The sequence below is a fragment of the Xenopus tropicalis genome, chromosome 7 (assembly GCF_000004195.4).
Source record: "Xenopus tropicalis strain Nigerian chromosome 7, UCB_Xtro_10.0, whole genome shotgun sequence".
Taxonomy (NCBI): Eukaryota; Metazoa; Chordata; class Amphibia; order Anura; family Pipidae; genus Xenopus; species Xenopus tropicalis.
Window position 1 is genome coordinate 58,296,898 of NC_030683.2, and position 60,948 is coordinate 58,357,845.

The 60,948-nt window shown below is 40.2% G+C and overlaps 1 protein-coding gene across 4 annotated transcripts; it reads left to right on the forward strand.

Annotated features, from left to right (window-relative positions):
- Window positions 1–23,641: 23,641 nt before the first annotated feature.
- ndufs8 (NADH:ubiquinone oxidoreductase core subunit S8) lies at window positions 23,642–56,398 on the forward strand. Of its 4 annotated transcripts, none has more exons than XM_012960895.3 (7): window positions 23,642–23,757; window positions 24,229–24,280; window positions 29,661–29,723; window positions 34,900–34,989; window positions 42,641–42,813; window positions 43,046–43,174; window positions 55,559–56,395. In XM_012960895.3, the coding sequence occupies exons 2-7, from the start codon at window positions 24,238–24,240 to the stop codon at window positions 55,688–55,690; spliced, it is 630 nt and encodes a 209-aa protein (XP_012816349.1). In that variant the 5' UTR covers window positions 23,642–23,757; window positions 24,229–24,237; the 3' UTR covers window positions 55,691–56,395. The 4 variants fall into 4 exon arrangements, with proteins under 4 accessions (XP_012816349.1, XP_012816352.1, XP_012816350.1 ...); XM_012960896.3 differs by lacking the exon at window positions 23,642–23,757 and adding an exon at window positions 23,770–23,880; XM_012960898.3 differs by lacking the exon at window positions 29,661–29,723 and having other exon boundaries at window positions 23,651–23,757.
- The last annotated feature ends 4,550 nt before the right edge of the window (window positions 56,399–60,948 follow it).

The following is a 60,948-nucleotide window of genomic DNA, read 5'->3' on the forward strand; positions in this document are numbered from 1 at the left end:
TATAGCAGAGCAGGTTGTTTGTGTTTTTTAAGCACCCCAATTTTTCCATTGACTTTGAGAGGGAAGATTTTCAAACTGCTGCCACTCTTGTGTGAACTTAAATCCAAGTAAAGGCAGCTCTCAGTAGTGTAGAGTTCTTAGCTTCATATACACCAACCAGGAAGTGCTTAAAAAGAAAAGGAGAGAGAGCATGAGGGAAAACTCCCCTGGTGTATCACCAATGGAATAATTACAAGGTTTCAAAATCCTGTTACCAATGGAGATGTGAGTAAAATGTTTCAGGTAAGGGTCCATCACAGTGCTTCCCCTCTAGCCTATATACTCACAAAAAGAATGTTGAGGATTGCTTTTCAAAAGACATCGTGATCCCTCAGCATTTCAGCCATGGCAATCTATTCAATCAATGTTTGAAAAGACAATAAAACATACCATTGTGCATTAAAATTGTTAATGATGTATAAACAATTAATGCAGATATCTACTCATAAAGTTGCTAAAAGTGCAAGCGGTAAAAATATCAAAAAAGGAGATGCTAAATGCTCCTGGCTTCCAACTCATTTCGTGGGCTCCACCCCTCTCCAATCCCTGATGAAGTGGGGGTGGAGGCTCATGAAACGCATTGGAAGCCAGGAGCAGTTTTTTTTATATTTTTACCGCTTGCACTTTTAGCAACTTTGTGATTAATGCCAGGGTCCCTAAATGTAGCATTAGTCACTGGGTAACTGCAGTTTAAGGTTAGAAAAAGTGGGTGGAGCCTTCAACCCCCAATCAGATGTCACTCATTGACTTTCAATGGGGAAATTTAAATTGCTGTCATTCTGACACTATTAAAACCAGGGTCCCCAAACCTTGCTCAATTTTTTTTTACTATGTGACTATATGTGGTCCAAGGTTAGAAAAACTGGGTGGAGTCAACAACAGCCATTCAGATTTCATTAGGCAAAAGAGAAGAAAGAGGAAATGCACACAAAATGATTTTGCTGGTATAAAAAATACCTCCAAAACTGTTTATTGCAGAGTTGCACACGGACTAAGGGGCATATTTATTATGCTGTGTAAAAAACGTCGAGAAAATTCACCAGGCTTCGGTGTGTAAAAATGGCGTAAAAACGGTGTAAAATCTGCGTAATTGCTTTCCACGTTTTTTTCTTCCATCGGAACTTATGGAAAATAACGGCGTAATATCCGGCGTTCAGATGGGGATCTTTTCCATTTATTTTACACAGATTTTTACTCCATTTTTTCGGCAAATTCGTTTTACACAGCATAATAAATGCGCCCCTAAATGTTTCAAGGGCTTCATGTCCTCTTTAATGGGAAATTTTAAACTGCTGCCACACTTACAGCTTTGAGACTACACTCAAACTTGAATCACATAGCCATGGGGTCAACCTGAATTAAAATGGATGCCCAGAAGTGGGTGGAGCTACGAACAGCCAAGCAGATTTTACCTTTTGACTTTTAATGGAGGAAATTCAACCTGCTGCCATTCTTACAGTAATAACACCAAGGTCCCCAAACTTTGTGGAGTTGGCACCAGCTAACTGCGGTTCAAGGTTAGAAGAAATTGGGCGGAGCCACCAACAGACGATCAGATTTTACCTATTGACTTTCAATAGGGAAATTCAAACTGATAGCATTCAGTTTAAACACCAGGATCCCCAAACTCTTTACAGTTGGTCACTACGGGACAAAAAAATATCCCACTCAGTGGTGAAATCTAAAATGCTGTCAGTCCCACAATTTTTAAGGCCTGAGTCTCCAAACTGCAGAGTTGGTCACTGGGGGACTGCAGTTCAAAATTAGGAAAAGTGGGTTGGGCCACTAACAGGCAATCAGATTTCATCCATTGAATTTCATTGGTTTAAATTTAAAATGCTGCCATTCTGACACTATTTGTGACAGGGTGCACACGGGCCGATAGTGGCTGTCGATATCGGCAGCTAATCGTTCCATGCATGGGCACTCCCGATGGGCCTGCCCAAATCAGCCAGATCTCGATCGGGCAGGTTAGAAAATCTAGTTGGATCGGGGACCGCATCGGCTCGTTGATGTGGTCCCCGGACCATCTTTTCCTATACTTGCCATTATAGTTCCCTGGATTCTCCCGATATGCACTAACTGCAGTTCCTGGTTAGAAAAAGTGGGTGGAGCCACCAATCAGATGTCACTCATTGACTTTCAGTGGGGAAATTTAAACTGCTGCCATTCAGACACTATTAAAACCAGGGTCCCCAAATTTTGCACAGTGGTTTTTACTATGTAACTGTGGTCCGTGGTTAGAAAAACTGAGTGGAGCCAACAACATATATTATGCCAATGTACCACCAAAAAATCAATGTTTCGGAACATTGATTTTTTTGTGGTACATTGGCATAATAAATGGGGTAAGCTCCCCAGCTGAAATTTTGCTTGAGTGCAGTCTCTATTTCTGCTTTGTTCTATATATTGTTGGGGTGCTGCCATACGTCTAGGAGACTTTGCACCACAGAAAATTGCCAAAGGTGAGTGTAGCTGTAAATTTCTTTGTTTGCTACAATGGAGCCAACAACAGCCAGTCAACATTCAGTGATTTCATATTTTTCAAATCAACATGAATTTTGTTCTCATACTTCCCCTTCTAGTAATTATTTTTTTTTTTTATCTTTTTCTTTATTTCTTTGGTTTTATTTCTTTAGTTTTTAAGTTTTTGAAAGGGAGTCACTGGCCCCGGCTGCCAAAAAACTATTGCTCTGTGACACTACAATTTATGTTGGCTTTAAAAAGCAACATATATGTTCTTTGACCTTCAGCTTATTCATTCTTCTTAGCGGCCCACATATTCTAAATGCTACTCCTTCTATAGTTTTAGAGGTTCAACACCCAGACTCTCAACACTTCTTTGACCTATAGCACAGCAGGTTGCTTGTGCTTTTCTAAGTGATGCTGCCCCCCATCTTTTTCTGGTACCACTCAGAACCATTGACTTTGACAGGGAAGATTTTCAAACTGCTACCACTCTTACAGTTTTGAAGCTACGCTCACCAAACTCGAATAACATAATCATAAGGTCACTCCAAATAAAGTGATATTTGTTGAATGACCCAATGTGGGAGGCAACAACCAATTAAATTTCACCCATTGACTTTAATATGGAAATTTAAACTGCTTCCACTTTTACAGCTTTGAGGTTACACTCTCCAAATTTGAATCACGTAGTCACGGGGTCAACCTGAATGAAAAGATTATATTTTTTGGATGCCTAAAATTGTGCTATGATTCTTACAGTATTAAAGCAGTTCAATGTTAGCAAAAGTGAGCGGAGCCACTAATAGCCAATCAGATTTTACCTATTGACTTTCAATGGGGAAATTCAACCTGCTGCCATTCTCACAGTATAACACCAGCATCCCCGAACTCTTCACAGTTGGTCACTAGGGGACTGCAGTTTTAGGTTTCAATAAAGTGGGCAGAGTCACCAACAGCCAATTATATTTCACCTATAGAGTTTTATTGGTTTAAATTAAAAATGCTGCCATTCTCATACTATTTATGCCAGGGTTCCCAAACTTTGCAGAGTTGGTCAATGAGGGACTTAGGTTAAAGGTTAGAAAAACTGGGTGGAGCCAACAACAGCCAATCAGATTTCAATCACAGGGGAGAAGAAGGCATATGGATTTGAGGGTTGTTGCTTACTACGACAATAACTTTTTTCACATATGAGTGATGGGGATATCCCTGTAGTGAGCACCAATCATTTGGATTTTGGTGTGCTACAAGCATTATTGTGGGTATGATCTTAAAAGCTTTTTTTTTTGGGTGTGATTTTAAATAAGGATACACCAAATCCAGGATTCGGTTCAGCATTCAGTCAATATCTAGCCTTTTTTAGCAGGATTCAGATTTGGCCAAATTCATGTGCCTGGCTGAACCAAATCGAATCCTTAAAATCACGTGACCTTTCGTCAAATAAACACAGAAGTTGAAAATCTTTCACAGCATGCACGATTTTCTTTTGGCCTAATTTACATATGCAACTTTCACAAAGGGACTAGTTTTAATTGGGAGTGGTTAAAAAGATGAGTGGTAAAAGCTGGCTTCCATTATTGGCCCTCCACCACATAGGTCATAAAAATTTCGGCCCTCAGTACCACAGATGTAGGGCTGCACTGTTTTTTTAGCCTTAATCTATTCATTGTGTGGTATCAACATGCCTAAAGTACACAAGTAGTGATGAGTAAAATTTTTGCCAGGTTTCCTGTGAAAAAATGCCCATTGACTGGGTGGGGAAAAAACAGATCTTGGTACATACAGATTTTTTTGAGATTAAATGATTGTAAAATGGAAGTTTTCAGGCAAATTTTAGAAATGTTATCAAAACTGGAAACTTCAGGAAAACTTTGCTGTTTAGTAGTTTGGAGTAGAAAGTCATTGTAATGAAAAATTCCTTACCGGCACAGCGGGGACGCCCGCCGCGCCGTCTTGCTTCAGTGCCGGCAACTTCCTAGTGCGCGCCGCGCGCATCGTTGTAATTTATAGGCGCTTCGCGCCGGCGTGATGACGTCAGCACGCTATGGCGCCAAGTTTAAATGTATTTAAAGGGACTTTGTTTACTTTTTCGTTGCCCGTGATAGGATTGATTCCTGGTGCCTTTCCTGAGCCTTGTGCATTAATTCCTGTATCCTGCTAGTGTTTTCCTGTGGTTTTGACCCGGCCTGTTCCCGACTATTCTGCTATCCGTATCCTGACCTCGGCTTGTACTTTGACCTTGATTACCGCCTGATTCTGCTGTTTGATTACCCGGTTTTGACCCTTGCCTGTCTGACGTTCCTTGATTCCTGCCTGCCGCGACCCAGCCTGCCTGACTACGAACTTGCCTAATCCTTTTGTACCGTGATCTTCGGCTTAACTTACTTTAACTACAGTCATGCCCCTTTGCTTGCCAGAACTCCTCGCCTTGTTCTCCTCATTAAGTCCAGGTGGCATCTGAGTAGCTGAGGGTTCCTCCCGAAGCCAAAGGCGGTCACAATACTGGTGAAGCCGAGCCGAGACCAGGGAACTTGGCATCAGTTCTGGTTTAGGGTGCCGACCGTGACAGTCATTTACCCATGTTGTATTTGGGAGAATGTGTATAAAAATTGTGATTTTCAGGGGTCAGAGTACTTTTTTGCAAGCTGTGAAATTACTATGAGCAAGGTATTTTTTTGGGTCTCCACCCGCCACATAATTTGATAAACCTGTATACACTGGGCATCTAATTGTTCAGTGTGGACATTGGGCATTCATATTTAGGATGTTTTATCTTGGTACCTAATGACTTGTGGAAGATAAGATGCAGCAAAGTGGAAGCTTTGAGGTGATTTTCAGAAACATCATCAAAACTGCCAAAAAAAAAAAAAAAAGCCAAATTTTGGTTTGGTACGTTGAAGTAGAAAGACATATGTACCCATTTTGGATTCAGGAGAATGTGTACTTTGCAGTTTTTTAGTGTCATTAAAGTCGTCCTGGAAGATTTCTCCCTTGATCAAAGATTCAAAGATTGGTCTTCCCAAGTGGCTGAACCAGAGATAGATTCAGAATCACTGTTGTCTTTGAAATACTGAGGTGCATCGAGTTTGAGGGATTTAGAATGAGGATCAGATCTGTCATGATACAGCTTGCCTAAAAGCTTATCTTCACTTGAAGATAATCAATATAATGTGACACTTTAGAAACTTTACAGAGTTATAACACTACATGTGTTATCATCAACAGAGATGATGGCAAATTTACCAATAAAAGTGCAAAAATATAGATAAGGCCATAGCAGTAATGGAAATGAATGCATATAGTACATTTACCTGTACTTAAAGAAGAACCAAGATGTCAAGTCATAACTCCTTGTTAAACTCATCTAGATCACTTGCGAAGAAAAGCACTTTTGCAAATGCTCATTCCTAGAAAATGCTCTCCCCCTAGAGATATCTTTATAAATAGGGAAAGTAAAATATGGGTACTGCTGCACACAGGTCTGGGAATCACAACTGATTCTAACTGATCAAGCAGCAAACTGATCACACAGCTGTGACATGATGAGAACAGAGCAAGAGTGAAGAAGCTTTCTTTCATCTATACTTTGCATTGCATCCAGCCTGGGGTCGATTATAATCACTGGGGGGTGCCTAACATTTTGCACCCCTCAGTGATTTTTACCTTTCCTTTTACTTTCTCAGCAAGACCATGCACAAAAGGGAGTTATAGTTCTGCAGTCCCTAAACTATTATATGCAGCATATTGATTCTAAAGTTGCATTCAAGATTTTTTGGGCACATTTGATACCTCTGAGCTGTAGAAAATATATGGCATCTGATTTGGTATGTTTTGTTCTCATTAAGGTTTATTTGCAAGTGAGAATTCCCTCCTAATACCCAGTAGGAGGAAAAAACAAAGTCAGTCCAATTTTTTACAGGTTTAAAAAAGAAAAATCTTTCTGCTCCAAACTACGCCTGCTACCATGGGCGATTAACCGTTCTGAAATGCCTTTCCACCATTATGAAACCTTTCCACCGGCGACTACAATGTCTACTGCCAGTGGAAATTCACTTTGAAGCAGTTAGTCGCCCACATAGCAGAGATCTATCATGGAGGTTTACCAAAGTACTTAATGTGTATAAACACCTATTATAAGCACCCTGTGTAATCACCCTGCAAGTATCGTAACACCCATAACAGTATGAATAACCAAGAAAGCTCATGTTTTTTTTTAAAGTACAAATTCTTATGAATTTGAAATAGGTAAAAATGAATTTAAGTTAGCTGATTTGATAAAATTATTGAAAATCTCCTCAAATCTTGTAGTCTCCTGTGTCATTAGGTAACCATATGACCAATGTGCATAGAGTTACCAAAATATGTGGCATGTTCGGACTCCATAATAAAAATAGTGCATGTAAATTTTTACACTCTAGCTGCTGCCAATTAAAGAGATACTGACAACAGAAATGAAACAATTTTTACATCTATCATAACATTGTCTTTGCATGAGCTTTATAATTTTGCCATAAAAGTATTTGCTGATGCTTTTCCATTCTGATCCTCCATGTTCTTCTATGAGGGGGCTGCCATATTTGTGCAGCAGTAGGCCGTTAGCATTAGAAGCTATAACTGACAGGCTGAGAAGGGACAGTCAGGCTGGCAAAACAGTCAGGTTTAGGAACTTCAAGCAACAATTACATACAAAACCAGCCCTAACAGTGAAAAAATATCAACATGACCTATAGGTAACTTTTTATGTAGATTCATAATTTGAAATGTCCTTTTTTCGTGTCAGTATCACTTTAATCACCCTGTTTTGTATTATGTGTTGTAAGACCTCATAACATTATGAAAACCCTATATTATTGGAAAGTACACATTTCTATGAATCCAAAACTCCCTAACCACAAAGCTTTCCTAAATACAATAATAAACAATAATGCAACTAAAATGTAATATATAAAATTACGCCTGTCAATAAAATAATAGAAAAATTCATCCAGCAGTCTTAATAGTGGCCAAAATACCTAATCCACTACTCACACTGCAAAACCATAAGTCCAAGACCTGTTTAGAGGCTACATAAACTGAAATGTTGAGTCGATGGGTGTTTTTTTCACATTTTTTTCTTGGGCCAACTGCATTGGAGTCAATAGGCTTTTTATTCTTACACCAAGGGGCACATTTATCAAAGTACGAGTCTGAATACAAAAAAAACTTATTTTTTGTAACTTAGCGAAAAATTCGTACTGACCACGATAATATCGTTACAATAGTATGATTTTTCCGTTATTCTCACAATTACAATTGTGTTACAATTTCATGATAAAATCACTTTTCACAAAACATACAAACATTTGAGTTGTTTAACGCTTTGGTTACGATTTTATTTGGACTTTAATTTTGGCAGGTTTGATCTGTCAAGAGCCATTCAGTTGTATGTAAGGCTTCAAAAGGCCGAAATGTTCATATTAAACGGGAAAATAGTCCAAAAAAGTGAATAATCATTGTCAGCCTGTCCTTTTACTACATGCCTTTCAAGGGGAAGTTAAACCAAAGAGGGATTTTGCTATTATACACATCTTTCAAGGGGAAGTTTTACACAGAGTTTAATATGAAGGGAAAAAATAGTCATTTACAGGCTGTACTTAGTTTTTAAGATACAGAAACAGGAAAGAGTTAAAGACTGCCAAAGGTATAAAACCCCTCCCCAAAACTCAGTTCAGTTTGGGCAATATGGAGCATGATGTATTGTTCCCTCTGTTGCATGCAGTTATTCGTATTTGCCAGCAAAGGGCAGAGGAGTGACAACAGGAGCCACCTTCCTTTGCCGCTTGCTAGGATCAGACAGCCTCATCGATTCTGGAGGGCTGTCCCTTCCCTTGACGAGCTGTCTGATGACGAGGTGATGCGGATGTACCGCCTGAGCCCTACCGCCATTCTCTAGGTTTTTAATCTTGTTAGGCAGGACCTGGATCCTGTGACATCACGGTCTCAGGCCTTGCCTGGGATATGCAAACTGCTTGCGGTTTTGCATTTCCTGGGCACTGGCAGTTTCCAACAGGTCTCCGCACACTTCGTCGGTATGAGCCGGCCCACCTTCAGCAGGATACTGACGCAAGTGCTCAGGGCACTTCTGTTACCCTCACAAAGGCTCATTTCCTTTCCCTCAACTGAGTCAGAGTGGATATGGGTAAAGCAGGACTTTTACCTCATTGGCTGGTTTCCAAATTGCCTGGGAGCCATTTATTGCACTCATATTTCACTAACACCACCTAGACTTCACCAGAAGCGCTACCATTACAGGAAGTGCTCCCATTCCATCAATGTTCAGGTGGTGTGCGATTCCCACCTGCGGAGCGCTTCACTGAAGGAGAAATTCCACGGGGCTGGCTGGTGGGTAAGTAGTTTTTAACCTTTTTTTACATCATCTTCCACAACTCCCATTAAAGGGACTGTATTGAAGGCAATGTATATGACTGCTAGTGACAGTTAATTGGTCATAGTAATACACCCCCATTACTCATATTTGCAAACTGGCCTAATATAATTTGAGTTTGAATTTCACTATAAAATCATGTCAGTTCTTAATAGTAACAACATTTATATCCAAATTATGTGCCACTTTACTTACCCTTGTTTGACTAAGCATCTTGGGAATGGTAGTTTCGTAAAGCATTTGTTTGAACTAGTCTCTTTCTAATGGACCAATTAACTCCTCACACCTGAGCATGTGTAATAGGTGGGATTTTGGTGAATAGGAGGCAGCCTTGTTACCTTGGAATCTCTTACATGCATGTGTATGTAACTTTTGAATCAAGGGGTGGATGTGCTTCCACTCAATTTTTTTCCTTTGTTCTAGGAGACGCAGGATATGGGTTACTGCCTTGCCTGATGACCCCTGTTAGGTTTCCCCACACACCTGCCCAACGTAGGTACATCAGGGCCCATCAGAAGGTGCACCTGTTTGGGGTGTTCAAGTTGCGCTTCTGATGCCTCTCAATCACTGGGGGAGCTCTTCTTTATTCCCCCATTACAGTTTCAGAGATCATTGTTGTCTGCACCATGTTGCACAATGTGGAGCATGGACTACACGCAGACATCAATGATGTTCTGGAACCTGAGATTGAGGGGTATGTTGGCAGGCGCTGGGATAAGTTGAGCATATCATTCACTTGATAATATGCCTCATTAATGTGTTTAACTGTGTTAACCAGAAGAAAATTAATGATGCCAACAAAAATATGTATGTTTAGCTACTGTGTGTTTTTGTAGTAAATGCTGGCACTATATGAACATAAGTGACTTTGCCCAGTGCAGTAACAACTCTGATTGGTGTACAGTGTAGGTATAGAACAGAAGTTTGTGCCACACACAATCTGAATGGCCATTACCATGCTTATGATGTGCTTATGATGCACATTATTAGTTCAATCTCTTTAAATGTAACCAATATTTTCCTTTCTTACTTATAAAGAGCCTGCTAATTGTGATGTGCTGGTGTGCCCCAAGCAGTACAGGTCTTCCCGGGACACCTTCTGGTGTAAGTAGACATGCTTACAACAAAAAATCAAAAATTGTCAACCATTTAAAGGACAAGTCAACCCCAAAAATAATTTTTGGCCAAATAAAACATAATTCTAAGCAACTTTGCAATATACATATTTATAATGGTTTGTTTAGTTATTTGTATATATAACTGCTATTAAAAGCCTGTCCTTTCTATTCTCTGCCCTGGTGGCTCTGGCATTTGAGACAATGTAACACAAGCCAGCAGATTTTGCAGACCTGACTCACTAGAGGGGCCTGGCACTTGCAACATTATTTAAAGAGTAACAACCAGGAGTTTAGCAAATGCTGCTGTCTATAGCAATTACATTTACGTTGTACATATAACTTTTAAAGCACTAAAATTTTTTAATAAATTGATATATGGAAAATAATTTTTATTAGGCCAAAAAAATTAATTTTGGGGTTGACTTGTCCTTTAATTATTACCATTACTTACTAATTCATCTTTCAGGTTTGTGGGATCCTACTGTGTTATGTGTGCCTACCCCCACTGGAATCCTTTGATGCTTTGGAATGTTGCTACTGAGAAGCTAAAACCTAATTTCTGTTGCTTGGACGTGTCACTCCTGTTCCCACATAGCATCTGTCACTTCTCCACAGCAGGTTTGTCTCCCAGAAGGTGGGTACCTTGAATTTTTTTTAACTATTTTTAACTATTTTTTATTGAACATGACGTTCCATAATATTGTAATCAATGGTTGTATATGGTTACATCAATAAAGTATGCAATTGTCAACCAAATATGATTCTTATGTGTCCTTCTTTTTGGAAGGTAGCGGAAGGTAGGGGGGGAGGGTGGTTGTGCATTTGCTTTCTCAGAGTCCCGACTTGCTGGGAGGTAGAATGTTAAAGTCAAAAGATATATACAAGGAGTGGAAAAGATGGTATTATAACTAATCAAACTAAAACCAAACAAAACTGGATGGGGTGCCTCTGTTGAGTTCTCTCCGGGATCCGGGTTCTACCTGTGAGTTTGCATGTTTATTTCGGTTCTGCATCGTCCATATGTCCCTAGTGACTTTCAGTGGAGTTTTTCCATTCTTTTCCATCCCCTCCCCCCTTTTTTTCCTCCCCCTTTCTCCCCCTTTTTTTCCTCCCCCTTTCTCCCCCCTCCTCCAGGTTTCCTTTTATCTTATGTCTTATATGAGGGGAAGGCATGGTTAAGGTTGGGGAGGTAGAATATTGTATCCAAGGGTCCCATATTTTTTTGGAATCGATCTTGCTTGTCGTTAAGAATGCTAGTTAATTTTTCATTAATGAGTATCCAATTAATCTTGTTTTTTTAGTATTGGCATAAATGGGGATCTCCATGATCTAGCTATCGTTAATTTAGCTGCGGTGAATATTTAATTTATTAGCATCCTTACATATTTATTTACATTGGGGATTTCCTCGACCTCGACCCGTAATGTCGAGGTTGTCCCTGATCATATGGGCTAAGGGTTCTACCATCATTACAAAAATCAGGGGGGAAAGCGGGCATCCCTGCCTGGTACCATTTGAGAAGGCGTTTGATAGGGCCCCTGATGTTTGCACTTTAGCTGTTGGGTGGGAGTACAGAGGTTTTATTGCTTTGAGAAATTTGTTGCCAATCTGGAAAAATCAGTGTTTACCCTATCAAACGCCTTCTCCACATCCAATGATAGCAGTAGAGCTGGAGTTTTGTTTTGTGAGTATAGAGCATGTTGTGGAATCTGCAGGTGTTATCTGATCCTTGCCTGTGTAGTACAAAGCCGACTTGATCTGTATTCAGTAAAGTAAATCTTTCGGCCAATAATTTCGAATATATTTTTAGGTCTGTGTTAAGGAGTGTTATTGCCCGAAAGTTTGTGCATCTATCTGTTGGTTTCCCCGGTAACTATGTGGGCCTGTAAATATTCTGGGTTGACTGTTCCGGTGTCCATTATATTTTGAAATAGTGTGAGTAGGTGCGGTTGCAGATGTTGTGTAAAGGTTTTGTAATAGTAGTTAGTAAACCCATCTGGGCCTGGAGCTTTTCCTGACTTTCAGTTTTTCATGACTGATTTTATTTCCTCTCCAGTTATTGGTTGCTGTAGTTCTAGTTGGGCTTGAGAGGGGTGGGGGAGTTGTATTTCTGTAACACTTCACAGAGGTAAACCACCCCAGACTTCCTAGCTAAGCAGTCTCACAGACAATGCAAGTTAGTCTACAGACAACACACAACTTTCCCACAAGCAAACAAAGGATTAAGCTGACACACTTTCCTTATAACTAGCAAGGGGTTAAAGCACATTTACATACACACTCCTCTTAAGGCATAAAGGTTCATTAGAGCACAAAGAAAAAAACTTATTAAATTTTATATTTAATAAACCAAAGTGGACAGTGCATATATTATATAAAAACAGTGAATGTTACAAAATGACATACAAGTTACAAAACAGTTATAAAATAAAAAGGGATAAAAAATGCAGAAACCTACATACATCACCAATAGAATGATCCTATGTAATTCCTGTTTCCGGGGGGACGGAGAAACAGCGACATATACCTCCTGAGCAGCTCGGTCCCCAAAGGCATATATTTTCCCAGTTGTCTGGGCCATTGATATACAGTTTACAAGGTTCACGCCCCCATCCAATGAGAAAGGTGAGGGCGGGTCACCATTTGGCAACTGGCTGCTCTGGTGACATTTTATTTTCCAGCTAGCCTCAAATACTTATGGGTATTCACCAGAATTATAGAACCATGTGCATTATGTTGGAAATGGAATTCTCTTTTCATAGACACCAAACACACCAGGCCTAACCCATATTATTCTGGTTTTATCAGAATGTGAGATAATCCCGAGCTGTATCATCGTAACACGGGAGTGTTTGGAGTCTGGTTCTAGCTACAAGCTAATGACTGGGCGCCATGATTTTTATCTTTAGTAAAAGATATTTATTGTATGGGCCTAAAGAAATATTAGCTAAGAATCTGCTAAGAAGAGACAGACCACCCCACTGGTAGCACAGGTATGTTAATTTGGTTACCCTTGTTGATTCATTCTGGCTCTTCACACCTAACCAGACAGCCTGACTTCAGTGTCATTTAGGGGGTATTTGTGAATTACCCCCTACCGTGAGGGGTTTCCTTCAAATGTGGATTTCAAGCAGACTTCTAAATTGAACTTAACCCTTTCTATGTTGAGCCTTACTGCTCCAACATGACAAGGAGTTTTGAAAACTGCCCATTAGGAACAATATACCAGGAGCACCTAGAATTCAAAGGTAGTTCAACTGGGCTGTCCTATTAAAAACAAAAACACAATCCTCAAAATTGCCACGCTAACTTGTAAAGGCCTAAATACTCCAGTAAAAAGACGCTTAGCGTGTCACGACCTCCTGGTAACTGGAGCACAAATTCTAATCCTTACAGAAACCCACCTAATCCGTCAAAAAGAACCAAAATATTGGCATAAAAATATAGACAGAAAATTCTTCTCCTCAACTAAAGACAAAAAAACCAAAGGAGTAGGTGTTCTTGTCCATAGAAACTGCCCATTACAAATCACAAGACACCAGACAGACGCAGATGGACGCATTCTGCTTATTAACGGCTCATTGCCAAATACAGAAATAACCCTAGTGGCAATATACGCCCCAAATGAAAAACAACCAGAATTTTTCCGCCAAGTAGACAAATTCATTACACAATATAGGAGCGGTGAACTCATTGTGGCTGGAGATTTCAATTCTGTGCTGATCCCAAGCTTAGACAAATCCAAACACAGATCATCCATCATACCAACGGCGACTAAAAGCCTGCGGTCACTGATCAAATCCCAAAGTCTCATAGACACTTGGAGAGCTCTGAATCCGGATAGTAAGGACTACACATACTACTACTCCCCCCCCCCCACGACTCATACAGCAGGATTGACCTTATCCTAACATCTAGTTCTTTAATAGAACTCCTGACCGACACTAAAATTATTCCATGCTCCTGGTCGGACCATGAAATAATGTTGTCCACTTTCACGCTAAACACCATTAGGCCTAGAGGAGAATGGAAACTGAACGAATGGCTACTAAACTTTAACTCAGTGACCCAGGAAGTGACCCAAAGCATCCCCCAGTATTTCTTAGAAAACCAGAAAGGGGAGGTATCAGAAGAAATAGTATGGGCTGCCCACAAACCAGTTATTAGGGGCATATTAATTAAACATGCCGCACATATCCGCAAACAACAACTTAGTAAAATAAAGAACCTATCTGCTGAAATCTTGTCACTAGAGACATCACATAAACTCAACCACGATCCAAACACCCTGACCTCCCTAATAAACAAAAAGGGAGAATTAAAACAAATTTTAATAGAAAAAGCAGAAAAATCCCTACGAAATAGCAATAGACTCTTTTATGAAAAAGGTAACAAGGCAGACACCTTACTAGCTAAACTATTGACAAACAAAAACCGTCCCCAAATGATCCAAGCAATCAAAACGCCCACAGGCACTACAACATACAAACCTAAAAATATATTAAACCAATTCGCACAATACTACGCGAACTTATACAGCAGAAACAGAACATCCCCAACCCTAACAACACCACCAAAACTGAAAGAATTTCTAGAAAGCTGCAATTTACCTAAAATCTCACCAGCCGACTCCCAAAAACTACAAACAGAAATCACAGGAGACGAAATAACAGCAGTCATTAAAAACTTAAAACCAAAAAAAGCCCCGGGTCCAGACGGATTCTCCATGCTATATTATAAGAAATTCATTAAAGAACTACTCCCACATATGCAATCCTTATTCAACAACCTCCTCCAAAACAAATGTAAGATACCCCCAGATATGCTGCGGGCGAACATAACAGTTATCCCTAAACCACCAAAAGACCCCTTGTACTGCCAAAATTACCGCCCTATATCACTAATCAATAATGATGTCAAGATTTATGCCAAAATTTTAGCAGATAGACTAGCCAAAATTATGCCACAACTCATACACCCAGATCAAGTAGGATTTATCATAGGCAGAGACGCTACCGACAACATTAGATGAATTACACATTTACTCCACCATGTCGAAGACCTCTCCATACCCAGCATATTTCTATCATTAGACGCTGAAAAGGCCTTCGACATGGTGGATTGGCAATTCCTAAAAGCCGTACTAGAAAATACAGGATGCCACCTTAACTTTAGCAACGCAATCATGGCCCTTTACAACCACCCAACAGCCAGAGTCCACTCATCAGGCTACTATTCAGACCCATTCTGCATTTATAATGGGACAAGACAGGGATGTCCCATGTCTCCCCTGCTGTTTGCATTGTGTATCGAACCCCTAGCACAAAGAGTCAGACTGAACCCAGACATCACAGGCATAAACATTGGGAAAGACACATTCAAAATAGCACTATTCGCAGACGACACCCTCCTCACCCTCACACACCCACAGACATCCCTACCAAACTTATTTAATGAAATAACTAACTACGCCAAACTATCCGGATTCAGAGTTAACAACTCAAAATCAGAAGCCATAGCAATATCTCTCCAACATCATCACCAAAAACTTTTGGAGATGAACTTTGAATTTAAATGGAGGAAAGATACTATGAAATACTTAGGAATCAACTTAACCCCAAAGCATAAAGAGCTGTACAACAAAAATTACCCCCCAATGATCCAAAACTTGATCTCATTAATAAACTCATGGGAAAAACAACACATCTCCTGGCTAGGAAGATTGCACACCCTGAAAATGATGATTGTCCCCAAAATACTGTACCTTTTCCGCACCCTCCCCATCCCAATTAATGTAACAGATCTAGAAAAATTACAGAAAAGGATGCTTACCTTTCTATGGAACAACAAACCCCATAGAATAAACAAAAGAGTTATTATGAGATCAACACTACAAGGGGGACTGAATTTCCCAAATCTACTTAATTATTGGAAAGCAGCACAATTAGCCCAAATGGTTAAAATGCATTGTTCACCCACAGCTGTCAGATGGGTCGCCCTAGAAACGCAATTACTAGCCCCCCAATCACCAAGATCCATACTCTGGATCACACAAAATCATAGATCACAAATTACCTTAACCAATCCAATACTCAGACACACAATGAGACTCTGGGATAAACTATTAGTAAAACACAAACCTTGGATCAGCTCAGACCCCTCTCCCTTTACCCCAATTGTAAACAACCCTGAATTCCCTCCAGGTACAGATTCCCAAGCATTCCAATGGTGGACAACAAACCAATACACAGATATTGGCAGCCTCACCCCACTAGGCAATCTTCTGACATGGGATGACCTAAAACAAAAAAAAGCAATCCCCAACAGAGAATTTTTCCGATACGCACAAATCAAACATTTCATCCAATCAAAACCGGGACGGTCGAACAGACAAAAAACAACCTTTGAACGGCTAAGTTACCACCCACACCACAAACAATAAATAACATGGCTCTACAACGAACTCAACACCCATAAAACACCGAACAAAACAAAACACATGATACGATGGGAACAGCGACTTAATGTGACCATAGACGACGACCAATGGCAGTCAATCCTAGAGAATATCAAAAAGGCCTCCATCAACACCATAATCAAAGAAAACGCCTACAAAATACTATATGACTGGTACCTCACGCCACAGAAGTTGCATAAAATATACAAGTCAGACCCCACCTGCTACAGAGGATGCGGTGAAATAGGAGATGAGCTACACATCTGGTGGACATGCCCTCAAATTACAACACTCTGGAAAGAAGCCTTCAGCTTCATAAGCCAACTACTACAGAAAGAAATCCAACCGGACCCCCAACTAGCCCTTCTACTTAACAAACCACACCATCTGACCAGGACCGAATTCAAACTATGCTCCCAAATATGCCTAGCAACCAGATGCGGAATAGCAAAACAATGGAAGTCAACACCACCACCATTCTCTGAAATTATAACAAAAATCTGGTGGACATCTACAATGGAAAAACTGACTGCACTCATCCACCACAAAATAGACACATACGAAAAAACTTGGGCACCCTGGATCACATGGACCGATAACCAAAACAACCAATCATCGAACTAAACTCAAATACAGATAAAATCAAGGAAAAACCCCAGAAGCCAACCTAAAGCCCAAATTACAAGAAAGGACTACCCAAATAAATCGGCTAAGCGAGAGCCCAACCCCCCTCCCTACCCCATACCCTCAACCCCCTATCTAACCCCCCTCTTCTTCTTTCTTTTCCTTTGTTCTATATACTGTATATGTACTTTACCTTGCTGTAAAACAACCAATAAAAACAAAGTTTAAAAAAAAAAAAAAAAAACACCTTGGTATACCTTTACTTATATGTAAAGAAAATGAGAAGACCTAGAATTATTGGATATTAACTTAAGGAGCAAGTTTAAATCTTATGCATGTTTGGCTATGGTTCAAATCTCAGTGTGGAAGATCTTTGGACTAATGAGTGATTTTTTTTTTCTTTTAAAATGCCAGTTGATTTGCCACTTTCCCAGCCCCTCCATATTAAAAGAAAAAGTTAGTCCTGGTGGCCATGTGCAACTAATTTGTATTACCTCTGTACTCTCCTATGCCAATGAATTGGCTTGCATATTGTAAACTTATAAAATGGTGTCAAAGCCTGCCTACAGTCTATACAGGCAATCTGTATGTTGGGTGATACTACACAGCAGGCATTTGTGGCACAAATGAGTGTTACTGCTACAGATTTTCACTCAAGGCCTTTGTCATCAGACAAAAAAAATAATATGCCAGGAGGACTTTACCCAGCTGGCTAAATGCTCAGTGCTGGTCTCTTGACTTGGCTTTTGACAGCCACACAGCATTAGTGCATAGTAGTACACCATTCAATTACCCTTTTAGACATAAGTGACTTGCATTTTGGAAAGCAAAAGGGAAAGGAGGAGTTTGTAAAGCTGCCCATTGGGAACAATATATCAGGAGGAGGCAGCAGCATATAAACCATACTTCCAATAAAATGCATAGTACTGACATACAGATAACCTGAAAATCATATAGTTGTTTTCTCTGCACATTAGACTGCACAGCAGACAAAATAAGGAGCTTAAAGAAATGCCCCTTTTTAGTAATTCATACAAGGGAGAAGGAGGCATGTTTCTTTGGTATATCAGCACAACCCAAATGTGCTTTTTCACACACGACCTGCCTTTAAAAAGTGCCAGCAAATTGCAGATTAGAAAGTGTGTTTGAGCACAACACAATATCAGTGTTACCAGTGCAGGCATATACAATGCACAGCATATACAGAAAGATGTTTTAGATTTCCCCAAATAAAGGAGTTAGAATTGCATCATCAGTGTGTGCTTAAGTAGGCCAATTCACAGACATGACCAAATTTGTATTTGGGGAAATACCCAATATAGAGGTTAGAGCAAATGCACTTTGATGTTACAAGTGCTTCCCAGATGGTATTGGGGAGGGCACCACAAGGTATTATTGTGGTGCCCCTCAGTGAGGAAAATTCGGCTTTGGTTGAGAAAGATTTTGTAAACAATGGGACTTGTTGTTTGGTGCTTATACCTGTCAGGTCATGTAGCGGATAGTGTGAGTCCTGAAAAGATGCATGAAAAAGTTCATAGCCAGAGAGCAATTTGGTGTAGATGTCTGTCTAAAATAGGCTGCAAGGCAAAAGTAGGGACACAGATCAGAGACCTACTTGCACTTTTTACCAGGCCCACAGGCAAGGTTGGATCCTCTTCTGCGGCCTCTGCCATGCCCCCTTGCCCTGGGCTCAGGACTTGGGGGGTGGTTGAAGTGCAAAATAGGGCCCAGGCAGTGACCCTTAAGCAGACCCGGCAGAGGCAGGCGCATGCAGTGCATGCCCCAGAACTGCCAGCAGAGCATTTCTGAACCTCTCATCACTTGCTAGCCGCTCCTCATGCTGCTGTCTAGCTAGATCCACTTGCTGTCTAGTTTGATCTGCCTGCTCTTGGTGCTGCCTCTGTAGTTCAGCCCTCAACGGAGCCACTTGACTCAAGGTGACATGTTGGCTAGCCTTGCTAGCCTTGTGTATTTCCACTTCTGGAACAAGATTTAGAGCTCGAAATACAAAAAAAAAAAAAAAAAGAAAAATTGATATTCTTCATGATATAGGGATTTATGCCAGAAACATATTTTATTTTATGGACAAAAATTCAACTGATTTGAAAAGCCTTATGTCTCCCGAACATGCCAATATCTGATATGTATAGCTTTACGGAGATTTCTCACTTCTACAGATCAAAATCTCCCAGCAGTATATTACCAAATTTTCAAAGAATTACAGCAGAATATGGCATACTTTAGATTCCAAAGCCAAAAATCCTGGAACATACCTGCTAGGTATACCCCATGAAAATTGAATGAAAATTTGTGAAAATTTAAAGGTAATTCTCTTTCTCTCCACCGGGGGAAGCTGAATTCGAAATGGGTAACTATGTCTTCCAACTCCTAAGTACCAAACAGCAAAGCTTTCCTGAATTTAGCAGTTTCTATAAAAAATTATGAAAATTCAAAAAAATCACCTCAAAGCTTCCACTTTCAAGCACCTTATCTCCCACATAGCATTAGGTACCAAGAAAACACATCCTAAATATACTTTTCAAGCCAAGGATCACCAATGTATATGGCATTTAGAGACCCCAAAAGGAAGTTAGTACATACAAATTGAGTCACAATGCTTTCCCAAAATTGCCAGTTGTGATAATATCCCTGAAAATAGCATCAAACCTTCCACTTTCAAGCACCATATCTCCCATATAACATTAGGTACTAAGAAAACACATTATAAATATGAAAGCCAAGGCTCCGCTGAACAGTTTGATGCCCATTGTGCATAGGATCACCAATGTATCTGGCATTTAGAGACCCCAAAAGGAAGTTAGTATATACAAATTGCCCCGGAGATCTTTTTATCTACAGAAAATACAACATGTTTACAGCGTTTTCTGTGGGGTAAAAACACAAAAAAATACATTGACCCCCCCCAAACCATATATTTTTGGACCCTATCAAGCCAAGGGTCCACCAAACAGTTTGATGCCCAATGTGCATAGGATTATTAAAGTATCTAGAATTTAGAAAAAAAGGAAGTTAGTACATACAAATTGCCCCAGAGATCTTTTTATCTACTGAAAATTCAACATGTTTACTGAATTTTCTGTGGGGTAAAAACACAAAAAAATACATTGACCCCCCCCAAAACCATATATTTTTGCAAAGTGCACATTCAGGCGAATTCAAAATGGGCACCAATGTCTTTCTACTCCAAACTACAGAGTCGCAATGCTTTCCCAAAATTGTCGGTTTTGATGAAATACCTGAAAATCATATTAAACCTTCCAATTTCAAGCACCTTATCTCCCATATAGCATTAGGTACCAAGAAAACACATCCTAAATGTGAAAGCCAAGGGTCCACTGAACAGTTTGATGCCCAATGTGCATAGGATCACCGATGTATCTGGCATTTAGAGACCCCAAAAGGAAGTTAGTGCATACAAAGTGTATACGCTGCAATATAAGCTATCGGCATATGCATTATGTGCCATAAGACCCCCTAACAGTACGGAGACCCTAGAAAACCATATATTTTCCGAAAGTACACATTCTGACAAAATGAGTAAATATAACTTTCTACTGCAAACTACAAAGCTATGCAACTGAACAGTTTGATGCCCAATGTGCATAGATTTACCAAAATATATACAAAATAATGCACAAAAGGTATTGCATAGTGTGGTTAGTGCAATGGCAAGAAAACATTTTTTTCAGGAAAAATAAAAACGATGCAATAAAAAAAAAATTTACAAAAGTTACAAGTGTGTAACTGTGTGCACACTAGGCAAAATGCGTTTTGTGTGCATGTGTGTGTACAAGTGTGAGTGCTGTGAATGTGTGAAACCCCAAACCACCCCCCAAAAATGTGTGTGTGTGTGTAAGTGTGTATTAGTGTGTCTGGCACTTACCTGGGGTCAAGAAGGTGGAGATCCCAGGAGGGACACAGGACAGACATCAGGCACAGCAGCTGCAGTCGGGTCCAGTGAGTGGGCGGTGCAGGAAGGGAGGGGGGAGCCCTATGGGGCCCCTGGGCGATCGCACCCCAGGGGCCACTCGTTCGCCGCCTCTACTCGTTGTCTAGGGGCTGGGGAACAAAGGAGCGGCTTGAAAAGCCGCTCCTCTGCTCCCAAATCCGGAAGTGCAGCAGGACGTAGAATCTTTTATACACAGGGCCTAGAGTCTACGTCCTGTGGCACTTAAAGGGTTAAACAGAGAAAACATTCCTTAAATCCCTTAAATCCTACATCTCCCACTACGGAGACCTTAAAGGGAAAACTCACAATTTTTCTCATTTGTAGGGTCACTCTACCACAGAAGTCAGTGATAAGAAGATTCATCAACTCCACAGTTACTGTGTTTAGAAACTTGGTACTAATGGCAAGGACAATCCCAAAACACGTGTTAGGAAAAAAAACTATCAATAAAAGCATGTGCACTAATGGTTATTGAATCTGTGGACTCCATAAAAAGTGCTTCAAATGTTACCATTTGAGTCCATCAAGTTCAAACCTTCCAAGTGAACCCAGCACAAACTTATACTGGCCAAGCAATACACTAACATACATAAACTATATATACCAACACCAATACTAATTGTAGATTTAGTATCACAATAGCCTTGGATATTATGTTTGTTCAAGAAATCATCCAAGCCCCTCTTAACGGGGCATTAACAGAATCTACCATCACATCATCACTCGGAAAGGCATTCCATAACCTCACTGCCCTCACCCTGAAAAACACCTACACTGCTTCAAATGGTAGTTTCGTTCATCTAATCTAAAGGGGTGGCTTCTGTTGCACTGATACTTTTTATGGGAAAAAAACACCTTATTGTCTATAACCCCCTCTATTGTACTTGTAAAGATTAGCCATATTATTTTTACCAAAGTGCATAACTTTGCACTAGTCAACATTGAACCTGATATTCCATTTTGCTGCCCAGTTTTCCAATTTTGTCAAATTGCTCTGCAAAGTAGCAGCATCCTGCATCAAACTTATAGTTTTGCACAATTTAGTATGGTCAACAAAAAAGACCCAGTATTTTCTATGCCCAACTCCAGGTCATTAACTAAAAATGGCCCAATGAGAAAATTTTCCATTTACCACCACTCTTTGTAATCTACCCATCAGCCAGTTATATTTTCAAGTGCAAATATTATGTTCTAGGCCACGGGTGCCCAGTCTTTGTCACCTTGTGATCTACTCTTGCCATCTGGCTCCGTCATGAGATCTACAACAGTTAAACTAGTGTGACGTCTATCATTTGGCGCAATAAGCAAGAAAAGTATCAATCGATGTTTAAGAAATACACATAGCAATATAAAAATGCAGTGCCAAATTCATATTTAATGCCCACTTAACATTATTCAAGTGCCAACTTCTAGTTTAATGTGAATGTATTGTAGTAGTTTTTACTTCCCTTCTTCAAGGCCCACCTTGTAGTCTGCACAAAGAACATATATAAAGTGGATCCCTTTTTGAACGGAACATTAGCAATTCACCAGTCTTTCTTTCGAATTTCCTCCTGAGTGACCCATGCATCAGTAGTTATATTACTAGAATTGAGTCTGTAAAAAGGAAAACCTTGATTAGCTGGCTCCTCAGTGGTGTAGACAGATGAAAAATATAAGTTCATGATTTCTGTTTTTTCCTTGTTCTCATCAACCAACTTCACCCCCCCCCCCCCGATAATATGGGTCCCATCCCTTCTTGCTTCATTTTTTTTTACTATTTACATAGTTAAAAAAAAATTGAGTTAATTTTACTTTTTGCTGCAATACCCTTTTCCATCTCTATTATAGCTTGCCTGATAGCTTTTTGCATGCTTTATTTGCTTCCTTGTACCTGAGAAAAGTTTCAGCTGTCTCAGAGGATGTCTTAGCTTAGCTGAGACAACCTTGTCACTAGCAGTTTTATCCAACCATAAAGGGTTTGCTTCGCAATGTATTTCCTTGCTTACAAGGGGAACATACTGACCTTTATACTTGCTAAGTAACATTTTAAAGATATTTTTTCTTTTTAATGAACATAAAAAGTGCTTCACATGATTGCACAAATTAATGTTCAATGGCAAATCTCGCAGTCTTATAATGTGTGTCCTATGTTCCGCTTGAGGTATGCAATTTCAGCGTTTGCTTGAGGGAGGTGATCTGTTTCTGTTGGACCCTAGGCAGCTAAACTCAGGGCCAACTTTATATCTCCACATGCCCAAGGAGATTTTCTACCCAATTTCTCCAAATAAAAAAAAAAATCAGCGAAAAAGAAAGATTATCGTTGGTACCCATTAGATTCTTCAAAATTAGCCCATACGTTGTCTCTAAATTGTGGAATATATTGCACTTATCTTTACATAAATCACTGAACTGGAATTATTGAAAGTCTGTTTATATGTAAACGTGGGTCCCCTTAACGCTTTGCTGCAGAAAATAAAACCAGAAAAAATACTAGCTTCCGTTTGTTTCATTCTTACGTTGTCACTGTTCCTCACACCTACAATGAGGCTACGTGGCGCGTCACTGGGCTCGCTTGTAGTTGTGACGCCACAATCTCGCGTGAAGAGACTTATGGTGTCTCGATTTTGTGTATAAGACTAGCAAGGAGCTTGCAGTTAACATCTTTGCAAGAGGGGTAAGTAGCGCTGCGTGACTGCTTGTTTGGAAAATCGCGAGTGATGAGCAGGACTTTTAGACAGTTTGCATTTGGATTAGACAGGCCCCATGTTGTCATTGACTTCGGAAGGGAGGGCGTGAGGTAGGGGACACGCATGACCTTCCCATACACATCTTTCTGTACTGCTTAACCCTCCCATAGACTAAAACTGCTGTGTCCAATACAGCCCACTGTACAGTTACGTTTTTTATTATCCGATTATGTATGCCAATATATCATAATTGGTCTTGTCAGTTGTTTTTCATTTATGAAGGACATAAGATACTTTTCATCTTTCCTCAACATAATTATTCGGCCAAGGAGAGGGCATCTGTTAAATATTTTTAATCTAATCCGTACATTTTAAGTATGTTTAAATATTAATTTCTTAGTCAACAGAGGAAATGTGCCATCTGTATCTTGTAACAAACTTTCTCAAACTTTCTGCAGACTGTGAAGATGTTGGTTGTACGTCTGATCCAAAATGCTGTTAAACGGCCAGGTGTGTATGCAATGTTATATGCTAACATATGATCAGCGCTCTCCTTGTTCAGCCTGTGAGTTTAGGTGGACGGTCTTGTCTTGGTAGGTTTACAGTTGTGCCATACTCCTTCCATTTCTGAATGATCGCTTGTTCAAGGCTTTGGAAATCTTTTTGTAGCCTAAGCCTGCTTTAAATTTCTGAATAACTTTATCCCTGACCTGTCTGGTGTGTTCTTTGGACTTCATGGTTGCTCCCAATATTCTCTTAGACAACCTCTGAGGCCGTCACAGAGCAGCTGTATTTGTACTGACATTAGATTACACACAGGTGCACTCTATTTAGTCATTAGCACTCATCAGGCAATGTCTATGGGCAACTGACTGCACTCAGACCAAAGGGGACTGAATAATTACGCACACCCCACTTTGCAGTTATTTATTTGTAAAAAATGTTTGGAATCATGTATGATTTTCGTTCCACTTCTCACGTGTACACCACTTTGTATTGGTCTTTCACGTGGAATTCCAATAAAATTGATTCATGTTTGTGGCTGTAATGTGACAAAATGTGGAAAAGTTCAAGGGGGCCGAATACTTTTGCAAGCCACTGTATTAAGGAATAAACAATTAAGCAGTTCTCCAGACTGGAGTTTCAGCAACAATCTAGTTACTAGGGGCTAAGGGGAGTGATTTGAATGTGAGACTGGTATATAAACAGGAGAGGACCTGAATAGAAAAAACATACACAGTTAACTTAACCCTTTCCCTGCCAACGACGTACGGTGTACTTCGTTGCAGGAAAAGGCTTTATCTGCCAACGACGTACACCATACGTGGCAGCCCCCTGGGCAACGAGCCAGGGGGGCTGTGATATTGGCCCTGCGTCGCGATCGTCGCAGGCCCCCCCCCCCAAGCAGCAGACCCGATCCCATTGCGTCTGCTGCTTGCTACCCGCTTCCTGTTTTCCCCCCCCAAGAGCCGCCCACTCGCCAGGACTGCAACAGGACGGCCAGCCATGCAATCTGGATCTTCTGGACAGGTAAGTGTGTTTTTATTTGTTGTATTTCCACACTTAAACTCACTTACACACATTTATACCTACATACAGCACACAATTTAGCACTATTTTTTTGTTTTATTTTTCATTTTGCACGCTAATATACACTTATATACACTCATATACACACATACTGTCACACTCCTTTTACATAGTTACACAAACTTTTTTTGTATTTCTTTTTCCATTTTACTGCTTGTTTTTAGTTTATTTTCCTTAAAAACTGTTTGTTTTGACAGCGTGACTATTGGATCAGATATTCTGACCACTAATTACACTGTCGCGTGACTTTTATTTTTATCTGTTTTTAGCATAGCTTTGCCAGGTGTAACTTTGGTGTAGAAAAATGACTTTACCTATTTTGAATTCATCAGAATGTGTACTTTCCAAAAATATATGGTTTTCTTGGGGTCTCTGTATAGTTTGGGGGTGTTACAGCACATAATACGCTGACAGGGGGCTCTGTGCAAAAGCTGAGTTGGCAGGCGAGAAATCCATATGCGCTATTTTCATTTTGGAGTCAGTACATACCACAGACTTTGGTATATCTATGCATATTGGGCATCAAACTGTTCAGTAGTAGTGTTTCTATTTGGGGTGATTTGCCTTTGTACACAAGAAATTGTGTGAGATCAATGCGGCAAACTTCAACATTTTTAGGCGATTTTCTGAAATATTGCAAAAAACTTAGGAAAGCTTTGCGGCTTGGTACTTTGGAGTAGAAAGACATGGGTACCCATTTTTGATTTGGGGGAAAGTGTACTTTCGAAAAATATATGGCTTTCTGGGGTGAGCGCACTTTTTTGTAGCAATATCCCACATAAAGGATGTAAATGTGTTGATTTTTTGAAATGACACATCATATGGGGGTATGTTCCCTTTGGGGCCTCTACATGCCACATATTTGGGTAAACCTGTACATATTGGGCATCAAACTGCTCAGTGGACCCCTGGAGTTCAAATTTAGGGTGTTTTATCTTGGTACCTAATGCTATGTGGGAGATAAGGTGCTGGAAACTGGAAGCTTTGAAGGGATTTTTGGAAATTTCATCAAAATTGCCAACTTTAGGAAAGCTTTGCAGCTTGGTACTTTGGAGTAGATAGACATGGTTACCCATTTTGAATTCAGGGGAATGTGTACTTTCCAAAAATATATGACTTTCTGGGGTGAGTGTACTTTTTACTAGCTTTATCCCACATATAATGATGTAAATGTGTTGATTTTGCAGGAGCAGAAATTACAGAAATGATAGATCATATGGGGTATGTTCACATTGGGGCCCCTACATGCCACATACTTAGGTAAACCTATACATATTGGGCATCAAACTGTTCAGTGGACCCCTGGTGTTCATATTTAGAGTGTTTTATTTGGTTACTTTATGACCTGTAGGAGATAAGATACTATAGACTGGAAGCTTTGAAGTGATTTTTTAAAAACTTCACAAATTTTGATAAAAACCTATAATTTTAGGAAAGCATTGTGACTTGATAGTTTTGGAGTAGACAGACAATTGTGTCTATTCTGGATTCCTCAGAATCTGTTCTTTCCAGAAATGTGTAATTTTCTGGGATAAACCTTCTGTTAGTGGAAGTTTTGGCCTGAAATCTAAAGTATGCAGCGCTTTGGAAATTTGGTAGTGTACTGCTGGGAGTTTTTGACCTATACAAGTGAGAAATCTCCATAAAACTATATATATGTGGTATTGGCACGTTAAAGAGACACGGGACTTTCCAAATCAGTTGTATTTTTGTGCATAAAATAATTTTTGTTTCTGGTATGTGTGTTTTATATTATGAAAAATATATGATTTTTTAAATTTTTTTTAGACATTTAGAGGCCTATATCTTGTTACAGAATTGGAATTACACCAAAATTCTACCATATTTTGAAAGCTTAGTTTGTCCTGAAAAAAACAATATTGTTTTCCTGGATAAACTAAAGGTCCCCCCGAGGAAAGGCCCCTAAAGTGAAACAGTGCAAAATGTTCAAAAACTGTCTGGCAGTAGAAGTTCCACTTTGGTCCAAAACGGCTGGCAGTGAAAGGGTTAAAGAGGAACCCTTTTAATTACTTTTCCCAGCCAGTAACTTATTTGTTTGCTAAACATACTTTAGGGCTCTTTTCTTATTACAGCATTCTGCCCATCTGCTTGTCTCCCCTCCCACAGGAGTTGGCCTCCTGAACTGGAGAGGAGAGCCAGTTGGCTAAGCAGGGGTGGCAGTAGAACAGCAAGTGCATAAGGTCATGGTAACTGTGCTGATATGTGTGTGATTATGCACAAGTGTATACATGTCTGTTCAAGGGAGTATTACAAGTACGCTCATGGGTTGTTGCTTTTTTTGTACAGGTTTGTGTGCTAGTATGTGGCTGTTGTGCATATGTGTGTGCATGTAACAGCCTATATAAGTTAATAGAGCAGGGAAAATAAGTATTGAACACGTCAACATTTTTCTCAGTAAATATATTTCTAAAGGGGCTATTGACGACATCTGTCAGTATTTAAAAAGCAACCCTGGCCCCTATCAGTGCAAATTAATATCATCTGATTTAATCCTAATTGATGGCCTATAAAAAGTTATTTTCATTAACAAGGTATCGCACAAGTAGGGTAAAAGCAAAGGGTTCTCTCAAGACCTTCGCAACCTGTTGCCAAACATACTGATGGCATTGGAATTAAGCGTTTGAATGTTCCAGTGACATGGCACCATTGGGGTCATAAGCCATAATCCCATAAGTGTAAAGAACATCATCTGACCCTAAACCAGCGAAGGTTTTTGACAAAGGAGTCAAAAGAATAATCAGACGAGTTGTCCAAGAGTCAAGTATCGCTCGTAGAGAGCTTCAGAAAAACTTTGAATTAGCAGGTACAGTTGTTTAAAAAAAAAAAAACAAAAAAAAAAAACATAAGTAATGCAATCAACTGACATGCACGATAAACCATGTTGAAAATTTTGCTGCACAACATTTGGACAAGCCAATGAAATTCTGGAAGAATATATTCTGGTCAGATGAGACCAGATGAGTTCAAAATTGGACTCTTTGGATGACATTGCATACACCATGTTTGGAGGAGAAATGGCACTTAACATCACCCCAAAAACACCAAACTGACAGTAAAGTTTGAAGGTGAGAAATCATGGTGTGGGGCTGTTTTCCAGCATATGGTACGGTACTAGCAGACTTCATAGAATTGAAGAAAGAATGAATGGAGAATGGTACCAGGACATTCTTGATAAGAATCTGCTGCCATCCAGGATGCTAAAGATGAAACAAGGAAAATAAAGCTGGTAGAATGGCACAGTCAATCACCTGACTTGAATCCAAATGAAAATCAATGGAAAGAACTGAAGATCAGAGTTCATAGAAGAGGCCCTCAGAACCTTCAACATTTAAAGACAGTTTGTATGGAAGAATGGGCCAAAATCACAGCTGAGCAATAAATGCTACTAGTTTCTGCATACAGGAGGCGCCTTGAAGCTGTCATTTCCAACAAAGGCTTTTTCTACTAAGTATTAAAGTAACAGTAACACAACAAATGAAAGTGGTTTAAATTAATTAAAATATAATGTAGTACTGTACTGGTAAAACTGGTGTGTTTGCTACAGAAACCCTACTATAGTTTATAAAAATAAGCTGCTGTGTAGCCATGGGGGCAGCCTTTCAAGCTGGAAAAGAGGCACAGGTTACATAGCAGAGATTAGATAAACTCTGTAGACTATAATTCAATTTTATCTGCCCCATAGCTATACCACAGCTTTGTTTATATAAACTATATTAGTGTTTCTGAGGCAAACACACCAGTTGTACCAGTGCATGGCAGCAATATTTTATATTGTAATTACCTTTATACACTTTCATTTTTTGAAGTATATAAAAGTAATTACAATAGAATGTACTGTTCCCTGCACTGGTACAACTGGTATAGTTTCTTAGTAAACAAAGCTGCTGTGTAGCCATGGGGGCAGCCATTCAAAAAAAAAAAAAAAAAAAAAAAAAGTACTGCTATTTAACCTGGGCCTTTTCTCCCTTTTTTCCAGCTATAGAAGTGTTTCTGTAGCAAATATGCAAATTTTGCAGGACAACAGTGCATTGTATTACAATTACTAAACAACATTGTAATTGTTTGGTGTTATTATTCCTTTAAGCTTATTGTACCATTTAACAATAAAATGAAACCCTCAAAGTTATTGAGTAGACATATAGTTGCCTTGGTCATGCTGTCGATGGGTGGTGCAATTCTACCATATGCTGCTGCACAAATATAAAAATGTTTCTTTTAATTTTAAGTAAAATACACTGATTGATGCTTCTTTGTTTTTTCATGTTTCTTTTCTTCTCAGGTGTTTCTTGTACTCAGATGTTGTCAAGGCCTCTCAGTCTCGCTTCACAGATGCATTCATATAGTAAGTAATATGGCTATGTAATCTTAAAAGTGTCAAACTCGGAGTAAGTACAGACTATATCTGACAGATTACAGTGTGAAGGCACCAATATTTTAAAATGATTAGCCTTTTGCATTGTTTTGGTTTGTTTTGTATTTAACCCTTTAAGTGCCAGCAGAATTTGACATTTTGGTTCCCCTCAGTGCCAGACGTTTTAGAGACCCCAAAAGGAAGTTAGTACATACAAATTGCCCAGGAGATCTCTTTAGCTACTGAAAATTCAACACATTTACTGCATTTTCTGTGGGGTAAAAACACAAAAAAATACATTGACCCCCCAAAACCATATATTTTTGGAAAGTACACATTCGGACGAATTCAAAATTGGTACCAATGTCTTTCTACTCCAAACTACAGAGTCGCATGCTTTCCCAATATTGCCAGTTTTGATGAAATACCTAAAAATCACATCAAATCTTCCACTTTCAAGCACAAAATACACAAAAGGTATTGCGCAGTGCGGTTAGCGAATACGCTATCCGCAATGGCAATAAAACATTTTTTTCAGGCAAGAATAAAAATGATGTGATAAAAAAAATTACAAAATTACATAAGTGTTTACGTGTGTGTGTGTGTACATTTAGGTAAAATGTGTTTTGTGTGCAAGTAAGTGTGTGTTAGTGCTCTGAATGTTTGAAATCCCCACAACTCCCCTAAAATGTATGTGTTTGTGTATAAGTGTGTATTAGTGTATTATGTGTGTGTATGTGTGTTTTTGTGTGTATTTGGCACTTACTTGTATAGTAGATCGTGGATCTGCAGGGAGACACACAAGCAGCATTCCGGCAGTGAGTAGGAGTGGCAGGAAGCAGAGGGGGGAGCAGAGAAAGGGAGAAAGAAATGTGAAAGCCAGGCACGGATTGCACGTGCCTGGCTTTTCTTATGGGGCCCCTGGGCGATCGCGCCCCAGGGGCCACTCGTTCCCCCCCCTCTGACTGTTGTCTAGAGGCTGGGGAACGAGTGGGGAGCAAAGAAGCGGCTTCAAAAGACGCTCCTCCGCTCCAAAATCCGGAAGTGCAGCAGGACGTAGAATCTACGTCCTGTGGCACTTAGGTACTTTGGTACCCAGGACGTAGATTCTACGTCCTGTGGCGCTAAAAGGGTTAAAGGGGATCTAAAGTAAAAAAACAAATCCCTTTTTCAGGCTCATTACTTATAAAGAAACCAATATACTGTCAAATGATATGATCTTTCCACCGTTAAGCCTACATAAAGTGGGCGATATTGAAGTAATTTGATCACCGCTTGACCCGAGGGCCAAACATCGGTGGCAACCATACACAGCTGGCGAATTGGTCTAAAGCAGTGCTGTCCAACTTCTGTGGTGCCGAGGACCGGAATTTCTTTAGCATACATAGTGGAGGGCTGCTAATGGAAGACAGTTTTGCCACTCCCCTTTTTTAAACCACACCCACTTCAAAACACACCCATGTTATCTTAATGGTGGTAGCGCAGCAAAAACTCATGCCCTTAAAATATGCCTACTCCTCCCCTGTGGATAGCACAGTAACCCCCAGCACATAATTACACACCTTAGGGACAATTTAATAGCTATTTCCAACTGCTAACAAACTTTCAGAACAAAAACCCCTGCCTGGTTCACATTCCACAGGGAGCATAGGGCCGGCAGAGTATGGCACACACAAGCAGCCTAGGGTAGGCAGAGTATGGTGCACACACAGGCAGTATTCTGCCTGCCCTATGCTGCCTGTGTGTGCCCTCCTCTGCATTCCCAATGCTGCCTGCGTGTGCACACAGGCATCATAGCTCAGTCAGTACATACAATGACCCAATGCTGGCACTGCTCCTACAGTCTGAAGTGTGAACAGGTTGGTGATTATAGCCAGAGTCTAAGGTGTGAACACTGCAGGGGGTGAATTTTGCTGAGATTAAAAGGTGTGAACACTACAGGGGATTACATATTTAAACAATACAGGGGGATAACAGTCTGAATCTGAGGTGTGAACCATGCAGAGGTAAGTCATCAAAGCAGCCAGTCAGGTGGGGGGCTACACAGAGGGGGGTCGCAAGCCTCCAGTTGGACAGCGAGAATACGCTTTGTGTGGCATTAGCCTTAAAGGAGAAGGAAAGGCTAATAAAGAGTTAATCTCAAGATGCAGGCATACCTTCAGTTGTCTCAATAGTGCCCTTAAGTCTCCCCATATTTTTCACGATCAGAAGCCAAACAGGAAGAAAAAACTCTGAGCTGTGTAAAGAAAGTTCCCATAATGCCTCACTCCTGCACTGAGACCCAGACCAAGTGTACATGCTCAGTTTGTAAGACTATGAGTCAGCTTCCTGTTGATTGGCTCAGATCCACATTCCTAAGGGGGGGGACTAAGTTCTTAGCATTCTTGAGGGAGGGGGGGAGCAGGAGAGGGGAGAGAGCAGAGAGCTGCATGTCTTTGGCAGAGGAAAACAGACACAGCAAATCTTTTGACAGGGAACTCAGTGCAGCGTTTCTGTGAGTGCTTATGGCTGTATTTACATAAACCTTACTGATAAAGCTTACTTAGTTTTTACCTTTCTTTCTCTTTTAAGGTGGCCATAGTCTGTAAAAGCCACCAGTGGACAAAGTTGGCAGCTTATCAGCCCGTTTATGGGGTCCAGCTGATATCTGGGTGAAAATTGGGCAGGTTTAAAAATCCCATCAGGGCGAGGAGTGCATCAGCTCATTGGTGCAGTCTTTGTCCCAACAGCTTGCATCCCATCAGTGTGATCCAGATCCACCTAATTGTGGGCCATTGGAGGAAATATCCACTTGGTTACTTTGCCAAACAAGCGGATCTTTCCATAAATGACCAACTTTACCCCTATAGCCAAATTCACTGTTGCCACATTTCTATAATCTCCCTGACTTTGTGATATTGGGGAACAAAAAAATTGCACATTCCCATAAAACTCCAATTTGCCTTTTGTACAACTTATAAATTAATATTGTAGTAACAGTAACTTGTGTTATTTGTGCAATAACATTGTAGTCACTCTGTATATGTATGCAAGCTAATTGATAATAGAATATATGGCGATTTCTTAAGAAAACATGGACTGACTATAGCATTTATAGAGTAAATGCTGCAAACTGACCAGGTGGGCCATGATTAGACTCAAGAAGCCTGAAAAGGCCGCCCCACGGATCATAGGATTCACAGGTCACACAAACAAGCCAAGGCACACATACATGCTAGGCCACATCAGCCAATGATGAACAGAGTTCTGCCTTTTGCTTCCACACTTCTTCCTTTTACAGTTAGAGCTGCATTATTTCTGGTCATGTGATCTTTAAGGGAGCACACAGCTGCATTATTTCTGGTCATGTAATCTCGGAGGGAGCCCACAGCCCATCACAAAATGGTGGATCAAGGGAAAAGATGTAAAAGGGTTATATTTACATATATATAGATATATATTCCAGATTGGCAAGATTCTTTAATCAGTCACTTAACCTAACATGAACTATCTGCTGGTTAAGTATTCATTCTGGGGGTATAGTTTTCTTTTAATTGCAAGTGAGCTCCTAAATTTCTCTGTGTTTGCTTTGGTTTGCTGCTAGATTGGATACTAAGAAAATATAAAACAGGGTTTTGTAAAAGCGCAGTTTGACTGTAGTGGGTTTTTGTCTGACCTGTTTATCTATCTATGGAAAAATACACTTTTTCTTTTCTTTAAATCCAGTTGACCAGTCAGATGGGTTGGCCATGCAGGTGTTTGATAAAGGGGAACTCTATCCAAACACAACTTAAGCATTTTGAAAAGTAAATCTGGCTGACTACTTTAAGGCTCAAAAAAGGTTTCTGTGTGAGACCGAAAGGTTGAGTAATAAATCTTTCTATTTTTGGCATTTACATTTTGCTCACAATTTTTTAAATCCTAGGAATGCTGTCCTCAGCCTGCATCCTTCAAAATCTCCCAATTCCTACACATGATGTTACAGTGCAGTGCATTGTGGGTTATGTAGTTCCTGGATGCTGTCTGAAAGCTGTGGAGAAGTTGTTACAATTTGTAACATCAATGTTCCCTTCTCCTCTGCCAGGATTTCAAATGATGCAGAAAGAGAAGAACTGTTTTGCAGCTGGATTTTAAGCATATAAATATTTTATTTTTTCATACATTTTTGAAGAAACAGGTGTAACCCCTATTTGGCTGATAAAGTCAAATTTGTCCAGCTAGTGAATAGAGCATGGGGTACATTCGACTCCTGCTTCTCAGGATGGGCCTTTGCTATATAGAAGGTACTTATGGAGGATGGTGTATAACTATACCTCCCACTGTCACTGTGTAGCGCAAAGCTTAAATAAATTATGGAATGGACGCCGGGAGCTCTTTCAAACCAACTTTAACTGTTTATTGTCCAAGACAAGTAGTAGTAGTAGTGCAGGGAAATCAATACTCACACAGAGGAAATAGCAGTAACACTCTGAGGATAGGAGGGAGAGGGTGTCCACCATTTTATCCCGCCTCTTGTGAGTCTGGTCAGGGTAAGACACCTGTCAGCATGGCACCACTATGGAGGGTAGTCTGGATAAATACCTCAGGTTGAATACCTCTAGCTTTAAGGATCCCTATGGCTGACTATGGATAAGGGTTTAAGTACTAGCCTGTATCCTGTGTCTTAACTGTGGCCCTATGCTAAGGCAGCAGTGCCTGTATGGAAGGGTACTTCAAGCTAACCTCCTGGTTGGAGCCAGAAACTGCTCTTATTATCTATAAGTAACTATCTCACTCTCCCAGAGGGTGCTATTAAGGTGTTCTTCTATGCTTGCTATTCCTCATTCACGGGGCCTCTATCCCTGACATAGGGATAAGATAAGATGGGTACTCTAGGGTAGGCTGGCTTTACTGGGGCCCTGTTTATCCCAGGCTCAGAGGAACTCCCACCTGAGTCAACAGATGCAGCCAAAGAGGAAGACCAACACCGTGGTGGCATGTCGCCCCTAAATTTTTGCTGCCCGGGCCTTTGTGGCCAAATCCGGGACTGGTCACTTTTTTTTTTTACTATAAGTCTGGTCAGTGCGGATTCCTTTACACTCTGGGAACTATCTTCATCATCCATACTGCACTGGATAATATGTTTGTATTATTATTTGTAATGTGACAAATTATATATATATAATATAGTTACATTTGTTTTCCACAGAATATGTTAATGCTCGAGAGGAGGCAACAGATCTGAAATCTGTGACGGATCGTGCAGCCCAGACCTTACTTTGGACAGAGCTTTTTAGAGGTAAGTATTTAACTGAATTTTGCCAGTACACCTGCTTTTGGGAGCAAATTCTATAAATTTTCAGCTTTTTCTCAAACCTGTTTGCACCTTAAAATGGAAGGTCAATTTTTTTTAATCTCTGTAGATAAAATCATGTCTACTAGAATTAAATAGCCTATTGCCCTTATAATTCAGGAGAGTACCTCACTTGCCCTTTCTGTTACTGAATGGCTAAGCTAAGTTTAAAGTTGAAAAGGACTCCTAGGTCCTTTTTTAGATCTCCCTGCATGGGTACATTACTTAGAAGCAAACGTTGAAAACTGTTGAATATCTGAGGAAACCCAGTAAAAATCTATTGAAACAGAAAATTTAGTATTGGAGTATAACGTTCTTATATAATGCTGAAAGTTAATTTTATGGTGAACAACCATTTAAGTGGTTTAGAATACTAATAAGTTACATATTTTGCCTTGGTTTTGTCTGTAAAAAGTGAATTCCAATTATGTAGAGCAGGGGTGTCAAACTCAATCACATAAGGGGGCCGAAATCTAAAACACAGGCTAAGTCGCGGGCCAAATTTTTAATTAATATACTTAGTAAGATACTAAGGGGTATATTTATCACAATGTGTAAAAAGTGGAGTAAGACATTACCAGTGATGTTGCTCATAGCAGCCAATAGATGCTTTGCTACTGTTGACATCTGATTAATGATTGGATGCCTTGGGCAACATTACTGGTAATGCTTCGCTCCACTTTTTACACAGCATGATAAATATACCCCTTAGTCTTAGTTACTATGTGAGGAAAATGGAAATTGATCAGGCTGGATGGTCAGACACACTCACCAAGGGCCACATAAAACAGCCAGGTGGGCCGGATTTGGCCCCCGGGCCTTGTGTTTGACATATATGATGTAGAGAGAAAGAGAAAAAAACAGGGAGACACGCTAGCAAGTGGTCCCTGTATAGACTTCAGAGCATTGAACCGTTAATCCCAGGAAAAGGTAATGATTATTAACAGGTAATTCACTTGATCAAAATAGGATAGGAAATTAAAACTTAACCTTTATTAATCAAACTTAAAAGGTGAAGTATATCTTAAAGAAATCCCCATTAAAAATCGCCTGGGGTGATGTTCAATAACAGTAAGAACTATGAGGTAGTGTGAGGCTGCCCAGAGTAAACCTTGTCTGGTTAAATTCGCTAAATTGTTGCAGTTTGAAAGATAACTTTTGTATCGAAATTCTCTGCTTAAACAGCCCTGTGGAGGCAGTCAGGGAGAGATTGTGATAAACCTGCAACAATTGTTACGAAAATGTTGCCATATAAGGAGAACTCAGGTCGGGTTTCCTTATAATCTAAAGTCAGTCCTTGAAAAAGGAGTGTAGTGTAGGGGCGAAACGCGCGTCGGGCTTTGAGGGGGGTGGAACGGGTGTTGATGCGGGGCTTTGGGTTTGGAAGGGTGGGCTGAAACGTCTGCACGAATGATGTGCATTTTATTTAGCTAGGGTGCTTCAATATATAGAATGGGAGGTTGGGCTATAATATAGAGTTACCAGAATTTATTCTATTGTGGGGTGGTGGACACAGAAACGGCTGAATTTCAGCCCTAAGCTAAAAGAGATCCGCACCTCATTTCAGTTATAACAGGGGTTCGAATCCCCTACTCTGTCAAGCAGTGACTTTAGATTATAAGGAAACCCGACCTGAGTTCTCCTTATATGGCAACATTTTCGTAACAATTGTTGCAGGTTTATCACGATCTCTCCCTCTCTCTAATTTCCTATCCTATTATGATCAAGTGAATTACCTGTTAATAATCATTACCTTTTCCTGGGATTAATGGTGCAATGCTCTGAAGTCTATACAGGGACCACCTGCTAGCGTGTCTCCCTGTTTTTTTTCTCTTTCTCTCTACATAATTTTACTTCAGTTGCACGTTACCCCAGTACTCTTACTCTATTCCATCTAATCTCAATGCGAGAGTATAGACGGTTATTTTTTGAAAGTGTATGGTTAGTGTGGATGGTGCTAGCTTTTTCTACTTTTACATGTGAATTCCAATTACTCTGCACCAAATACAGCCATGCACAAATCATCTGTTGCTTTAGGTGCATATGACAGAGGTTTTGCACATGCTGTCCTATGTATATAGCACTAATGCTGCAATGCTTAAAGAAGAACTATATCCCCGGGTGCTGAAAGCCCCCTTAACTATCACAGCCTTGACCCCCCCCCTCACCTCTCCCTTATCACATAGTTTTTAAACTTAAAGAAGAAAGAAAGCTGTTTTCAATCAACTACACTAAAATGTTCCTTAGAAGCCCCCTCCTGAAACGTCGTTTTATTTTTTAAAATATAATTACGTAATTATTGCACCGATGCATAGAAGATAGTCTTCTTTCCAGAGTTTGTGGCTGCCATTTTATTTGCAACCACGTCACTTCCCTCTGCCTATACTTCGTACTGCACATGCGCCTCCTAGTGACCCCACTCACGCTCTCCATGCTAGGTCAGTAGATAATGTAAATAAACCAGCTTTATTAGTTATGCAAGATTAGTACAGACCTCAGTCAGGCAGACCTGAACGCTGCTTCCTAAACTGTACCTCAGCTCTCTGTAACTAAGTCTATTCTGTTCAGTGCGTTGCTATAGTAACGCCCTGGGCAGAAGCGTAACTGTGATTGGCGATGTGAGCTGACAGGAGGGGCAGAGAAGTCAATGATAACACTCTGAAATGTCATGTGACCCAAGCATCATCAATACAGCAGAGGACTGAAAGCTGGCTACTGCACATGTTTGGGGCACCTTAAGAAGGGAATGCGCATGCGTGTGCCCAAAATAAGCTTCATTAAAGGACAAGGAAAGTCAAAATCTATGAAGCACACTATTAAATAGTACTACTATTGCTGAGTAAAAACGCTATATTTCTGGCTTGCCTAATGAAAGATTACAGAGATACGCATACTACATTCTACATACTTGTATCAGTGAACAGCGCCGCCATCTCTAACAAGGGATGCCCACTCCCTTTCCCTCACTGTCTCTACTGCGCATGCGTTCCCCCTGTGCCCCCCCCCCCAGCTCACACACCAACTTGTCAGCACCAGCCAACTTACACACCAACTTGTCAGCACCAGAGCTCTGCTCTGTTTCGCTCCGCTCCCCGCTCTCCTCCCCCCCCCCCCAGTGGGATTTTATCATTGCTCTTCAGCCAAGAATCTTTGTTTGCAGAAACGCTCAGGCACTGTGCGTACAATGTAGCCCATTCAACTTGTGATGCATCTCCCTCCGGCAAGCCCCCAGTGACGTAACGGCACTCATGCCTTGCTTTTAACTCTGAGTGTCTGGGGAAAGTAATGAGTCACTTCCTACATGGGTATTGTGACGCAACAGCCTGCAAAGTTACAGTCATAACTACAGTGTGACTGAGGCACTGCGCCACATGTGGAGCTTAATATCTTATAGTAGTCGGGATATCTGTTCATTCGGTGCCAGTATTTTGGGGATCATGCAGCTTTAAATGGAACGCTGGTTGATCCCTTTGCATTCATCCCATTCCCTTCAGACAATCAGTATTGTGGCTGTAGCTGCGCTACAGGACAGTATGACATATTGGTTAAATGAGCTGTGCTTAATGGCAGGGGCCTAATGTAGGGAATACACAGTGAGGTACATTCTACTGAGATGTAGGAAACAAGATGTTACACGTTCTGCTAGGGGGAGCTCCTGTTTGTCCCCAAGTCTGGGCAGGAGCGTTGCATTATGGGAATCTTCTCTACCCAGCTCAGCATTTTTTTTCTACCTGTTTGGCTTCTGATCTTCTAAACAAGTGAAATATGGGGAGACTTTAGGGCACTATTGAGACAACTGAAGGTATGGCTGCAGCTTGAGATTAACTCTTTGGTAGCCTTTCCTTCTCCTTTAAGAAAGCAAAACTTTCTGTGCATTGCACTACAGGTAGAAAGTTTTTTAGCAAACGAAGAAGCACTGTGCAGAAACCACTGAACACTAGAATGAATCATTAACAGTAAGTATATGTTCACCTTATTGCCATTAATTGCAGCTTTAATTTTTTTTTTTACCTTTAGTTGTCCTTTAACAACTGTCCCTATTGCTAACCCCTATCTAAAACAGCAGAGTAGCACAGTAACGTTCCTGGGCGAAATCTTCTTAGTAACTGAAGACACTTAGGGGCACATTTACTAACCCACGAACGGGCCGAATGTGTCCGATTGCGTTTTTTCGTGGGAGGTTTCCAAAATCATGCTAAGTCTGAAAGTTTCGCCCGCCGCTTACGAGCGCTCAATACGAAAAAGTCGCGACAAGATACGAGCGAATCGTAATGGCTACGAAAAACTCGCGTTTTTTCGCGCAAGTCGTAATGGCTACGAAAAACTTGCGTTTTTTCGCGCAAATCGTATTGGTAACGAAAAAGTCGTGACAATTTCCGAAAAGTCGTAAAGGCGGCAAAAAAATCGCAAAAAATACGAAAAAGTCGCAAAATGTTCGTTTTCCTATCGGAATTTTTCCAATGCGAATTTGTGAGTTAGTAAATGTGTCTCTTAGGGTCTCTCTGTGCATGCGCAGTTCGTGGTTGCAGGAAATCTGCTTAAACTGCACATGCACAAGCAGGGTCTGTGTCGGCGGTGAGACCCAAAGTGTCTTCAGTTGCTAAGAAGATGTTGGCCAGGTACGCTGCTGTGCTACTCTGCTGTTTTAGCTAGGGGTTAGCAATAGGGACAGTTGTTAAGCTTTAAAACTATGTGATAAGGGAGAGGTAAGGGGGGTTAAGGGGGCTTTTAGCACCCGGGGATATAGTTCTCCTTTAAACCTTGTCATTAAAGGAAAAGTAACATCAAGTTTAAAATTAAAATAAAATTAAAATATAATGTACTAAACCCTTACAGCATTTTACTAAGACAGCCCAGAGGTTAACCAATCATATACTACCAGCGTTCCAGAGGCTTGTAAGTCTAAAGTGAAAACAAAGGGTGACACAATGAATAAAGTACAAGACAAAGTGGGGGAAGTTCAGAGAATGGAAAATATGCCTGCTATTTACAATACCAAAATATTTAAATATGATATGTGGGCAAATATAATTTCCATTCCAACCCCACCACATCTTAATATTCATATTGTTCCATAGGAGACCCACATTGAAAACTTAGTTCTTGGATATATACTATGTCATGGCATAACCAATAATTCAAATTTTGGATCATGTTTTTATGTGTCCACCCAGTATGTGATGTGTTATTTTACTTGATTTGGTACTGTTTTGTTTCACATTTCTTTTATTTTCACTTATTGTTTTGTGTCTGTTAATCATGAAAAAAACAAAAAAACAAAGATAGAAAAAAAATATATACAGTGGCTTGCAAAAGTATTCGGCCCCCTTGAACTTTTCCACATTTTGTCACATTACAGCCACAAACATGAATGAATTTTATTGGAATTCCACATGAAAGACCAATACAAAGTGGTGTACACGTGAGAAGTGGAACGAAAATCATACATGATTCCAAACATTTTTTACAAATAAATAACTGCAAAGTGGGGTGTGCGTAATTATTCAGCCACCTTTGGTCTGAGTGCAGTCAGTTGCCCATAGACATTGCCTGATGAGTGCTAATGACTAAATAGGGTGCACCTGTGTGTAATCTAATGTCAGTACAAATACAGCTGCTCTGTGACGGCCTCAGAGGTTGTCTAAGAGAATATTGGGAGCAACAACACCATGAAGTCCAAAGAACACACCAGACAGGTCAGGGATAAAGTTATTGAGAAATTTAAAGCAGGCTTAGGCTACAAAAAGATTTCCAAAGCCTTGAACATCCCACGGAGCACTGTTCAAGCGATCATTCAGAAATGGAAGGAGTATGGCACAACTGTAAACCTACCAAGACAAGGCCGTCCACCTAAACTCACAGGCTGAACAAGGAGAGCGCTGATCAGAAATGCAGCCAAGAGGCCCATGGTGACTCTGGACGAGCTGCAGAGATCTACAGCTCAGGTGGGGGAATCTGTCCATAGGACAACTATTAGTTGGAAGAGTGGCAAGAAGAAAGCCATTGTTAACAGAAAACCATAAGAAGTCCCGTTTGCAGTTTGCCACAAGCCATGTGGGGGACATCGCAAACATGTGGAAGAAGGTGCTCTGGTCAGATGAGACCAAAATGGAACTTTTTGGCCAAAATGCAAAACGCTATGTGTGGCGGAAAACTAACACTGCACATCACTCTGAACACACCATCCCCACTGTCAAATATGGTGATGGCAGCATCATAGCAGGGACAGGGAAGCTGGTCAGAGTTGATGGGAAGATGGATGGAGTCAAATACAGGGCAATCTTGGAAGAAAACCTCTTGGAGTCTGCAAAAGACTTGAGACTGGGGCGGAGGTTCACCTTCCAGCAGGAACAACGACCCTAAACATAAAGCCAGGGCAACAATGGTTTAAAACAAAACATATCCATGTGTTAGAATGGCCCAGTCAAAGTCCAGATCTAAATCCAATCGAGAATTTGTGGCAAGATCTGAAAACTGCTGTTCACAAACGCTGTCCATCTAATCTGTCTGAGCTGGAGCTGTTTTGCAAAGAAGAATGGGCAAGGATTTCAGTCTCTAGATGTGCAAAGCTGGTAGAGACATACCCTAAAAGACTGGCAGCTGTAATTGCAGCAAAAGGTGGTTCTACAAAGTATTGACTCAGGGGGCTGAATAATTACGCACACCCCACTTAGCAGTTATTTATTTGTAAAAAATGTTTGGAATCATGTATGATTTTCATTCCACTTCTCACATGTACACCACTTTGTACTATAATACTATAGCCATTCAAGTTGTAATAGGGCTGCACAGGTTACATATCAGATAAACTCTGTAGAATACAGTGGTATTCTACAAAGGGTATCTGAATGGCTCCCCCCATTTTGAATTTTTGTGTATTTCCAATTCCAAAACAAGATATAGAGCACTAATAACTGACAAAAAAATATATTTTTCATAATAAAGAGACATATAGTTAAAACACTTTGGATAATATAGATACAAATAACATAAACATCTTGGATTTTATGCAAATAAATACAAAATATATGGAAAGTCCTAAGTCTCCTGAGTGCTCCAATACAACATATGCATGGTTTTAAGGAGACTTATGACACTGCTAAATTTTCCAACCACTTTAGAAAGCTGCATTCTTTAGATCACAAGGCCCAAAATCTTACAGTACAGGAAACCATACAAAAAAAGTAGCTTTGTTTTATAAAATCATACATTTTTAGAAAGTAAACATTATGTGCTGTTGTACAGCACTGTGGGAATATGTTGGTGCTTTATAAATACATGTGAATAATTATGTTGGCCTGAATAATTCAGCAAATCAGAAGTGTCAGACTACCTGACTTCACTGCAATTTGATCACTGCATGTCTCAGTGTTATAGGTTTCAGAAATTTTGAGGCGGATAACTGTAACTAAAGAAAGGCTTCTTCAAGGCACAGGTTTGATGTTACTTGATTATGTGTGACCTATTTTTTTTTTTTTTTTAAATATAAATTCAAGTATTTATTTTTGTGTGCCAGTGTTAAAGTTGTTTGTTAAAAATAAAACCGTTCTTATGATAGTTGCCTTTACTAAAAAAAAAATTCTGTCATCCACTACAGGCCTAGGAATGACCCTGAGTTATCTGTTCCGGGAGCCAGCAACTATTAATTACCCATTTGAAAAAGGTCCTTTAAGTCCACGGTTCCGTGGTGAGCATGCATTACGTAGGTATCCATCCGGTGAGGAGCGCTGCATTGCCTGCAAACTCTGTGAGGCAGTCTGCCCTGCACAGGTATGTTTGGGACATCATATTGTTACATACCATTGCCTTCTTACCATGGCAAGCAATGTAATTTTAGGGTCCAGTACCTGTATGTTATACTGTTTGCAGCTGCCACCACACCACCAATTGGAAGTGGTGATTATTTCTCACTTACTTTGTAACTATTTTACTGTATAACTTTTCAAAGTTATACTTCCTGAGTAGATATGCTCGTGCTAAGAAAGTGTTTTATGTTTTGCAGGCTATTACAATTGAAGCAGAGCCACGTACTGATGGAAGCCGTCGGACTACAAGATACGACATTGACATGACAAAATGTATCTATTGTGGGTTCTGCCAGGAGGCATGTCCTGTCGATGCAATTGTGGAGGTACCAATGCTTTGTTCTTTTTCATAACCTTTTATAACCTTTAAAATCATGCCCCCCTTTTTTTTGTCACAATCTTTATTTTTCCCCATTTTAAAATGCAAATTATGGTTTTGGTTCAGTTCACTATTTAGCCAAATCCAGCATCCAGAAATTATAGATTCAGTACATTGGCATGTCAAGGTATTATCACTGACTTAAAACTAAACACCCAGAATCGCTACACATGCTGTTAGCTTATAGTACGCGCACAATGGGAGATTTGTTGTCCATGGTAAATCCTCTGAAAATGGCTTCCCCTTGCCTAACCTTTGGAGTGTGCCTTCTTTAGCATTTTTCCATGCGGTGTACTTAGCACCTAGTTTAAAGTGGACATAAATGACCAAGAAAAAAATTATTTAGCAAGCTAATGTAAGTACCATTTCATATAATGTCCTACTTAAAGAAACTGTTGGTTTTGAATGAGTATCCCCAAGACAATGGCACGATTGTGCCAAAAATGTCCTTTCCTTCACTAACATTTGGATTGCTATATGTAAAACACATTACATGGGCAGGGGGGTATTTGGGTACTAAACCTAACATGCCCCTACTTAGTGCTTGTGACGTCACGCACACACAATGTCGCGAAAGTGGCATCACACACAGCATGGGTGTGGCATCACTTCTAAAGAACCCTACTTTACACAGTTCCACAATTCTTCTGCATTTCTTGGGTTTGCCTCAGAAACTGCATTTTTTTATGTCACCCCACAAATTTTCTATTGGATTAAGGTCCAGGGATTTGGCTGGCCACTCCATAACGTCAGTCTTGTTGGTATGAAACCGAGATTGCCACACCATGCTTCACTATCTTCACAGTGTACTGTGGCTTGAATTCAGAACTTTTAGTGACTTGTTGACGGCCAGGTTGGTTTCAGATTTGGTGGTGGGGGCCTCCACCCTCCCAGCTAGACATCTTTTATTCATCTTTTAAATGGAGAATGGCATGCAAGGAATATTTAATCTAAAGAGCCTCCATTATAATTAGTCCAGAAACACACTTTAAAAAAAAGTAGTTTCTAATAAAACTACCAAATTATAATGCAAACCAGCTAACACACGTTCATAGGGCAGTATTCTTCTCCTACAAGGACATGTCAATGTAAAACCCCTAACAGTAGTAGGTGTTTACGCTCCTTAAGCCAACCATTCCCAGTTTTTTCCCAGTTAATTTTGTCAAGAGTAAGAAATCTTAGACTGCTCAAAACGAATGGAGCACAGGCAAAGCCAAGAGAAATCGGCACAGAATGGATTACCTCGCTAATTAAACCCCACACTGCTATTATTTATATAATCTATATTATTAGTATAATCTGTATAACTGAATCATGCCAATGGGCAGGTTGGTTTCAGAACCCCGCCCTCCCCCTTCCCACAGCCAGACATCTTTTATTCATCTTAGCGCGCACACACACAGAGCAGGAAAACTGAGAAGGGGACATATGAATTGTTAACTTTGAAGCAACATCTGACAAACTGTGTGCAGCCCCTAGACCCTAAATGTTACAGCATTTCTCTTGAGGCCAGTCACTGTGTTCTTTGGCAAATTGTTACCTCTTCGGCACATTCTATTTTTCAACAGTTGGACTTTGCAGGGGCTTCTTGCCAATAGCTTGGCTTCAGATAGGTGTCTTCTAATTGTAACAGTACAGTAACTTTAGACCTGATCTTCCTGGAGCTGATCATGAGTCTTTTTTTTTTTTTTTTTTTTAGGCCACTATGGCTATTCTTCTATCCATTCAAATCGTAGTTTTCCATTTTCTTCTACGTCTTTCAGGTTTTGGTTGCCATTTTAAAAGAATTTGGGATCATTTTAGTGGAACAGCCTATGATTTTCTGCACTTGTTTATATGTTTTCCCCTCTCAAATCAACTTTTCAATCAAAGTACATTGTACTTCTGAACAAAATCTGGAACAACCCATTACTCAGATTTTCAGATAGAAATGCACATTTGCTGCCTTCCTTAAGTAAGGGCCATAATTGACACCTGGTTTTTCACAAAATGAATGACCTCACTAATTGAACTCTACGCAGCGATTATTTTGAACAATAATCTGTATAACTGAATCAATTAATGATTCAATTAAACAGAATTAGAGCATGGTATCCTAACTGTCAAAAAATAAAGATCTGAAAACAAAGATTGCTCAGTATCATGGTTTAGGGGAATGCTACAAACAGCTCAGAGGTTTACACTGTCAGTTTCAACTGTAAGGAATGGAATCGGGAAATGAAAGGCCACAGGCAAAGTTGCTGTTGCTTGGTCTGGCAGGCCTAGAAAAATACAGGAGTGGCATATGTGGAGGATTGCAGGGCTGTGGAGTCGGTAGATAAATTCTCCTACTCCTCAGTTTCTGATACTCCTGACTCCACAACTCCTCTGTTTTTAATATGCTAATGCAGTGCTGTCCAACTGGCGGCCCACTTTAAATGGTATCAGTACTGAGATTAACTGCATGGTTCTCACCTCAGATTCAGGCTGTAATCCCTCTGTATTGTTTAAACATCTAATCCCCTGTACTGCTCACACCTTTTAATCTATGCATTGTTCACCCCCTGCATTGTTCACACCTCCTGCTCAGGCTGTAATCACCCACATTGTTCAACTGTTCACACCTCAGACCTGTGTGTAGGCAGCATAGGGTAGGGAGGGTATGGCACAAACAGGCAGCATAGGACAGGGAGGGTATTGAACACACAGGCAGCATAGGGCAGGCAGAGTATGGCACACACAGGCAGCATATGGCAGGCATAGTATGACATACACAGGCAGGGTAGGCAGAGTATGGCACACACAGGCAGCATATGGCAGGGAGAGTATGGTACACACAGGCAGGGTAGGGCAGAGGATGGCACACACAGGTAGCATATGGCAGGCATAGTATGACACACACAGGCAGGGCAGGCAGCATATGGCAGGCATAGTATGACACACACAGGCAGGGCAGGCAGAGTATGGCACACACAGGCAGCATATGGCAGGGAGAGTATGGCACACACAGGCAGAGTATGGCACACACACACACAGGCAGGGTAGGGCAGAGTATTGCGCACACACAGGCAGGGTAGGGCAGAGTATGGCACACACAGGCAGGGTAGGGCAGAGTATGGCACACACAGGCAGGGTAGGGCAGAGTATGGCACACACAGGCAGCATATGACAGGCAGAGTATGGCACACACAGGCAGGGTAGGGCAGGCATATGGCAGGCAGAGTATGGCACACACAGGCAGCATATGGTAGGGCAGAGTATGGCACACACAGGCAGCATATGGCAGGCAGAGTATGGCATACACAGGCAGGCTAGGGCAGAGTATGGCACACACAGGCAGAATATGGCAGGGAGAGTATTGCAAAGGCACAGGCAGGGTAGGGCAGAGTATGGCACACAGGCAGCATATGGCAGGGAGAGTATGGCACACACAGGCAGGGTAGGGCAGAGTATGGCACACACAGGCATCATAGGACAGGCAGAGTATGGCACACACAGGTAGCGTAGGGCAGGCAGAGTGCTGCCTGTGTGTGTGCCATATACTTTTTCTACCCTATGCTGCCTGTGGGAGGTGAACCTGGCAGGGGTTTGTTCTGGGAGTTTGTTAGCAGTTGGAAATAGCCATTAAATGGTCCCTAAGGTGTGTAATTATATGCTGGGGGTTGCTGTGCTATCCACAGGGGAGGAGGAGTCATATGGATTTTAGGGTATGTCTTAATATGACATAATATAATTCTTTCACGTATGAATGATGGTTGATATCCCTGAAGTGAGGACCAAGGCTTTGGGTTTTTGCTGCACTACCACCATTGTGATAAAATGGGTGTGGTTAGAAGTGGGTGTGTTTTAAAAGGGGGGAGTGGTCAAAACTGGCTTCCATTAGCGGCCCTCCACCATGTATGCGCGAGAAATTCTGGCCCTCGGCACCGCAGAAGTTGGACAGCACTGTGCTAATGTATTTTATACATCCAGGAAGGGGCAGGTGGGAAGGGGCACTTAAAACACGACTGAACTGATAATAAACTGATAGACAATTTTATCTATACTTCTACTCCTAATGATTTCCCTAGAATCCCATAGTCATGTTTAAAGTTTAAGCTAACATTACAGCTGAATTACAGCAGTTTTTCAAATGTTTTAAAGCTTCAGTCTTAAACTATGGTCTATCCATTCCCTTCACGTATACAAGTATTTCTAGTTATGAGTGAGAGTTAGGCTGGGTTCCCAGTGGGCATTGGGTTCCCTGTAACAGGGGAACATGACGCAGTGGAGCTGCCACACCTTTTAACTGTGCGTTACGCCCCATTTAGTGAAGCATACAGTCAATGAAAAGCTTCATGGTCACTCAACGTGTTCGTTTATGCACTGTGTGCATTGGGCTTTATTCTTTGACTGTTTGTGAATTGGGACATTTAAACTTGCTTTATTTATTTTTTTTTTTATTTCCATTTAAATTTAGTAGGAGTCGGAGTCGGTTCATTTTTTGCCGACTCCGACTCCAGGTACCCAAAATTGCCTCTGACTCCTCGACTCCGACTCCACAGCCCTGGAGGATTGTGAGAATGGTTACAGACACGCCAAAGATCACCTCCAAAGACCTGCAAGAACATCTTGCTGCAGATGGTGTATCTGTACAACATTCTACAATTCATTTTGCACACTTTTATACACCTGTATACACAAACTTTGTTTTTTAATTATTTTTTTTTACCACTTTGTTTTTAGTTTCTTTTCCCTAAAAACTTTATTTTGACAGAGTTACTATTGGATCAGATATTCTGACCACTTATTTGTGTGACTTATTTTGTTGTTTCACTAATTTGCACAATTTTTGTGGTTTTATTGCATTTTTATCCCTGTATTAGTATTCCTGATCTGTTTTTAGCATAGATTTGCCATATGTAACTTTGGTGTAGAAAAATAACTTTACCTATTTTGAATTCATCAGATTGTGTACTTAAAAATATATGGTTTTCTGGGGGTCTCTGTATAGTAGGGGGTGTTACGGCACATAATTCACTGTCAGGGGGTTCTGTGTGCAAAAGCTGAGCTGGCAGGCAAGAAATCCATATGCGCTATTTTCATTTTGGGGTCAGTACATACCGCAGACTTTGGTATATCTATGCATATTGGGCATCAAACTGTTCAGTAGACCGTAGGTGTTTCTATTTGGGGTGATTTGCCTTTTGTATGCAAGAAATTGTGTGAGATAAATGCAGCAAATTGCAACATTTTTAGGTGATTTTCTGAAATGTCATAAAATCGGCAAACAGGAAAGCTTTACGGCTTGGTACTTTGGAGTAAAAAGAAATGTGTACCCATTATAGATTCGGGGGAATGTATACTTTCCAAAAATATGGGGGTATGTTCCCATTGGGGCCCCTACATGCCACATATTTGGGTAAACCTATACATATTGGGTATCAAACTGTTCAGCGGACCCCTGGCGTTCATATTTAGGGTGTTTTATTTGGTTACTTTATGACCTGTAGAAGATAAGATACTATAGACTGGAAGCCTTGAAGTGATTTTTTTATAAATTTCACAAATTGTGATAAAAACCAATAATTTTAGGAAAGCATTGTGACTCGATAGTTTTGGAGTAGACAGACAGTTGTGCCTATTCTGGATTCCCCAGAATTTGTCTTTCCAAAAATGTACAATTTTCTGGGATAACCCTTCTGTTAGTGGATTTTTTGCAGGGCTGTGGAGTCGGAGGCAATTTTGGGTACCTGGAGATGGAGTCGGCAAAAAATGATCCGACTCCTACTAAATTTAAATGGGAATAAAAAAAAAAAAAATCAAGTTTAAATGTCCCAATTCACAAACAGTCATAATTAATTACTTCTCTGCTATAAGAATAAAGCCCAGTGCACACAGTGCATAAACAAACACGTTGAGTGACCATGAAGCATGCTTTTCATTGACTGTATGAATGTATAAAATACATTTGCATATTGAAAACAGAGGAGTTGGAGTCGGAATAATCAGAAACTGAGGAGTCGGAGAATTTATCTACCGACTCCACAGCCCTGATTTTTTGGCCTTGAAATATGTAAGTATGCAGCTTTCTGAAGCAGTGCTTTGGAAATTTGGTAGTGTACTGCTGGGAGTTTTTGACCTATACAAGTGCAAAATCTCCTTTAAAACTTTGGGTATTGGCACGTTCAGGAGACATGGGACTTTCCAAATTAGTTGTATTTTTGTGCATAAAATAATTTTTGTTTCTGGTATATGTGTTTATATTATGGAAAATGTTTTTTTATTTTTAGACATGTAGAAGCCTATATCTTGTTACAGAATTGGAATTACACCAAAATTCTACCATACTTTGAAAGCTTAGGTTGTCCTGAAAAAAACGATATAATGTTTTCCTGGGTAAACTAAAAGTCCCCCCAAGGAAAGGCCCCTAAAGTGAAACAGTGCAAAATATTAATAAATGTCTGGCAATACAAGTTCCGCTTTGACCAAAACGGCTGGCAGTGAAAGGGTTAAGGAAGGCAGCAAATGTGCATTTCTCTCTGAAAATCTAAGTAATGGATTGTCCCAGATATTGTTCAGAAGTACAGTGTACTTTGATTGAAAAGTTGATTGGAGAAGATGAAAACATATAAACAAGTGCAGAAAATTAATGGCTGTTCCACTAAAATGATCGCAAATGCTTTAAAAATGGAAACCAAAACCTGAAAGATGTGGAAGAAAATGGAAAACTACCATTTCAATGGATAGAAGAATAGCCAAAGTGGCCAAAAAAAAAGACAGCTCCAGGAAGATCAGAAAGTTACCTGTGAGTACTGTTACAATTAGAAGAGACACCTATCTGAAGCCAAGCTATTGGCAAGAAGCCCCTGCAAAGTCCAATTGCTGAAAAATAGAATGTGCTGAAGAGGTTACAATTTGCCAAAGAACACAGTGACTGGCCTAAAGAGAAATGGTGCAACACTTTGTGGGCTTGATACATGCAAGATAGTTCTTTTCAGGTCTAGGGGCTGCACACCGTTTGTGAGATGTTGTTTCAAAATTAACAAATCTTCTGTCCCTTCTCAGTTTTCCTGCTCTGTGTGTGCGTTAAGATGAATAAAATATGTCTGTCTTGGGTGGGGGGAGGAGGAGGGGTTCTGAAACCAACCTGCCCATCGTCATGATTCAGTTATACAGATTATACTAATAATATAGATTATACAAATAATAGCAGTGTGGGGTTTAATTATATCGACATATTAGAATTTTTGTGTTTGCACCTTTAAAATATAACTTTTATTTCATCACATTAAATTAAAAATAAATTACACTAATTCTTAATTAAAAAACCACTTGACCATCATGGGCCACAGTGGAATAAATCATTACATTCAAGCTCATGTCTAAAAACACGGACAGGAAATGCATTAGATGATACTATAATTACCTTAAAAAATATAATGGGAAAAGGGGGAAAGAAGGGGGGGGGAAGACACCAGAGAGAGAGGGAAAGAACTTAGTTAATCCAAGATGGGACTAGAATTCATTAACATACCTCCCAACTGTCCCGCTTTCTGCGGGACAGTCCCGGTTTTTAGAGCGCATCCCGCTGTCCCGGATAGTTCCATGAATGTCCCGCATTTCCGTAATAAATTACGGAAATGCGGAACATTCATTGACTTACCCGGGACAGCGCGATGCGTTGGCGCTCCTTCCTCCCCAGCGGCTCCTAGGTGTATGCGGCTCCTTCTCCGGCGGTCCCTGGCCCTTTTATAAGGTTGCGCCCTTATGCACGGGTGACGTCATTACGCACGGCGCAACCTTATAAAAGGGCCTGGGACCGCCGGAGAAGGAGCCGCATACACCTAGGAGCCGCTGGGGACGACGAAGAAGGAGGGAGCGCTGTGTATGGGGGGGGGGGGCTGTCTCTATTGGGGGCACTGTGTATGGCGGGGGCTGTCTCTATTGGGGGCACTGTGTATGGGGGGGTGTCTCTATTGGGGGCACTGTGTATGGGGGGGGGTGTCTCTATGGGGGGCACTGTGTATGGGGGGGTGTCTCTATTGATTTTTTTTTTTTTTTTTTTTAATTCCCATTTAAATTTAGTAGGAGTCGGTTCATTTTTTGCCGACTCCATCTCCAGGTACCCAAAATTGCTTCCGACTCCACAGCCCTGCAAAAAATCCACTAACAGAAGGGTTATCCCGCTGGGGAGGAAGGAGCGCCAACGCATCGCGCTGTCCCGGGTAAGTCAATGAATGTTCCGCATTTCCGTAATTTATTACGGAAATGCGGGACATTCATGGAACTATCCGGGACAGCGGGATGCGCTCTAAAAACCGGGACTGTCCCGCGGAAATCAGGACAGTTGGGAGGTATGTTAATGAATTCTAGTCCCATCTTGGATTAACTAAGTTCTTTCCAAAAAGTGGAAATACGCCAAAGAGGAGCGTTCAGCAATTTTTGATAGTGTTAAGTAGATAATAGAGTTCCCAATCTCCAAAATAATTATAGTACAAAAAATAATAATAATGGTTATAATATAAAGAGTAATAATACTGCAAAAATCATAATAATACAGAACAGAAAAAAGAAAGAGTAAAGAGAATTAAAGAATTCTACTATTTAAATCTTGATATGATTCTTTAACTAATCAGGAGAAACTTATCTCCGTATAAAGGGGGTGAAGGTGAACCCTTCATTTAGACCTAAAGGTGCTCTTGATTTAAGTCTGTGAATCCATTCACATTCTTTCTTCAGCAGAGCGCTATTAATATCTCCCTTTCTCGGTCCCAATTTAACCTTTTCAATTCCGAAAAAGGAAATCGCGGTCACATCAGAATTGTGGAAATCCCTGACATGTCTGGCAAGGGGGGTCTCCTTCTTATTAATGATGGTCCCTATATGTTTGAGAATCCTTCTACGCAGTTCCCTAAAAGTTTTCCCGACATATAACATAGGACAGCGACACATGCCCACATAGATCACTCCTTTGGTACGGCAATTAATGAACTGTCTAATTTGAAAATTAGCCGTAGATCCGGGTTTCTGAAAGGATTTCATAGGTGCCATGTACTGACATGCTTCACATCTATAGCACTTATATGAGCCCACAGTAGGGGTAAGAAAGTGTGTTGGTAATTCGTGTTGTTCACTGAAATGACTGTGAACTAGTAAATCCCCCAGGCTACTAGATCTCCTTGCCACCAAAGTTGGTGTATTGGGCAAAATCTGGCCTAGATCACGATCCCCTTTTAGAACACTCCAATGTCTGTTCATGATAGATTTGATGTTGGACCACTGATTGTTAAATGTGCCCACACATCTAATATCTGCTTGTTGTTTTTCAATATTTTTGACATTGGTGCCAAACAACAAAGTATGGTGATCTGAGTCAAGTGCTCTTTGATACGCCCTTTTGAGACACCGTTTAGGGTATCCCCGTTGGATGAATCTGTTCTGTAGATCTGCGGCCTTGATCTTAAAGTCCTCTATATCAGAACAGTTTCTGCGCAATCTGAGGTATTGTCCCACTGGTATCCCCTTCTTCAGGGGTGTGGGGTGAAAGCTAGAAAAATGCAACAGACTATTTGTGGAGGTCGGTTTGCGATAAATCGTAGTGGAAATCAACCCTTCCGGAGTTATTTCTAAACATAGATCTAAAAAGGGTAATTGTTTACTACCAAAATCACTGGTAAAGTGCAAACCCAGCTTGTTAGTATTAAGGTGAGAGAGCATGCTATCAAATTCAATCTTATTTCCCTGCCACACAATTAGAATATCGTCGATATATCTTTTCCATAGCATGATCTTATGGAGAAAAGGATTATCTGCCGGGTTAAGAGCAATGATTTCTTCCCACCACCCCAAATAAAGATTTGCATAACTGGGGGCACAAGAGCTCCCCATTGCGGTTCCCCTGATCTGATGGTAGAACCTCCCATCAAAGAGAAAATAGTTATGCGTAAGAACAAATTGTAATAGGTCAATTAGGAAACTAGTTTTCTCATTGCCATACTTTTTGATCAGGAAATACTTGCCCCCTATAAGTCCCATATTGTGCGGGATACTCGTATACAGGGCCTCTACGTCAATGCTTACCAGATGACACGTGGGGGTCAAGTTTTACCCCCTGTAATTTCTGAATAATGTCATAATCGGTGCCATATAGAGATCAATAAACTTTTTAGATTTCTTACTGTTGACAATTATTTAAAACTGGGAATTGTTGGCTTTAGGAGCGTAAATACCTACTACCGTTAGGGGTTTTACATTGACATGTCCTTGTAGGAGAAGAATCCTGCCCTATGAATGTGTGTTAGCTGGTTTGCATTATAATTGGGCATGATCCGTGAAGCAGGATTGCCAATCCTCTAGTTTTATTAGAAACTACTTTTTTTTTTTAAATATTCCTTGCATGCCATTCTCCTTTTAAACGAGAGTTAAGGTCCTTGGCATTGTGTGACAAAATGTGTAATGTATATTTGTTAGAATTAGCCATAGTGGACACCCATTCTCAAGTTGCCTCCCTTTGTTTCCCTGGTAGAGGTTTACGTCGTTGTGGGATTGCTGTATTCTAGGTGTAGGCTGTATTCTAGGTGTATTTGACAGAAAGCTTTCTGTTCGTGTGGGTGCTTCAGAATATGGGTGTGACTTTCATAGTTTAAAGGGATATCTCCAGTTGTATTGGAAGTTATGTTGGCAGAGATAAGTAGTAAGTCAGTTTAGAACACACCTTTTGGCTAGGTTAGACAGTGCTATGACTGGGACTGCAGCTCTGAGTCCTCCGTAAAAAGAAACGCCACGTCTTTCATTTTATTCTGTATACCTGATATTCTGTGTCAGACTTCCTGCTCTCAGAAAAAACCTTTAGGGCACAGCACGGAGTCTGCTCAGTTTGCTCCTCTCCCCCCCCAAATCACTCCTCGCTGCCACTCCCATCTCTGCTGTGTAATCTGAGTTTAGAGCCTTTCCAGGAGCAGTATGCAGGCAGGGAGTGCAAGTGAAGTCAGACAGAGCACTAGAATGGCACTTGTTATCTTAAACAGAGGGAGCTTCTATGGCTGGTTACTCAGGTATAGTACAGCATTCTGCGGAATAAATATAGTGTTGTAGCTTGCACTATCTACAGAAAAATGCCTTTCCTTCTACTTTAAACCTGTGTTATTAGATTCATTTTGTTTAAGCACCATTGAGTAATTCCAAGAGAGAGAGAGAGAGTGAAAAATAGGGTTAGCAAGTCTCAAATAATTACAACGGTTATGCAGAAAGGTCCCGGTTAGAATTAGAAGTTAGATGGCCTTCATAAGGGTTGTAAGCAGAGTGTGGATGCCTGACTAATGTCACTTTATTGAGTTTCTCCTGCACTTATTTGCTTATAAAATCAGCTCCTTGTGCTTTAAGAAGACCAAGGGCTTGTGGCCCGCACTTGTTGAGGTGAAATCCACCATGGCTGGCACCCTGACGTGCTACGGTGTCAAAGCCGATTGGGTAATGGGTGCTCTGGGTGTTTTTACCCACTCAGATGGCTTTTGGTAGCAGTATCGGGGTAAGAGCTATGGGTGGTGCACCCTCCCCAGTCCATTGTTAGCAACCCCCCCCCCTTAAAGTGATATATATATTTTTTTTTAGTAGACTTAAAGTTGACTCTGAGATATAACACTGGTAGGGACACTAGTCTTGCTTCAATTAAGCCAGTCACTTCTAAATGTTTCATTTACTCACGGGCAATAGCAAGAGGCAGGTTACATTTTGTTTGGAGAAAAAGTAATCATGAGCGAGGGGGGATAATTCATGATTATAAAAATGTCACCACAAGCAATTACCCTGGCAACATGTAAATGTGTTATGTCCTAATACTATGGATTTGAATTCGCAGTGACCTTATGATTGTGAACATTTCATATATTAATTCGCCAAAGGCACTAAATAGATAGAGCACAACAATTTTATAACAAGTATATAGTTTACCGTATATAGTTTTTCTTGGTTTTGTTAATCACGGAGTATGCAAGACATATTTGCAGTATTGCCTATAGCAGACTTAACTACAAATAGAATATTTCAGTGGTATGAATAGTTAGGGGAAAGGACAGAAGGAAATTGTGAAAGACAGAAACTTCAATTAGATTTAGAAATAATGTTTAAATCATTTTACATTTTTATTAATGTATATTAATTTTTCTCTGGCTGGACAACCTCTTTAACCCCTGCCTTGCCCAGTAGTTTAAAATATACTTATAGTAAACTGTCTGTTTATAAGCCCTGTTTTGTTAAACATTACTGGTTTCGGCTAAAGCTCAGTTGGGCGCATTATAAATACAATTTAATGTAAAATACAGGATAAGTGTTTCATCTTTGGTCTGATTTAATTAGAATATCCTTCTTTCAGGGCCCAAACTTTGAGTTCAGCACAGAGACTCATGAAGAACTTTTATACAACAAGGAGAAACTTCTGAATAATGGAGACAAGTGGGAAGTTGAGATTGGAGCAAATATACAAGCTGACTTTCTTTACCGTTGAAATCTGTCCCTTCAGCTACTTCAGAACACTCAAGCCCATGAATAGCGGATAACTTGTGTGAGCCGTTATCATCTCTAACATGGTCATCCTTTAGTATGATTACACTTCAGAGTACTTAGTTATATTTTGGAAAATTATTGTAAAGAAATAGAGGAACATTTGTGCAATTGTCTTTGTGAATATTAAATTTCTTGTGTTCCAAATTCCAAAAGTAATCTTTAATTACTTTAATCTAAGTACTAAGCAAGAATGCCTGGAACTTCAAGAACAGGCTGGCTCAGAACACGGTTGGGGTGGACAACTATGTTTTTGACGTGCTAAAAAACACTACTCAGAATTAACTATCATTTCACCATTCTGAGTTATCCTGCTTCACTGCCTTATTTGTAAAGACCTTCTGGCATGCCAGATCCACCTGTGATTTTATATAACAAACAAGCACACTTCTCATTTTAAATTGAGTGTACACATGTAAAAGATGATCACATTATTTCTGAATCTGAAACATATATTTCATTGTCTTCATGTACTCCATAACAGCTTGCTGTTATTAATTAGAGTTGATTTGCTGTAGTTAAAATATGCATGATCCTGAATCCACAGAGATCTGTGCTTTCATGGCAGCAATTAAAGGAATTGTTCAGTGTAAAAATGAAACTGGGAAAATAGATAGAATGTGCAAAATAAAACATGTTTTTAACCCTTTCACTGCCAGCCGTTTTGGACAAAGCAGAACTTCTACTGCCAGACAGTTTTTGAACATTTTGCACTGTTTCACTTTAGGGGCCTTTCCTCGGGGGGACTTTTAGTTTACCCAGGAAAACAATATATCGTTTTTTTCAGGACAAATTTTTGTGTAATTCCAATTTTGTAACAAGATATAGGCTTCTAAATGTCTAAAAAATGAAAAATAATATTTTCCATAATATAAACACACATACCAGAAACAAAAAATATTTTATGAATGAAAATACACCTGATTTGGAAAGTCCCATGTCTCCTGTACGTGCCAATACCAAATATATATAGTTTTATGGAGATTTCTCACTTGTATGGGTCAAAACCCTCCAGCAGGACACTACCAAATTTCCAAAGCACTGCTCGAGAAAGCTGCATACCTTAGATTTTAAGGCCAAAAATTCCGCTAACAGAAAGTTTATCCCAGAAAATTTTACATTTTTAGAAAACAGATTCTGGGGAATCCAGAATAGGTAGAACTGTCTGTCTGCTCCAAACTACCAAGTCGCAATGCTTTCCTAAAGTTATTGGTTTTTATAAAAATTTGTAAAAAATTTTAAAAATCGCTTCAAAGCTTCCAGTCTATAGTATCTTAACTCCTAAAGGTCATAAAGTAACCAAATAAAACACCCTGAATATGAACACCAGGGGCCCACTGAACAGTTTGATGCCCATTATGTATAGGTTTACCTAAGAATGTGGCATGTAGGGGCCCCAATGTGAACATACCCCCATATTATCTATCATTTCTGTCATTTCAGCTTCTGCAAAATCAACACATTTACATCATTATATGTGGGATAATGCTAGTAAAAAGTACATTCACCCCAGAAAGTCATATATTTTTGGAAAGTACACATTCCCCCGAATCTAAAATGGGTACCCATGTCTTTCTACTCCAAAGTACCAAGCTGCAAAGCTTTCCTAAAATTGGCAATTTTGATAACATTTCCAAAAATCCACTCAAAGCTTCCAGTTTCCAGCATCTTATCTCTCACATAGCATTAGGTACCAAGATAAAACACCCTAAATATGAATGCCAGGGGCCCACTGAACAGTTTGATGCCCAATATGTACAGGTTTACCTAAGAATGTGGCATGTAGGGGCCCCAATGTGAACATACCCCCATATGATCTATCATTTCTGTCCTTTCAGCTTCTGCAAAATCAACACATTTACATCATTATATGTGGGATAATGCTAGTAAAAAGTACATTCACCCCAGAAAGTCATATATTTTTGGAAAGTACACATTCCCCCGAATCTAAAATGGGTACCCATGTCTTTCTACTCCAAAGTACCAAGCCATAAAGCTTTCCTAAGTTTGACGATTTTTATGGCATTTCCAAAAATCACCTCAAAACTTCCACTATGCAGCATCTTATTTTCTACAGGTCATTAGGTACCAAGACAAACCTCCCTAAATATGAACCCCAGAGGTCTACTGAACAGTTTGATGCCCACTGTACATAGGTTTATCAAAGCACATGGCACTTAGAGACCCCCAAATATACCTTGTGCACACTAATTTCATAGCTTATCTTAACCTAATTCATAAACACACTGCAGTTTTATGAGGGGTAGAAGCTGCAGAAATGTAGGGTGACTCCTAAAAACCATATATTTTTGGAAAGTACACATTCTGAGAAATCCAACAAGGGTAAAGAGTCCTTTCCTACACCAAAGTACCAATCTGCAAAGCTTTCTTAAAGTTAGTGGTTTTTATGACATTTCAGAAAATCACATAAAAATGTTGCAATTTGCCGCATTTATCTCACACAATTTCTTGCGTACAAAGGCAAGTCACCCCAAATAGGAACACCAGAGGCCTACTGAACAGTTTGATGCCCAATATGCATAGATATACCAAAGTCTGTGGTGTGTACTGACCCCAAAATGAAAATAGCACATAAGGATTTCTCGTCTGCCAACTCAGCTTTTGCACACAGAGCCCCCTGTCAGTGTATTATGTGCAGTAACCCCCCCTAACTATACACAGACCCCCACAAAACCATATATTTTTGGAAAGTACACATTCTGATGAATTCAAAATAGGCAAAGTTGTTTTTGTACACCAAAGTTACACATGGCAAAGCTACGCTAAAAACAGATCAGGAATACTAATATAGGGATAAAAATGTAATAAAACCACAAAAATTGTGCAAATCAATGAAACAACAAAATAAGTCACATGACAGTGTAATTAGTGGTTAGAATATCTGATCCAATAGTCACGCTGTCAAAATAAACAGTTTTTGGGGGAAATAAAATTTAAAAAAAAGTAAACAAAAAAAAAAAAGAAAATTAAAAAGTTTTTGTGAGTTTGTGTATACATGTGCACATGTAAAAGTTGTGTGACAGTGTGTATATGAGTGTATATGAGTGTATATAAGTGTGCAAAGTGGAAAAAAAAAACAAAAAAAAAACCTGTGCTAAATTGTGTTGTATGTGTGTATAAGTGTATATAAATGTGTGTAAGTGTGTGTAAAAGTGTGTATAACTAAAAAATAAAGTCACACTTACCTGTCTGAAGGTCAGATCGGTTCCCTGCTCTCCTTCTTGCAGTCGCCGAGGAAGTAGGTGGGAGGCGGCTCTGGGGGGGGGGGAAGCAGGAAGCAGTACAAGCATCAGATGCGATGCGATCGCATCTGCTGCTTGTAGGATGGTCCTGCGACAATCGCATCGCAGGACCATCCCCCCCAACCCCTTCGGCTCGTTGCCGAAGGGGTTGGGGGCACATCTGTCTCTCTGCACCGGCGGCTTTTGCGATCAGGCAGAAAGAACGTAGGTACTAAGTCGTTGGCAGGAAACGGTTTTTTTAAAACAACGTAGTACCTACGGTCTTGGCAGGGAAAGGGTTAATATGTTTAGCCAAAAATGTAATCTATAAAGGCCGAAGTGAACGCATGTCTAACGTGGTAGCCAGAACTCAACCTCCTCTGCAGCTTTCTAACCTGTTAAAAGTCAGTAACCACCTAACTTCATTTATTTATTGGACGTTTTGGGAAAAAATCTCAGGATTAACTATTAATCACACTAAATCCATTATCTGGGCATCAATATCTCAACTAAAACCTCTACTTTGTATAAACATAATTATCCACAGCTATGGAAAATGGAGAGAGAAACCCTCCAACATTGAAACTTGGTTCAGCAGAATTCATGCTATCAAAATGACATTACTTCCAAAGATAATGTCCTTTTTCAGAGTTTTACCCATCTTCATTCCTACCACAGAATTGATAGCCATGCAGAGAAGGTTACTTCAATTTATCTGGGCAGATAAACACCCTAGGATCACTCAACAAGCCATGTACAGATCCAAACAACAAGGAGGCCTGGGAGTTCTTAATCTCCAATATTATTGTATAGCAGCACAATTAACTCCCCTCACTCGACTACATGCATCAGTCCCACCTAAATGGGTAGATATACTCTCCCACCAGCTTTCTCCAATTTCTCCTTGTGCCTTGATATGGTTTCTTTATGTTCGATGCCCAGATATTATAGACCCTTATATGATTCGCTAATTAGCTATATGGGATAAATACAAATTCCCAGCTAAATTTTTATCACTCTTCCTGCTTCTCCAATATTGGGCAACTCCCTATTCCCCCCGGGATTAAAAAAAATGGATGTCAGTTTATCAGTTCTATTCCATATCAGGCCTAAAACCAATACTGACATAACAGAGGAAATCTGGTCTCAAATTTGGGAATCCACCACACACTGTTCCAGAAATATTTCTCTTATGGAAACTTCTTATAAGGTCCTTATGCTCTGGTACATGCTTCCATTACGTTTACATAAAATAATCAATTAATATAGCGAAGACTGCTTCAGGAAATGCGGTCCACCTGGAACCATGTTACATATTTGGTGGTCATGCCCAAAGGTACAGAAATTTAAAATGATAAACATGGCCAAAGATGCTGGGGTGATGCTGGATGCACAATTGGCCACAGTTTAGTTGGTGCAAGGGTAACTATTGTGGTTGGGGATGGAGGATCTGTGCACTGGCGCTAAAACTAAAAGTCTGCCAGGAGGTTTTACTTCCCTTTTAACAGAAGACAACACCTACGGAATAAAACTTAAGTGGTGCTGCATTCATCAACTGAGAGAAAAAAAAAATGTACTGATATGTTCTACCATATTTGCCTGTAAAAAAGGCAGGGTATCTATTCTCTGAAAAGCACAATCATTAACACTAGGACAGTACAGCTGAGAGTCACCTGATGGCAGACTAACAACAAATTCAAAAATGTCTGTAAAATGTTTTTCAGATAAAATCTGAAAACTATCTATTTAAAAAACAATTTCACAGATATGGATATAGCGATTTGTGAATATTGGGAGAAATCTATTTCCACTTTTATTTTGTATCAATATTACCACTTTTTTGAATTCTCACCTTTGTGTGGGAAGATTTAATGTAAACATCAATGTCAAAATAACTTTAAAGAAGCTGTTCACCTTAAAATTAACTTTTAGTATGGTCAGAAAAAGCTAGTAGGTTTAT

Bases quoted from the DNA above. Each gene is read 5' to 3' on its own strand.
- ndufs8 (XM_012960895.3), top strand. From the start codon at position 24,238: ATGTTGGTTGTACGTCTGATCCAAAATGCTGTTAAACGGCCAG. The intron at 29,724-34,899 runs GTAAGTAATATG...TGTTTTCCACAG, and splicing joins TTCACAGATGCATTCATATA to AATATGTTAATGCTCGAGAG. The intron at 34,990-42,640 runs GTAAGTATTTAA...CATCCACTACAG, and splicing joins TTGGACAGAGCTTTTTAGAG to GCCTAGGAATGACCCTGAGT.